At 41.1% G+C, this 72,089-nt stretch overlaps 1 protein-coding gene across 1 annotated transcript; it reads right to left on the bottom strand.

Moving 5' to 3' along the window:
* Nucleotides 1–20,795: 20,795 nt before the first annotated feature.
* IGSF1 (immunoglobulin superfamily member 1) lies at nt 20,796–49,445 on the bottom strand. Its single transcript, XM_032619834.1, has 22 exons — nt 49,417–49,445; nt 40,224–40,251; nt 36,047–36,108; nt 33,568–33,686; nt 33,405–33,431; nt 32,706–32,990; nt 32,064–32,351; nt 29,874–30,158; nt 29,340–29,633; nt 28,597–28,875; nt 28,140–28,260; nt 26,176–26,246; nt 26,047–26,079; nt 25,375–25,665; nt 24,836–25,114; nt 23,936–24,223; nt 22,968–23,255; nt 22,489–22,776; nt 22,004–22,291; nt 21,606–21,884; nt 21,087–21,210; nt 20,796–20,931 (listed from the first exon to the last, which is right to left on the bottom strand). Exons 4-22 carry the CDS (start codon nt 33,635–33,637, stop codon nt 20,796–20,798), a joined length of 4,014 nt encoding a protein of 1,337 aa, XP_032475725.1. The 5' UTR covers nt 33,638–33,686; nt 36,047–36,108; nt 40,224–40,251; nt 49,417–49,445.
* Between the last annotated feature and the right edge of the window lie 22,644 nt (nt 49,446–72,089).

The following is a 72,089-nucleotide window of genomic DNA, read 5'->3' on the forward strand; positions in this document are numbered from 1 at the left end:
TATAGTCAAATTGTGTGCGCAAGACCTATATGTGTTTAAGGCATGTCAATTCTCTACTTGCTGGATATGTTCATGCACATATCTATTGTATCAAACTCATTAATTGTGTTCTCCAAATTCTCATTTTTATTCATGTTTCCACTTGATTTGTTGCTGTGTTTCTGAGAGAGAGGTATGTAGAAGTTTCCCATTAATTTTGTAGATTGCCAATTTCTTCTTGTTTTCCTATCCATATTTATTTCATTTGTTTCACAGTTATGTTTTTGTGAATAAACTAAAAATTAGTATATCCTCCTGACGGATTATACCAATATGAAACATTCCTCTTGTTCTTTTTAATTTTTTGTCTATGTTTTAGTTTGCTTGATATTACTATTGTTACACCTACTTTATTTTTGTTAGCATTTTCTGCATGTGTGTCAATTTAGTTTCAAGTCTCATGTGTCATTTTATTTAAACTGTATCTCTTTTTAACAGGTTATGGTTAGATTTTATTTATTTGTCCAGCCTGAGATTATCTGTCTTTCAATGAGAAGATTTAACTCATTCAGATTTAATGTGATTATTGATATCTGAGATTGTCTTTTCCATCTTGTTTTACCTTTTCTAATTAGAATAATTTCTTGTCTTTTCTTTTCCAGCAGCTTATTGGAAATAGCATTCTATTCTATTCTGTGGGGTTTTTTTTGTTGTTGTTCTCTAGTAGTTTTTGGGAAGTTTTATATTTTATTTCATATTCTAGTTGTTACCCTTAATTTCTTTAAAAATATTTAAGCATTTATTTTCCTTACATTTCTAGAATTTATAATTATGTACTTATCCTGAAAAAGACAACCATAGCAATGATTTACCTTCCTTTTCTCTTTTCTCCTAAATCCCATATTTGTCTATGTAGAGAACATCTGGGATTTCGTTCCATATTGTTAATATTTTTTTCAATCAATAATTATTTAGGTTTTATTATAATTTTTACTGGCTTCTTTTATCACCATTGTTTCTTTTACTGCACATCATCCCCTTGGGTTCATGTTTCATTTTGCTAGAGTACATTCTCCAATAATTCATTCAAAGGTAAACTGCAGTTAGTAAAATATCTGAGTCTGTGCATACTCAGTGAAAAATACCTTCATTTTGCACAGCCCCCAACTCTCCAACATAAATGTTGTTTTTTCTGAGTATAATATCTTTACTTATAAATTATTTTTTTTACTTCTAAATTATTTTTATCATCAGTTTGAAGCTAATCCATTACTATTTTCTAACATTGAGTATTGCTGATGAGCAATCTCATGCTAGCTTGATTCTCATTCCTGTGCAGGTGGCCTATTTATTGCTTTGGAGACTTTCACAGATTTTGTTTTCTTTGTCCTTGGAGTTCTGAAATTTCACCATGATGTGTCTTAGGTATGGATACTTGTTTTTTGCCACTTTTTATGTAGTGTTTATTTAGATTTACCACCATATTCACAGCTTTCTTTGTCCTTAATTCCTTCTTACATCTATATCTTTAGCTAGAATCATTTTCCTTTCTTTCATTTATTCTTCAGTACTTTCCATTCATACTTTAATGCAGTTTTTTTAGTGGAATTTTTTCATTTTTGGTTTATCCAAAAAGTTTTTACATTTAAAAAAATAAATCTGCTATGAACATTTGTGTACAAATCTTTTAGTGGACATACGTTTTCATTTCTTTTAGGTAGATTCTTAGGAGAAGGATTGCTGGGTTGTGTGATAAACACATTTGAATTTTTAAGAAACTGCCACACTTTTCCAAAGTGGCTGTACCATTTTACATTTCCACCAGTTTTGTATGAGCCTTATTAAGCTAGCTTTCCCAGCGATTGGTGTGTGCTATTTATTTGAAGATTTTTGTCTTTCTTCAACTCTGAGAAATTTTATACTGTTATTGCTTGCTAGATCATTTTTTTCTTCAATTTTCTTTGTTATTCTTTAACTCCTATTTACTCTTTTTCTTTTTTTTGAGGGGGGGCATTAGTCCTGATTCTTGAGTTTGGCGACTCTGTTTTGGGGTGCCTCTTTCCCCGAAATGTTTGTGGATATTTGCTTCGTGCTCACCTTGGGTTTTGAGAAACCCTGTTTGCCTCTAGATGACGTTTCCTTTTCTCACAGCCTGCACACTTGTCAAGAGATTGAGAAGGGACAGGGCATACTGCTGAAAGGAATGTGTAAGTCATTCACCTTTGGGGCATGGAGGCCTCCTGTTTCTCCTGGGTTTCTCCAACCACTTGGGTCCCAGCCTTGCTTCTCCAGCCCAAGCATCCATAATAATTGTTCTAGCCTGGGACAAACACCTACTCTACCCACTACCTGACACAATTGGGCAGAGGAGAATTAAGGAATCAAACCACTAAGCTGCTCAAAATGGGATATTATAACAAATAATGGTTTTCCCATGGCTTCCATATACTACCTGTGTCTCTTACCTCTGGGCTTGGAGATCATCTAAAGTGATACCCACCTTATTCAGCCACCCTCTATTACATATATTTTAGGCAATATGTATCTCCATTAATCTTATTCTCTCTGCCTTAAGCCTAAGAAAAATTCCTCAAATTTTCTTATGCAAATTATACTTCTTATTTTAAATTTCTGTTGTAGAGATATTAATTTCAAATATATATTTCCTACTACTTATGGGGATTTGGAGAGAAAACCAGACATGTGAGCCCAGTCCTTCTTTAGTCAATTTCTACAGGAATAGGCTAGCTACAGGCATACTTTCCTTTCTCCCAACTATAATCCCACCTCCAATACAGAAACAACTTTCTAAGAAGTGCCTCATGCAAATTTTTAAACTGTGAGCAAAGTTGAAAAATCCGTAAGATGATGGTTTGTGAGGGATGTTCTGGGCCCAAGGGGAGTGATTCTAATAGACTACAAAATATGACCTACAATCACTTTTAAAATTTGCTGAATCTAGATACAGTGCAGAATGTACCAAATTCTTAGATACTTTGCAGGCTGATTGTCGTCATAGAACATTGATTTAAGGGGCCTGTATTTAGAGCTTCTATTTAAAAAGAATAAAGTAAAACGTTGTTCTAAAATTCAAACTTGTAGACATCCAAGTCTTAAAAATTCTGCTCTTTACACAGATCAGAGATTTTCAATTCAAGATCAGATATGAATCCGATGTGGTAAGTGTGTTAGGGCAAGAGCTTTTAATGGAGTCACATCATATTGGAAATGGTATTTGGTCAGACAGTTTGATGGAGGTGGGGAAAATGTGTTTTGCAGTGTCAGAGTGGCTTCATTAAAGACAAAAGGAGAAGTGATTTGCAGCTGAAAATTTCAGATTCACTACAAAATAGACATATACGCTTGATGGGTTCTCATCTAATAAAACTGAGAGTGGGTGCTTGGTTTCCTAAAGGCAAAACAACTTAATAAAATTAATCTGTAATGCTCCAAATGCTTAGGTACTGCAAGGCTTCAATGATGCATTTTTCATTAAGTGACTGGGGTAAATATAATTGTCTATGCTAGAAAGTCTGAGTTCTTATTCTAATTTATTTAAATTAGAATAAAAGAACTTATTTAATGACTCATCACTGTTGAGGAGATGGAAGAGGGGGCATCATTTTGTTGTGGTTCCCATGACTGGGTGAAGACAGGTGGTTTGAGTTACATTTGAGCTTGAGATAACAGGACTCTTCCAGGACTCATTTATTCTTCCCAGATACCTTAGCCCCAATTTTAAGGGCTAGGCAACCCCCCAACTCCATCCATCCAAGTTTTCCAATGTATGTAGAACTCTACTTTTGTGTAAGGGCCAGACTGAGCCAGGAAAAATGGAGCTAGTCTAGAGCCTGGCCTTTGTATTGCTGTCATGGTGTGCAGAGTAATCCTAGCAACAGAAAGAACAGACCAGGTGCAGGACCAGCCTAGCTAGTCCAGTGTTACGTGTGTGTGTGGGTGGGTGGGGGTTAAGGAGCAAGCACCTTGGGTTGGGTTGGGTTGATGTGCAGAGGACCCAGGGACAGAGGCTTCTTTTCCTGAAATCTATGCCTCATCTGCCTGTCCCTTATACCGGAGATTCCAATGTTAGTCATTCAGTCTTTATAAGAAGTCTCCTTTTAACCTGCAAATACTTCTGAGAGGTATAAATTATTCATATCTCACCAGTCCTCTCAAACTCTGGAATCGGACAGACCCATATCCAAATTGCACTTGTCTTAGATATAGTCTTAACTTATCTTAGTCTTAGTTTTCACATCTGTCAAATGGGGATGATAATCTCTACCTCAAAGGTTAATATATTAAATGAGAAAAGCAAATGTGGAAGTACCTAGGAAAATGCCTGACATGCAAGAGATGTCCTCATTTCATTCATATCAGTCAGCTTATGAGGGAGGTGCCAGGACAGAATGTCCTCAAAGTATCTAAATGAGTGGGGCTCATCCAGGGAAAGCAAGATACAGAAAGGCCAACACAGACTCAGAATTATGTCCAGAGAAGGGATTTATGGACCTGGGGCCTGGAGATAACAAGCAGCAGCAGCAGCAGCAGCATCTCCATTATTGTGATTATTACTTTTTAATATCTATGTGCATATGTTTATTTTACAGGATATTTTAAATTATTTATGTTTTTCTCCATAAATGATATTTAAATTCAATTTAATTACTGGAGTATTCTGGTTAATCACTGTGAATATTACCTAATATTATTTCTTCTTATTATTATTATACTCCAGGGTTAATAAATTACTTGAAAGTTCCAGAGCACTCAGTCCTGGGACTAGATTTCAGGTGAATTTGGGGAAAACTGAGGATTCTTTCTGGTGTTATCCTACTTCTTATTTTAGAGTCATTTTAGGTCTGGTGGTACTCTCACCCCAAAGGTCCAGTGCCCTGTTTGCCTTTTTATTCTTTGCTCTTTCATATACTGTTTCAGAGTTTCTTGTAAGGATGACTCCAACACTAATTCATGCTAAGATATGAATGGGTATTAACTCAAATGCTGCACCTTCCATTGAATTTACACTTTTAATAAGGGCTTAATTTCAGAGTTGATTAGTTATTTCATTCCCTTCAGACTCCACGGGTGGATTAGCTATAAACAAGTAGCCCATATACAGACATTTATGGTCAATTTTTCATACAAACTAGGAAATGAAAAACAGCTTGTGATGGAAGAAGCTTAGACCAACGTGACCTAGGCTTGTGAGGAATGACCTGGGCCCAAAAAGAGAGATTCTAATAAATCAGGAATATGACTTTCTTAACCTCCATTGCTCATTGACGTCAACCCCAATAGCACAGGCCTGGGTGCTGAGCGGGCTTGCAAGTCACACCAATTTAAGATCCTTAAAGTTTGGGTTACTTTTCAGCCAGGTAAAATGGGGAAGAGGGAGTTTGACAATATGTATTTTAAAACCCCAAATTAGAAGAATAAAAAGGTTCACCTTGACCTTTTATTTTTGCCATTTCCTTCCCTGTAGTATTTTTAATCAGGTTGTTGCTAAGTTTGGGGTCAACAGAGGATGAGAAGGCACTTTGGGTACCAGAATCAATTATTACAGTCTTTAAAAGAAATTATAATATCCATATGCTCTTTCAAGATAAAATTCTCAAAAACACCCCAAAGAAATTAGCCCTTAAGTGACTGATGTAATCTTCTCTAATCTAAATAGTCCCTTACAAATATGTCCAAAGAGTCTAGAGAGTTTAGATTGCTGAGGTTCAGGTGAGTGGGATGATGCATTTTGTGGTTAAGCAGCTTGGTACATTAAAGTGCCATTGTTAGAACATAAGTTTTAACTGCTCTCCTCCATGCAACCCTCTTGCACCCCCATCCCTCGGTGATCTCTGTCTTGCTCTCTGTTGGCCTTTACTTCTTCTTTTTTTAAAACATCTTTATTGGAGTATAATTGCTTTACACTGGTGTGTTAGTTTCTGCTTTATAACAAAGTGAATCAGCTATATGTATACATATATCCCATATCTCTTCCCTCTTGCATCTCCCTCCCACCCTCCCTATCCCACCCCCCTAGGTGGTCACAAAGCACCGAGCTGATCTCCCTGTGCCGTGTGGCTGCTTCCCACTAGCTGTCTATTTTACGTTTGGTAGTGTATATATGTCCATGCCACTCTCTCACTTTGTCCCAGCTTACCCCTCCCCCTACCTGTGTCCTCAAGTCCATTCTCTAGTAGGTCTGTGTCTTTATTCCTGTCCTGCCCCTATGTTCTTCATGACCCTTTTTTTTTTTTAGATTCCATATATATGTGTTAGCATACGGTATTTGTTTTTCTCTTTCTAACTTACTTTACTCTGTATGACAGACTCTAGGTCCATCCACCTCACTACAAATAACTCAATTTCATTTCTTTTTATGGCTGAGTAATATTCCATTGTATATGTGTGCCATGTCTTCTTTATCCATTCATCTGTCAATGGACATTTAGGTTGCTTCCATGTCCTGGCTATTGTAAATAGAGCTGCAATGAACATTTTGGTACATGACTCTTTTTCAATTATGGTTTTCTCAGGGTATATGCCCGGTAGTGGGATTGCTGGGTCGTATGGTAGTTCTAGTTTTAGTTTTTTATTTATTTATTTATTTATTTATTTATGGCTGTGTTGGGTCTTCGTTTCTGTGCGAGGGTGTTCTCTAGTTGCGGCGAGCGGGGGCCACTCTTCATCGCGGTGCGCGGGCCTCTCACTATCTCGGCCTCTCTTGTTGCGGAGCATAGGCTCCAGACGCGCAGGCTCAGTAGTTGGGGGTCATGGGCCCAGTTGCTCCGCGGCATGTGGGATCTTCCCAGGTCAGGACTCGAACCCGTGTCCCCTGCATTTGCAGGCAGATTCTCAACCACTGCGCCACCAGGGAAGCCCTAGTTTTAGTTTTTTAAAGAAGCTCCATACTGTTCTCCATAGTGGCTGTATCAATTTACATTCCCACCAACAGTGCAAGAGGGTTTCCTTTTCTCCACACCCTCCCCAGCATTTATTGTTTGTAGATTTTTTTTTTTTGCGGTACGCGGGCCTCTCACTGTTGTGGCCTCTCCCGTTGCGGAGCACAGGCTCCAGACGCGCAGGCTCAGCAGTCATGGCTCACGGGCCCAGCCGCTCCGCGGCATGTGGGATCCTCCTGGACGGGGGCACGAACCCGTGTCCCCTGCATCGGCAGGCGGACCCTCAACCACTGCGCCACCAGGGAAGCCCGTTTGTAGATTTTTTGATGACGGTGATGGCCTTTACTTCTTTCTGGACTTCCTCTCTAAACTTTCCATAGACTTTTTTTTTTTTGCATTGAATCAGGCAAGAAAAAAATCACACTGTGTTGTGAATGAATAAAGAAACACAGCTCAACAAGATATTTGCTGTAATAAAAGACATAAAGTCCTAAAGATAAAATTTCAAGCACTAGTAATTAGGGAGTAAGGGGCTTCTTGGACAGATGGAGCTTTATTATGTTTCCTTTTACTATGCGTCTGCAATATTTAATTAGGCTCTAGTCACGTCTACCTGGCCTTTTTAATCATCTAGCTTGGATAAGAGGTTATAGGTACCAGACTGTAGCTGATGAGAAGAGGCTCCCACTGGGTTCGAGGTAGCAAAATGTGGCACATATAGGCTACTAATTGTCTTCAAGCAGGCTTTGTTCACCAACACAGGAAATTGAAATAGTATCCAGTATTCATTCCACGTGTATTCAGCAAATGCTATCATGTGCCAGGCACAGTGTTAGATGTTGGATTACAACAATTAATAAGGTAGAGTTCTTTTCTTGGAAGAGCTCAGATTCTAGTGGGAGAGGCAAGTAAGCATTAACAAATACATAGTGTTTGGGCAACTGGCTAGCCATTTGAATAAAATATCTGGATCCCTACCTGACCCCTTACACCAAAATAAATTCCAGATTGCTCAACAAGTTAAATATTTAAAAAAGGAAAAACCATAAGGTACTAGACAAAAACATGGGTGATTGTTTTTATAATCTAGCGATGAAGGAGACCTTTCTAACTAAGCATGCTACAAAAGCCAGATGCTATTAAGGAAAAGATTGACACATTTAACTTCGTAATATCATTTTTATGGCAATAAATAAGCAAGCCAAAAGGCAAATGACCAACAAAGAAAAATATGTTACACATATAACAGAGGATTTTAAAAATCCTTCTTAAAATAAAAAAAAATTTAAAAAATATATATGAAAAGCTTTTACATTGCACAAAGGGCAAAGATCTCACAGAAAAAATGGATAAAAATTTTTAACAGAAAAATAAATATAAATATTCAATGAATATAAAAATTCTACTCAAACCTGCTGATGCTTATTTAAAGACAAATCAAAACAATGAGATATAATTTCCCTACCACACTTAAAACATGATAAAGTTTTATAAAACCTAATGTTTTTGAGAATGTAGGGATTCATAAACTCTCATTCACAATCAGTTGGACTATAACTTATGGGTACACTTTTGGAGGGCAATTTGGTGTATTTATCAAAATTGTAAAAGGCCATATTCTTTAACCCAGTAATTCTACCTGTAAGAATTTATCCTCAAGGTATATGAATATAAACATGCAAATATACATTTGTAAGAAGATGTTCATTGGAGCATTGTTTCTTTTAGCAAACCAAACCATTGTGTAAAGCAAGGGCAACAAATGGAAATGACAACAGAAAAAAGAGATAGTGTCTTCAATAGGTAAAGATATCATGATATATCCATCCTTTGAATATTATATAACAGATTAGAATAAATATATAATCTGATATGGGAAGCTCTCTATGATATATAGAGTGAGAAAAGCCAGGAAGAGAACGGTATGATCCAGTCTGTGTGAAAACAAAGCATATACAGATATTCTTATATATGCAGCAAATATTTTTTGAAAAATACATAAGAAACTGTTAACAGAGATTCCCTCTGGAGTTTAAGACTGTGGTGGGAAGGATATGAAAATATTCTACTTTTTATTTTATAATCTTCTGTACTGTTCATGTATTTTAACCGTGTGCATTTATTACTACTATTATTCTTATTAGATAAATACTATTTTATATGTAACTGAAATACAATAATACACGCCAACAATAATTATAACATATATACTATACGTATAATTATAAAGATAGGTGAAAAGCCAGATAAAATCGCAAGCTGCTCTAATAGCACAAGCACTGGTGACCTAAGCCAGATCATAGAGCTGTGTGCATAGCGGTGGTGGTGGGTGAGTGGAGGATGAGGGTTACTGGGGGGAGGTGGCATCCGTACTGAATTTTGATTGACAATGAAGAATTAGGTGAAAGAGAGAGAGTAGGGGTTATTTTAGGTAGATGGAACGTTAACATATCAGGAGTTGTTGGTTCAGGCTGGAGTGTGGTGGGAAGTGTTAGGATGGAGAGTGCCAGCAGTTGAAGCTGGAGATGGAGTTTGAGACTAGATATTATGAAGGACTTTGCCTATCAAGCTAACTACATTACTAAAGTCTCAGAGACTAGTTTTCATGGAAATGATGAACGAAAAGGTTCACACTGTGGTGTAAATGAATCAAAACAGGTATTTGCATTTTAATAAGGGACAGAATGTTCCAAAGGTCTAATTTCAAGCATTAGCAATTAGGGAGGAGGAATCTCCCTCATGTCCCTCAATTCACACAATTATGAGAAGATGACACACCTGGTTATCTGGGTATCAGATTGTTCTACTCAGTGAGGAGTCGGCCACCCTACTGGAGGTGGGGGAAGATTCTGCTTTTCAGAAGCCCCCTTGTCTCTGGGACTGGTAAAAAGAGGTTAGGGGAGAGAGGGTGGCTTCCATGGTAACGAGTCAGTTGTATTAAGAACCCTGCAGACATTTGTTGCTGAGAGGAAGTGGAAAGGAAACAGGTGTCCTAAACAGCTAGGTCAGCTGGTTTCCCTCTGTTGACACTACGTGGCACAGGGGAAAGTGCATAGGTTTTGGAGTCAGACAGACCAAGATTTTCATACCGGCTTTGCCACTTGCTAGCCCTGTGACTGTGGGCAAGTTACTTAACCTTTCTGAGGTGCAAGTCCCATGAAGTATTGTGTAAAATAATACATACAAAGCACTGAGCACTGATGTGTAGGGAGTAATTGATAATTGTTAAGCTTTTATAGTAATGATTATTCTCTCTTCTTCATGAGCCCACCAAGGATTACCATGATCTTTGTCATATTAAGTATAATTATCATGATCAGTTCTTACCCATGAATCTTCCCGGCAGCTTTGTCTTGTTCTCCCAAAAGTCCACCAAATATTACTATTATTGTTGTTTTTGCTATTATCATTCCTTCTTCCCTATGAACTTACCATGGGCTATTATTCTTCCTGCTGTCATTATTATTATGGCTGTCATAATGTTGTTATGTTATGGTTATTGTTATTTGCTCTTCTCCGTGAGTCTTCCCAGGATTACACTCCTTACCCTGTCTCCAGCTCACGACTTTTCCAGGCCCCACCACTGGAGGGAGCAGCAGAGCTGACACACTGACTCCTTGCGCTCCTTTCCAGAGCTACCTAGCCTGCTTTTAGCAGGTGTAGAGGAGGGGCTGAGAAGGCAGAAGTGAAAGCATTTTCTCTGTCTCCCACCCTGCCCCTCCCTCCCTGCTTGCCAGCATCTCAGGGTCTCCTACAGTTTTATTCTGTATCCTCTGCCCCTTTCCTCCTTGATGGAGTGATTGAAATAAGTAAGCTCTACCGGTGGGTGGAAATAAGTCAGCTTGTTTTCCCAGAAAGCAAAAGAGGACCTAGGAGTAAAGAGAAGGTGAAAGAACTCCTCAGATGTAGATGGAGTCTATCGGCACAGCCCCAGAAATTCACAGATCCAGGAGGTATGAGCACAGGCTAATGAGAGCAACTTCTTTTTACTGAGCTCTTCTTACACTGTGACAAACACATTACACCTTTACTACGCTCATATGAATTGGGTACTCTTATTATTCTCCTCCTGCTGATGAGGGAACTGAGGCCAGGAGAAATTAAGGGACTTAAGGTCACAGAGCTAGTAAGGGACATCACTGGCATGTCATCCCAGGCTCGTCTGACTCCTGGGCCAGGCCTTCATCTCTACCCTAGACTGCAGTTTAAAGAAAAAGAAAAAGCAAACAAACAAACTTGAAGTTGAGCAAACCTGGGGCAGAGGCAGCTCAGGGTTATTTCTATTCGTATTTCAGTGATTGCCTCAGGTTGTGATTTTTATAATTTTCTCTTGTATTTTCCTTTTAAATGGTTGTGACTTTGTAGCCTTCATCTTTTGTTTGCAATTGGTATCTTTCAAACCTTACTAATTGTTTTCTCTATAGTTTCCAAGAGAAAAGTCCGTAGGAAAAAAATAATTAAAGCTACTATTTATTGACCATTTACCTACTGCATGCTAGGCACTTGACATACATCATAACTAATCGTCATAACCACCCTCAGAATTGGGTACTATTATTATTCACTTCCATTTGACATAAGGAGAGACTGAGGCTCATAGAGCTTTAGTGGGTGTGCAAGGGCATGCATCTGTTAAGTGGTGAAATGGGGGATTCAAACCCTGGGCTCACTCACTCCAAAGCTCGTGTTCTTCTGTACACCATAAAATGAACTGTGTGTGTTCCATGCCACCTCAGAAGGGTTTGTGGCTTGCTTTCGGCCAGACGAGGAGAAATAAAAGTACCGTTGTGTGTTAACCTTGGGAGGAAGATTGGGGGCAGTCTAAGAGCAAGCACAGAATAATGCCTAGGGCCCATGGAAGAAAGAAGGTGAGTGGCCAGCTGTCGGCAGACTAAGTATCCCAAGGAGTTTATATTAACAAATTCCTCAGCCTGGAGTTGTCTTCTTCCAAAGGGTGACCCTTGACCCACGGATACCACACTGAACAGCATCTGGAACCATGATGTGCTACAAGGAAGGATTTTTTTCTCTTTTAGCCTACCAGGCTGATAGAAGGTTTAGAATGAAACGTTGGAAGAAGTGTGCGAGGTTTGAGGGTAATGAGGAGTAGGGACGAGTTCAATTCTGAAGGAAGGGAAAGTAAATGAAGTCTCTTCTCTGTCTTTTGGAGGTTCTTCAGGAGGACATGAGTCACTGGAAAATCATCTGACAGGGCCCTTGCTAAAAAGCACTCAGGAATCACAAATTTTCCCTACCGGGTCTCCCTTTTTAAGATTCTCTAATGTATGCCTAGTGGGTAAAAAGAAGGGATTTGCTAAATATTGACTCTTCTCATGTTGTAAAATGGTCAGTAGTGTAATAATGGTGATCATATTAGCAAACCTCAAAGTGGCCTTTTTCTACGTTGTCCCAAAGGATTGTCAGGTCTGGCGTCAGCAGGAATTGTTGCCGAGGGAAGATTCTTGCCTAGAACTTTTTCGAGACCTGCCACCATCCAGTCTGCTCTTTGTTCCCCTTTGAGCCTGGCCTCATTTTGCTGTTCTCCCTCTGGTATGCCCCTAGCTGGAGTGCCAGCTAAGCCGTTGCCCTTCACACACCCCACCGCAGACCGATATGCCTTCTCCCTTTACTTGGCTGCCAGGGAGAGGATTTATATCAGGATTGCACAACTAAGAAATGCCCAGCGATGTAAAATTCCAATGCTTGCTCTCTGCTATGTTTTTGTTCTTTCATACTGTTGATCCTTAACCTTTGTTGGAGAATCTTCATGGAAGAGTTTACCTTTGAAGGATTTGTCTTTGAGTCTTATGTTGAATATTCTGTGTGTCAAATTCTTTTAGTTGCTTGGGCTAGCCCGCCTCCACTGTCATTGACCCACCATCAATAAAGACAGGGTTTGCTTAAGAATAAGGCATATTCTGTTTTATGTGTGCACTCACTCTGATCAAAAGAGAGATGTTTACTATAACTGGAGTTCTCTATGGAGGTCCGGGCCAAACCACAACCTGGCTCTTTCTGTAGTACTTTCTAAATTGCTGTACAAGTGGTAGTATTGTATAAAATAACCCACTGGGGGGGGAAGTGAGTTTTTATTGCTACAAAACTATTTCTAACCTAACTTTCCTCCCACACATGCCACCCTTCTGGCCCCTCAATTATGGTAGTAGGCGGCAGTACGAAAGCAAAAGTAACCCTAAAATCACCCCCATTGAAATATAGTCTCTTAAGGCTTACAACACTTCCAATACACTTGGTTAACAATATTTACTTAAAAAATGTTTTTATGCATGGGCCTATAATAGGCAGATGGGAACCTACACTGCAACAGTTGCATGAGTCAGGGGATACAGTCTGAGTCCTCCTGAAAACTATTAGCCAAAAGATTAAAGATAATTAGTTTTAGAAGAAGGTTCTCAACCTTGGCTGTGCACTGGAATAACCCCTGAGGAGTTTTAGGAACACCCATTCCTGGGTCCCAACCCCAGAGGTTTTGATTTGTTTAGTGTGGAGAGCAGTCTGATGATAGGGATTAAAAAAAAAATTCTCTTCAGATGATTCTAGTGTGTAGCCAAGATCTAGAATGATTATTCTAGATCCTTGCTATACAAAGTATAGTCTGTGTACGCACAGCATGGACCTGGAGTTTGCCCCAGATCTACTGAGTCAGAATCTGCATTTTAACAGGATCTGTTGGTAATTCATATGCACGTTAAAGTTTGAGAAGCACTACTCCAGAAGGAGTGTGAGCTCTTGTAAAGCATCGCCTGGAAGGAACACTTTTGCATCATCACCCAATCTGTCCATTGGCATTATGGGTTTTCTAAAATATGGCATATAAACCCTATAACCTCAACTGCAGGTGATGTGTCTACAACAGTCTAATAAAGATGAATTCTCCCACTTCAGAAAAAAATGAGGAAAAGTGTAGACAGTTTTGGATCTAGCATCGTTTCTTCCTGGTGTGTCTTATAAACTTGGATACCTTTGCTGGTAGTCTTCCAAGACTTGTGGGTAAGGAGTGAGATGCCAAAAAACTAAATAAAACAATGATATTTTTTCCCCACAAAGCAAGGAGATACTACACATGCTAGCCTGGTGAGTTTGACCTCGATCCCCCGCAAGCTTCTAGAATGGATTATTAAGAAGATGATTTCTGAGCTCTTGGAAAGGGACTCACTAATCACTAGGAATGAGCATGGGTTCATTAAGAGCAAGGCATGCCAGACTAAACTCACTTCCTTTTGGATGGGCTTACAAGAGGAGGCTGCAAAAATCATTTACCTGGGTTTCGGCAAGGATCTTGACAAACCCTTCTGTGATGTACTTTCAGGCAGGATGAAGAAACGGGGTAAGCTGATAGTATGGATGGTTTAATGCTTAACTTGTTAAATGACCACATACAAAATGTATACATTTAATCAATTATTGTAAACCCAGGAAGACAAGTGCTTTCCAACACTTGGATAAAGGTGAGACATTGACTAAATTTGGGATTAAGGTGACGCTTGTAAGGATATCTGTGTACATTTTACAACGGAAAATAAAAATCCTCCTTGTTGTCACCATCAAGCCTTATACTGACACAATACTTCTCTATATTATAGAGCACTTTCAAGTATATTATTTCATTTGATCCTCAGCACAAACCTGCAAAATTAGAATAGTGATTATCTCCATTTTACAGATATGAAAACTGAGGTTGAACGATTCAGTAATTTTCCAAGGGGACAAATAGTTGTGAAGCTGAACATAAGAAATAAACTCTTACTGTAATGTAGTTGTGACAAATATGAAGCTGTATATTTCAACTCTAAAATTAAATACATAAATTCGGAGTGAAGGCAAGGCTTAGAAGTACTTCTATAAAAGGGATAGGGGTTTCTGTTAGCTTAAACTTACTATAAGCCCATAGTGTTTTGTGATTGCTAAATATGCTATTGAGATCTGAAGGGTATATTAATGGAAATATGCAGTCCACCACATTGGAAGTGCTAGTTTCTTTCTATCTAAGGTTGGCCAGAGCATTTTTCTGTATTTGAAGAAAATGGGGATGTTTCACTTGTAAAAGCAAAGACTTAAGGAAGGATTTTACATTACACGTTTTCTGTGGGTCAATGTGTATGAAAATTGGAAGAAGGCAGTCCTCAGAAAATTAAAAAAAAATTTCCTCAGCATTACAGCTACCTGATAATTGAAGGGACAGCCATTCGTTATAGGTGCTAAGTCTCCTCTGGGCCCCCAAACCCCCTGTACCCCTCCTCTAGAAGGGTTCAAGTAGAGGTTTGGTCAACCTCTTGTTGGGTGTGTTGTAGAAAGTGTGTGCATTGTGTCATTTTGAATGGCCCCTCAAATCCTATGATTTTGAAGTCTAGGATTCATTCTTTCACTGTGTCCAGATGTATATGATCAAGTCCAACTTTGGAGCATCAATTGATGAATTCGCAAAATTGACTGCTGGGGTTAAGATGGAACAACTGCTTGAGTCATGATCCTGCAAAATAAGGGAGCTTTGGCTAGTTTTGAAGTTTCTTATGATGTGCCACCCTTTATGGGATTTGTCTCAAGTTCAAAATTAATTCTAGCCCCTGTACATTCTGCCAGCCTATGATGTCATATAGGTCATCCTTGGGTCTTTAGCATGTGGTACCAAAGATGGCCTTCTGAAATAAGAAGGGACTTCCTCACAAAAGTCATCCTTTATAGGTTAAGAGCTCAGGTGAATGGCTGGAATTTCTCTGCACATCCTTACCACACCCAGTTTAAAACATGACTCTAACCAGGATCCTGTAGAGTTAATTTAACATATGATGGTCTGGCCTAGGGCCTATTCTTGGGGATGGGGAGTGGTCTGAGGGAACATCTTTCTTCTCCAGGCCTCTTTTGACGTGTCACCACCAACCATGTGGTTTCCTTTTCAGGTATTTCCCCAACATGGTGACCATTTCATCACATTGCCTGCCTCCTTAGGGAGGGAAGTTGAAAATGTTGGTCTATAGCAGAACAGAGTAGCATGGAGCTCTGGGAGCGAAGGGGAGAGATCAAGACTAAATCTGGGGACCTGAACAAGTCTTCATTCTTAATAAGCCTAGAGTCCAGATTCCATTGGTAAGGAAAGGAAATGGAAAAGAAGGGGGAAGCTGAAGTAGATTTCAACAGGAGGGCCACAGGTTTAACACTGGGCAGTGGACAGCGAGTTAGTCCTAGGCACCTCCTTCCCTTGAGAGTGCAAGGTCAGGATCTCAGAATAGCCTGAGACAGCATAGCTTAGTGGTTATAAACACAAACTCTGGAGCCAGACTGCCTGGGTCCAAATCCTGTCTCTGACACTTGCTGGCTGTGTCACCTAGGCAATTTGCTTAATTTCTGTGGCTCTTTTTCTTTCTTTGTAAGAAATGTGAATAATGATAGTACCTACCTCATATATGTACTGAAAAGATTAAGATGCTTAATAAATGTAAAGCTTTTTAACACAGCCTAACAAATACTAAGTGAATACGAGTGTCTGTTCAACAAAAAAGAAAAAAGTAGGGTGCGAAGGTAGACAATTTAGTAAATATTTATTTTATACCTACTATGTTCCAGATACTGTGCTAACCGAAGTTTAGTATGGGGAAATCTGGCTTTGGAGTCAGGCAAAATTGGATTCTAGTTACAGCTCTGACCTTGGCTATGAGCTGGATGGCCTTGGGCGTGTTCCCTAACTTCTCTGAGCCTCTGTTTCCTCATGTGTAAAGTGAGGATGATAATAGCACGGGGCCATACAGGATTGTTGTTAGGAGTAAATGAGTTAGTACCTATATGTGTGGTATATATGAGTGGGCTCACTAAGTGGTAATACATGACTTCTGTAAGCTGGGGCTTATATGATGAAACCTAATGGGGATACATGTAAAATCTTAAATCTGAGTTTAAAACTCAATTGCAAAATAACACATCACTTGTATAAGTGAAGGAAAAGAAAGGATTGAACTGGCAAGATCTTGTGTGAGAAAGAGCTGTGGGTTTTGGTTGACCACAGTTTCCTATGAGCCAACAGTGTGATCTCGCTGCCCAAGGACTAATGTAATTTTAGATGGCATTAAAAGAAATGGTGAGTTGAAATCCCAGAAAATGATCATTTCACTGTCCTCTGTACCCTGTGCTGGTCAGATCACTTTAGACATGTAGGACTTCATTTTGCTTACATTTCCGGATGGACAATGACAGACTCACTGACAAACTGCCCAGAAGTGGTGACCTGGATTGGGAGGCAACGGAAAACCCTTTCTTGAGGATGAGATTAAAATAACCCAGGGAAGGAAGCACTAAGGCAATATTTGAAACAGTTTTTTCTTCTAATGAGAATGTTTATACAACACACCCCACATGCAATCTGTCAGCAAATCCTGTTGGCTCTTTCCTCAGATTATATCAATAATCCAACCATTTCTCATCACCTGTCTGCTACTGTGCTGACCTAACCTGCCATCTCTTGCCTCATTATTGTAGTAGCCTCCTTGTAGATATCTCTGTCTCCACCCTGGCCCCTCAGCCGATTCTCTACACAGAAGACAGGATGGTTCTATTTAAATGTTAAGTCTAATCATGTCACTCCAGTGGCTTCCTAGTTCATTCAGGGTGTAAGTCAAAGTCCTTACAAAGATCTGCAAAGGTCTTGCTTGCCCTGGCTCCCATTACTTCTTTGACCTTGTCTCCTACTTTCCCCCTTGCTTACACTGCTCCAGCCACTGTAGTCTAGTCACAGTTTCTCGAACCAGCCAGGCATTCTCTTGTCTCAGGGCTCTTGTACTCCCTGTTCCCTCTGACCAGAACCCACTTTGCCTAGATAACTGCATGGCTTACTCCTTCATATCCTTTAATCACAAGTCAAATGTTACATTCTCAGTGAGGTATTCTTAGTCACCCTTTTTAAATTGCAACAATCTCCCCACAAAACACACACTTCTGTATCTCCTTTCGCTGCTTTATTTTTCATCAAATCTTTCTTCATTGTTTAATATTCTATATAATTAACGGGTATATAAACTATATAAAAAAGCTGTTCTGGTTGAATCTGGCAGGAGTCGGGTAGGCATGAACTCTTCCCTCTCCAAAACCTGGATAATTGAGAGTTAACTACGTAGAGATACATTTGCAAACGAGTGTTGGCCAAACCCTGGAAGCAACACTGAGTGAGATATTCTGGACTCAAGGAAGACAGCTCATGTCTTCCAAATGTTGTAAGACTATTATGTGTGAGAAGTAGATTTCATCTAGGTTGCAACTTGGGTCAGAACTAGAGCCAGTGAGTATGAAGGGAATATACACAGGCAGATATGAGATCAGTCAAGCAATCTGAAATTCTCAGGTTGTGTCATGGAGTGGTGAGCTCCCCATCGCTGGAGGTGTACAGAAAGAGGCTGTGTACTACCTGTCAGCTTTGCTATAAAGGAGATTCTCTACTGGGTTGGGGACTGGATCACACCACCTTGACAATCTTTGTAGCTCTAAGATGCTGAGGACAAAGATGTGACCCATGGATAGAGGGTAATTTACATTTGTTTTTTAGAACTGAGGAGAGGATTTTTGGCCTTTGTTTCTGGAGTCCCAGAGACAAATTCTCCTCTCAAAGGTCCATTCCACCCTAATTGAGATTCCATTTCCCAGAAATTACTTGATGCTGAGCTGATTAGAGGCCAGCCAGGGGTAAAGGGACTGATTCCCATGGCAACCAGGTTAAAAAAAAACATACCATGTGGAGCATTGTCAGCAACAAGCTACGTTTGCATTATAAATAGATATTTAATTCATTGAAATAGCTCTGACAGTGAGTAGGAAAGTTAAATCCCAAAGCCACTCTTTAAGTATTTCACAGTTAATTGACAACTATTTTTTTTCTTTTCTAAATCACGTAGAACTTGGTTCTCTAAGTGTAAGAATAGTATATGTGAATGCTTTTAGAAAACCAACTAACAGTCCAGTGTCACAATATTTCTCACTACTTGTTTCTCATTTAAAGATTTATCAGAATTTTCTCTTATTGCACGGGTATCTCTGTTTGACTCTTTGATACTGGAGATCCCAGGTTCAATGTCTGGATTTCACAAGTCTTTTTCTGTCATTTTTGCTTCATCTTCATCCTGCTTTTCTAACGCAGAGGTTTCTGTAAATTTCAGTCCTTGGCCCTCTGCTCTTTTCTTCCCATCTCTCTTTCCCTGAATAGCTAAAGCAATCAAGTGATCACTTGCTAACTTGTACAGCCCTACCACTAGGCTTGACAGTACACGCTGGAATATCCAATGATTGGAAAACAAAATCAGACCTGATCAAAGGACTTCTATCCTAAAACCAACGACCAAAAACAGGCCTCCCTCCAGTGTTCAAAATGTACAGCTTGATTGAGGGTTAGGGATGGAGAGTTTGAAGGCAGCTAGTGGTGTTTGGCAGAAAGCAACAATTAGGTTTTCCTAAATTCAAATGTAAAAGCATTTTTGAAATGAATTTTTAGAAACACTGTAAGAAATTAGTATATGCGACTAATAGAATCTCATCAAATGGAAATCAGAGTGAGACTTTGTACTTGTACATTCCAAAGAGCTTAATACAAATTAGTCTATAGTACTCAAGAGTGTTTCATTCTGTAAGGATTAAGGGAAATGTGATGCATTTTTTTTTCATTAAGTTGCTGGGTAAATAAGCTTCCTGATATAAGAATATGGGAGTTGTTTTCTAAATTTTATCATAACCAAGGATAAATAACTCACTGTGTGCAGCACCCTTGTACATTGCTCTATTGAACAGTGATGGCTTAGAATTAAACAGTGTTGGGCGGTAAGGAACTTTAGGGTCAGATGTGAAGGGGTTGTGACCTCCTCTAGGACCCATAGGTCAGTTCTTCTGAGGTCTTGAACAGGTTTAAGGAATTAGGTAAGCCCCCTTCCCCAATACAACCCTCCTAATGTGTACTGGATTCTCACCCATGCGGCAAGTTGCAGGCTGATCCAAGGAAAGAGATCAGGGGCTCGGAATGCGAGCCAGCCTCCGTTTGGAATACTGGGAAAGAACACTGGGACAGGACACTGGGAGGTCCCCTGCTCTAAACCAATCACCTCACTTGCTTACTCACTCTTTGAGATCCCACCACCAGAGAAAACAGGACTTTCTTTAGGGAGGGGCAAAATATTCAGCTTTTATCAACCTTTCACACTTACGAGTGAATTAATGTACACCTGTGGTTGTTAGGTAAGGGCCACAAAGCACACTTTGCCAATTTCAAAGTTCTGTAGTGGACTAATCCTAACATTGGAAAGCAGGTGTACTACAGACCTAGAAGTAACACAGTACAAAGTATGTAACCTCAGTGTTTGCCCTCCTCAGGCTCAACTTGGAGAGAATATTGCCATTCATTCATTCTTCCATTCATTCAAAAATGAAATGGAAGGATGATGGGACATTCTGTTCAGTTACCATGTCCCAAACCAAAATGGACATTTTGGAGCCTTCCTTCCTCCCCGACCCCATCCTTGAGCTCCTTTCTCTGTACTAGCAGCGCTGTGCTCTCTTATTCTGCCATGGAGATCAGCTCCAATACACCATTTTTGCTAAGTGTTAAGTGGACAACAAACCAATGGAAAACCACTGCCATAGTTTTTGCAGTTAAATAGTGAATACTCTCTTTATTCAGAAGAATACATTTTTAATAGAATTTCATGCACCAGTAAATCAGTACAGTGAGGAGTTACGAGGGCAGGGACTCTCTCTTCAGGAAACATCTCACCCTGGTAGGGCTCTCAACTCCTAAAATCCCCTTGACCTATCTCAGGTGATTAGTGGCCAAGGAACAGTAGATGGGGTGGACTCCCAGGGAAACCAGCCAGATTTGCAGGTCTCTGAGGATAAAAAAAGAGGAGAGGAAAGCTCTTGCCAAGGAGGTGATTATTATATTGGGACTGGCAGTTCCACTGAGGTTCCCTGAGAGATCGATGAGGGAGAGTTGGTATTGGTGCCCAGGTCTCCTTCTTGGTTACACTCTTCCAAGGCTATGGTCTGGTCTCTTCCATCTGTCTCTGAGCCTCTGTGTAGAGAAAAAGACATGACTAAGGGAGGATCCAGAGCCATCAACCTGAAAACAGGTTGCATTGTGGGACTCAGATTCTAGAGGAGCATATGTACCATTGTTTTAACAGAAGCCCCTGGGTTCACAGAAGGAGGCTGACATAAGGCAATTACCTGGTTCGGAGTCGAGGCCACTTCTTCCACTCTATGGCTAGCACCACCCCTAAAGCTACAACCACCACCACGATCAGGGTACTTCGGACAATGTTCCCCACAGTGCACTCCTGAGCAGCAGGCCCTGTGGTGATAAAAGAGCAGAAACCAAGGCCATAGATATCAGTGCATGTATGCTCCCCTGGATCTCTTGTTGCCCCCTCATCTGGCCTCCTCCGGGGTTCACTCAGGAACCATGTGTTGAGACTGCAGATGGGGTGGTCAGAGGCAGTGCTTATGCTGAGGCAGAAGCAGCCCTCCTTTTGGGGGGTGGAAGAGGCCTTGAAAGTATCCTTCTCACTATCTTTGAGTGAATCTGAGGTTCCACCTCCTTACCATCCCTAGGAGAAAGAAAAATGACCACACTTGAGGTCTCTGACTCCAAACCCCTCCCCCTCCATGTTTGGCCTGTCTCCATGGAGACTATCTCTGGGATCCCACGTATGTCATGCCAGAACCATGGAGGGATTATCATCTCACCTGCTGCCCCCACCAGCTCCAGGGAATCACTAGGCTCTGACCAGATATCAGGGTAGGCCTGCAGACGGTAGCTGCAGCTATAGTTTCCAATGCCCTTTCCTTCTACGTTGTTGATGACAAAGTCTCCATCCTCTGAAAACTGCTGAGGTGCTTCTTCTCCATCATGTTCCAGGACAAACTCCACACCTGGCAGGGGTCCTCTGCACTGAAGGGTGATATCCTTTCCTAGCTTGAACACAGTGCTGGGCCAGGCTGACAGGGAGGGTTTAGGGGGCTTGTCTGCAACCAACCAGGACACAGAGTTAGAAATGGCCTTGAACCCAGCCCTTTACCCCCTTAGGGCTAACTACTAAGAAACTACAAAATCTAGACTCTTACTGAAATCTCCAAGACCTTACCAGTCACCCAGATCTCCAGGGAGTCACTGAGATTAGAAGCTGCAAAGGGAGCAGAATCCAAATAATAAACACAGCTATACATCCCAGAATCTTCACTGCTCACTGCTGGCATCCGGAAGTCAGCCCTGTACCCTCTTGGCCTCTGTTGCCTTAAGGGCTCTTGAGTACCCTTCTTCAACAGGACAAATGTTGAGTCTGGCAGTTCCCCTTGACATTGAAGAGTCATGTTTTCTCCAGGGGCCACCATGGGACCAGGCTGGGCTAATAGGCTGGGTTTGGGGAGCAAACCTAGAAGAAATTGACTCTTGGTCATAGAGAGGTGGCCACTTTCCAGGGCATCACTGGAGTCTCAATAAAGAGGAGAGACTACTGCTTGCCTCTCCTTGAGCTCTTGGAAAACCGTTTACCGTTTCCCATGAAGCATCTGACAGCTTACTCACTCTTTTCTATACTCCCCTGCTCACTCCAGAGCATCTTCCCCTTACCTGTGACTATGAGTTCCAGGGTGTTGCTAGGCTGTATCTTGATAGGGCTGGTCCAGTCAGGATGGTAGCAGCAGCTGTAACGACCTATGTTAGCACCAGATATATTGGTGATGGGGAATGCCCCATCATTACTGATGGATCCCCAGAGCTGCACTGAAGTGGCTTCTGTTTCTTTGTGCAGAATGTACCCTACTCCGTGGACTGGCCCTTGGCACCAGAGAGTAACATTCTGCCCCATGGGAACCACAGAACTGGGCTCAGCAAACAACCATGGCTTGGGGAATGTGTCTAGGAAGAGACCAAAGATGGAAAGTGGTTAGTATGCAAACTTATCACTCGCTGAATTAATCCTTTATTTTTCTCCTTCCAGACACAACCGTTCCCCTCCATGGCCTAGCCTACCCTTCCAAGAGGGGTCACCCTCTCTAACCCTTATTCCAGTTGTCTCTGTCCCAGTCCCATGTCTTGTCTGTCCTTACCAGTCACCCAGATCATAAGAGGCTTGCTGAGATATGATCCCCTGTTTGACATAGTGGTCTCATAGTAGACACAGCTATAGTTCCCAGAGTCGTCTGCTCCAACAGTGTGGAGGGGAAAGTCAGCCACATTCCCTGAGGCACTCTGAAACTGTAAGGGAACCTGGGTTCCCTCCTGCAAGAGGGCGAACCTCATGCCCTGGAAAGTCCCTTGGCAGCGCAGGGTCACATTCTTCCCAGGAAGCACCACAGGACCTGGCTGTGCCAGGAGAGTGGGTTTGGGGTAGAATTCTGAAATTAAAGAGATCACAACATGAGAGAATCCTGCCCCTGACATTCTGAACGTTGTATTTTTTAGTGTTATTAGAAGAAACAATATATGCTTATTGTAGAAAATACAGAAAAAAACCTATGAAGAAAATACAATTCTACCGCTCAAAGATAACCATTCTTGCTACATTTTTATGTATTTATTTCCCATTTATTTTTTTGTACATGGCCATGTCATTGTAGCTCTAACTATTTGCATAGTTGGGCCTACTGTATGCACAATTGTGTAGTTTAATATTTTTCACTTTATATTGTAAATATTTTCCTATGACGTTAAACAGCCTTTGAAAACTATCATTTGTAATGGCTGCATAATATGCAGTAGACATTTCAAGGTCTTCGCCTAAAGCTCAAGGCCAAGCCACAAAAAGATTTCAGAAATAGGGCAACATGTGAAACACCCCCATCTGCCTCCCCAGACGTGAATTATTTTCCTCCCTCTTCTCCTCTTTCTCACCTTCCTGTATTAGTGATCATATAAGCAGCTGCCTTACATGGACTGTTTACCATGTGCTAGGCACGGTCCTAAGCACATTCTTGCTGACTTTTAGAAGGAGCACTTCCTCCTCTCCCACTGACAGCCCTCCCGCCCACCGTCCCAGAGTCAGTACCACCTCCACCTGCATTTCCCCACTCCTGACCTGTCACCACGAGCTCCACAGGGTCACTGGGCTCAGACCAGATAGCAAAGTCATAATAGCGGCAGCTGTAATTCCCTCCATCACCAATGCCCACCGAAATGATCAGAAAGTGGGCTGCACTGGCTCCCGGACTCGCCCAAGACCTGTCACTGGATGCTATTTCACTTCCATCTTTGTAAAGAATAAAGCTCATTTGCTGGTGGGGGGTGGAGCAATTGAAAGTCACTCGGGCACCAGGAGTGACCACAGGACTGGCCCATGTCTTGAATAAGGGCTTGGGGTACATTTCTAGAAGGCAAAAAACCAAACACAATACAAAACCAAATTAAGAGAAAAGAAAGATTGCTAATATAGCAAATATTGGTTCCAGAAAGCTGCTTTGTTTCCTATAGTATTTCATCCAGAAGAAGGTGCATTTAAAAGTCAAGGCAAAACCACTTTGCAGATGAACTTTTCACAGGGACCCCTCACCCCACCCCTCACCTCCTCCAGCCGAATCCTCCCTGTCAGCAGAACAAGCAATGGAAGCTAGCTAAAAGGGTGAATTGTCACTGGGGCTCTGCTGACTCCCTGAGCCTCAGTTTGCCCATTTGGACAAGAAGGGGAAATGGTACCTGATCCACCTCCTTTGAATATTTGCTCTATAGCTAACTGAGATAATTGATATGAAAATAATTAGAAAAATTAAATCACCCTCTACAAACCCCAGCTATTAATAACGATTATGGCTATTAATATCGTGCAGCCAGAGGCCCTGGCACTCCCAGCGCCACGCCTGCCTGGCTCTAAGATTGGACACAGGCTCCTAGGACCAGCAGCAAAGTTTGCTGTGAGGAGAGGAGTGTCTGACCCAGAGCTTTGCTTCCCCACTCCTCTCTCACACACCCCTTTCTGCTCTACCTTTTATGACAAGCTCCAGGGGCTCACTGGGCTCAGACCACTTGAAGGGGCGCTTTTCAGTGTGAGTGCGGCAGCTATAATTGCCTTCATCTTTATCCTCCATTCTTTGGATTGTAAAGAAGGTTTCTCTCCCAAGGGCACCAAGTTGCTGGACAGGTTCCTGCACTCCCTCCTTATACAGAGCAAACCCCATGCCTGCCAGCCATCCTTTGCACCGGATTTGCAGTTCCTGGCCCCGAACTGGGGGGGAAGCAGAAATGACAGGTTTGGGGAGGATGTCTGGAAAACAAAACAGGGACACTCGGAGTCACTTTGTCAGCAAAATAGAAATCCATCCTGGACTGGCCTTTGCCTCTTCCTGTCAGTCTTCTTATAACTCTGTTCCCCACCCCTCCCCCCATTTCAGTGCCCCTCCTCTCCTACAGGCAGCAGAAGCCCCTTGGGCTCTGGGTCTCTGAGCATTCCCCATCCCTAGGAACAGTGCTGGAGTCCCAGGGGCACTGGGGATCACTCCATGAGGACCCTCTGCCTTTTCTTACCTGTCCCCACCAGCTCAAGTGCCTCACTGGGCTCTGACACAGCCATCTCCTCCCACGAATGGCAGTGGTAACTCCCGGTGTGGCTCTGGGTCAGGGCTCCAAGGGGGAAGGCAGCCCGGACCTGCTCTGAGGCCGGGCGAGTTGCAATCCACCCGGTCCCGTCCTTCAGCAATACAAATTCCTTAGTTGAGCCAGAAGGGCTTCTGCACCAGAGGGTTAAGTTCTTCCACGGGGCCAGAGGGAAGTTGGTCTCTGCCCACAGCTCAGGCTTTGGGGTTGGCATGATTATTTCTAGAAACAGCAGAGTTAGTGAAGCCATCCTCCCTCACCCTCACCCTCCCCTTTTCCTTGCCCTTGAACACCCTCCCCAGATCACATTGCCCACCTCCCCTTTCAACCTCAATCCAAACTCTTTCCTTCTCTCCGCAGGTGCTGGGGAAAGGGGAAGCTGATGTCTCAGCTGAGGTTCAGAAAAATGCAGAAGCTTGGGGGAAATTTTGCAGGCAGAAAAGCAGAGTTGGAGGCTGAGTTTTGCCAGCAGCTTTAGCAAGTGCCCCTTCCTGGCTGTCCTTCCCTCCCAACCAGTCACTCCCTGGCCACTGACACTGACACTCTGTAGTTATTTCGGATCTCCAGGGAGGAATGTCCCAGTCTGGAGCAGGAAAAACTCACCAGTCTCTTCTGTCAATACCCCATTGCACAGTCCTGCAAAAGAAATTGCTGCCAGGGCTTTGTCCCCTCCCCCACGGGACTTCACCCCAGCCTTCTGCCCAGGCCCCTTCCCCACCCCCTTCTACTCACCACAGCAGAGAAGAGCTGTGAGTATGAAGAGCATGGTGACCCCTTGAGCTGTTCCCAGCAACCAGGCTTCTCTAGCAAGACCAGAAAAGAGATGAGAGGAGTTGCTGGGATTAAGGGGAGGGCGGAGAGAAGGGGGCGGCAATTTATGTCATTGGCTTACTCACCACCCAATAGGGATTGGATATGGCCAGGATAATGGGATATAATCTTTTCTGACATGGATGACTTTTCTTTTTGAGGGCCTCACCACCTACAAACCTCTTGCTCTTTCATGACCCACGTGCCCCCCGCCCCCTCCCCCATCCCCAGACAATATCAAATGTCAGGTCCCCAAGGCCCCTGATTAGGCTGTTGCTGGAATTGAGATGTCAGATGTGAAAATGCCTTTGTAACTCCAGCTCTCAGAACCCCTGGAGCTCAGTGTAATCGGCAGCTCTGGGTGGTGGGTGTGGGGGTGGAGGGAGAAATCTTGGGGGTTTCTCAGTCATCAAGTTTAAGTTTGGAAGCAGTTTTTATTATGGCAGTATTGGTCCTCCGACCGACCTGCCTCACCTGCCTTTGTTATGGAAGGGTTGCCTAGGCAGCAACAGTGAATTACCAGAGGGTTGTCAGTGCTGAGCTAAGCTTGTCAGAGAGTGGGATCTCTCTACCCCCACCCAGATTATGACTAGAAATGTGCAGCATTTTTAGGTTATGGGTCCTGTAGAATTAGATTATACTAAGCCAAAATTCATTTGACAATTTTTACTTAGAAAACACTGACCCTCCTTCCTGGTCAGGAAAACATGCTTTTCAAGCTGGATTCTCTGAAGTCTGGTTTCTGAATTCATTCTTTGATGCAGTGGACCTGGGCTGGGGTGGGGCACTTGAAGCTACATTTTTTCTAACCCCTGGCTTGAAGGTTACCCCAGTGTATGTGGAACTCAGGATAGGTTCTGTGGAGAAGTAGGACTTGACCCCCCATTGAAACTTTTTGAAAGCTCGAAGGGTAGTGGTTTTGCAGAAAGTTTAGGTGGCTCCCTTCTCATTACCCAAGCACTCTGTCCCTCAGATCCCAGTGGGACACACAGGCACACACAGTCATAGTCATCATCCATTGTATATTGAATACTCCCAGGCACACAAAGTCCTGTGATCATGGTGGGGGAGGGGTACAGCCAGGATCACAAGGTGGGGGAAAGTAAGCAAGGCATTTGGGAACAGAGGCCCCACCAAGCTAGGAGCTGTCATTTCTCTTCTCATTTTCAGGCAGAATAGCCAGAGCACAAGGCCATAAGGATCAGGGAGAGAAGGAGATGACCCAGGGGACACAAAAGGATAAAAGTAAATGGCAGGAGAACCTGTTTGGCTTGACATTTTATGGGTCAGAGGAAGCAGTCTGATTCCCTGGCCCAATCCATTCCCTTATCAGATGCCCACCCAGGCTAAGGCTATATTCTCAGAACGCTCTGCACAGTGGTTGGGGGCCAGAGTGGCAGAGAGACTGGCTTCCATAGCAGCTAGGATGGACTACAAGTCTTGCTAGCCCTTGAGAGCTAGGGGTAAGGGTGAAAGTTGGGATGGGAGTTAGATAACATCCTGGGAGACAGGACAGCATGGCTTCTTACAAAAAAAGTTCAGTTGAAGTTAATGTGTAAGACATCAATCATCTCTGAGAGGCAGGGTGGCTTGGGAGGGAGATTTGGGCACCCTCCTGGGGGAATCAGTGAACAAGGTTCTGATTACTTCTCCAGGTTCTGAGAAATATGCATTTCTCCACCCTATGGCTTGGGTGCTGACCCCTCTGTGAGGTGAAAGGGAAACTGCTGGAATGAGAAAGTCTTATATTTTAAGCCCAGAAGGTAGAGGATACAAAGGGTCCCCCCCTGTGGCTTGTCTCAACTGGAGTATGACCCATTCCTGAGTCTCTGGGGAGCCTGAACTCAGCTAGATTGAGGAACAGGGGGTTGGGACAAGACAGTTACCTGATTCTGAGTCTCCGACACTTCCACCTTATCCACAGCTCTACCAACAGCAAGGCAAAAAGCTGCACGATTAGGGACAACCTGATAGCCTCATTCAGAACGTAATTCCAGGTGAGAAAGCCTGTGGCCAGAGAAGACCAAAAGCAGGGACCTTGATGGGGACAGGGACTGTTGAATACATTCATGGGGGGAGGGGGATCTGGTTACTGCAGGTGAAGGGAAGTTGAGACAAAAGTGGCCTTATTTTCATGAAGAATAGGACCCTTGAAAGTATCCTGCTCACTGCCCTTGAGTGACTGTGAGACCACTCCAGAGGAAAGATGCCCAAACCCAAGGGCCCTGACTTACAAGCCCCCAACTACCCTTTCCACATCCTTCTGGGCGTTGTTCTGGGATCCCAGGGGTATGATGGCCAAAGCTGCGGAGGGGGCATCCCTGTGAAGAGTGTTCCTCTCACCTGCTGGGCCCATCAGTTTCAGAGGCTCACTGCGATATGACCAGATGTTAGGATGTGCCTCTATGCGATAGCTGCAACTGTAGGTCCCCGTGCCTTTCCCTTCAACGTTACTGATGATGAAGTCTCCATCCACTGAGAATTTTGGGGATGTTGCTCTTTCTTCCCATTCCAGACAAAATTCAAGTACTGGTTGAGGTACTCGGCACTGAAGGATGATGGCCTTTCCTAGCTTGAACACGGTGCTGGGCCAGGCTGACAGGGAGGGTTTGGGGGGCTTATCTGCAACCAATCCAGAGACCAGAGTTAGAACAAATGACTTTGAACTCAGTGCCTCCTCCCTCAACAAATGTTTCTCAGGTCCTTATTTGGTCTTCTCTTTTTTTCACTTCCACTAGATCACTGGCTTCAAAATTTGATTGTGCATCAGAACTCCTTGGCCCATTCCTTGATTCTCTAGACTCCTAAGTTGCTAGCTTCAGTCAGAAAGACCCATACCTGTAAGTTTCCCCTGGTCTTAAGGAAAATAACTTTTCTAGGGGCTCACAATGGAGCTTGTCCATGCTGAGAGACAGGGCTTGAGTATCAACCCTGGGAGAGAAGGTACCTAAAGTTTTTGGAGAAAATTCTACACCACCCTCCTAGTGTGTTTTTCTTCGGCCCATAAATCCAAGAGGGTACAGGGCCACCAGCTCCTTCTTATAACACTGTAATGATTAAAACAAACAATAGTTGTTAGCACTTGCCTACAACCACAAGCTCCACGGTGTTGTGTGATGACATCCTGATGGAGGTCTTCCAGGAGAGGAGATAGTGGCAGCTATAGATGCCAGCATCACTATAGGTCACATTGTTGAGGAGGAATGACTCATCATCACTGATGCTGGTGGTATCCAAGAGCTGAAGTGTTTTGTCTTCTCCTTTCTTATAGAGTGTAAGTTCCACCCCGTCCACTGGCCCTCGACACCACAGGCTCACATTCTGACCCATTTGGACCACAGGACTGGGCTGAGCAAGTAGACAGGTCTTGGGGAAAGTGTCTAGGACAAGACCCAAAATATAAAAGGCTAACTGTCTGACTTACCCCTCCCACTACTTAGGGTTCTTTTTCTCTTCCTCCAGTCCACCCTTGGCAAATCCCATCCTAAGTCCACTTATACAAATTCTGCTCCTTCCCCCACCGTTATCCCTGGCTGCATGATTAGGTTCTCCAGCAGGCCCTGAGCAAGTTGTACACCCTTAGCCCCTACGATAGGTCCCATTGCATCCCCTTCTCTTACCGGTTACCCAGATTTTCAGGATATCACTAAGGAGTGAACCCCTGTATGACCCATCATAGTAAAAACAGAGGTAATGTCCAGCATTGTGGATTTTCAAAGCCCCGAAGAAGAAATATGCCTCATTCTTTAATGGTCTCTTGTGGTAAAAGGACTTCTCCAAGTCTTCAAGCCTTATTAAAGCAAAGGTCATTCCATAGATTGGCCCTTGGCACCTGAGATTCAGGCTTTCTCCCGGTGCCATGATGGGCCCAGGATAGGCTGTCAGAGTTGGTTTGGGATAGAGTCCTAGAAAGGGAAGAGACCCTGAGTTAGATGTAGGATGATTCTTCCTTATTATATGCTGGCTTAATTTTCCTAGTTTCCTTAGATAGAAAGTGATAGCTGAAGTTTACCCTCTGCTCCCTCTTCCTTCCTTGAATCTCTGCCTCTTCTAGGAGGCAATCAAGGGTAAGTTCACTTATGCCCCTTCCCTCTCACCAGACTCTATCAGCTCCACTGAGCTCTAACTATGTGTAGGGTGTGTCTCAGTGGAATATCTACATTTGTAATTCCCTGTATCTTTAGGTCCCTGAAATGCCAAATGTAGTTCTTCAAACCACCCAAGAAACCAAACTTCTGAAAATGACTTTTATTCCATCTTCATAAAGCATGAATGCTACTGCAGTATTAAGGATGGCTTTTGAACTCATTAAGTTCACAGAGGACACTTCCCACAGGGGATTGAAAGAGGCCAATAAGGAGGGATTGGCCAGTAAGTCTGCAACCCAAAGAAACCTCTGTTAATGGGGTCACACCCTCATTTCCATGTATTGTTCCTCCAAAGAGATTAAACTACAAAATAGAGGGCAAACCTCACTCCCAAACCACTCCTTCTTACCCATCCCAATCCCAGGTAGGCCCACCCACCCATTCTTGGAAGGATCAGCTCTATCATGTGCTCATTAAGCATTTAGGGTGTGTCAGGCATCGTGTAGGTCTAGGAATATACAAGTAAAGAAGATAGACACAGTCCCTGTTAGCCAAAAGCTCATGGCCTAGCGGGGGACACCAGCAAACAGGTAACTGCAGAAGTGTGTGTTAGTGGCATCTACACTGGAAAGGCATTCGTACAACAAACATCCATAACACGCAGTTCAAACAGACAGGCTTTTGTTCTTTGATCCTCAATAAAAAGCTATACTAATAAAATTAATATCTACCATTTATTGAGAACTTATATGCCAGGCACTGTACATATATTATAGTTAGGCAAATCCTCACAACAACCCTGTGAGGTAGGCATTATTATTATACCAATTTTGCAAATGAGAAAACTGAGTCACAGAGAGGCATCACACAGTAGATTGGATAGATACTGTTATTCCATTTTAGAGTGGGGGAAACCGAAGCACAGAGGTGAAGTAACTTGCTCAGTATCACACAGGGAGGCAGTGTCAGAGGTGGAACTAGAAAGTAGGATTACTGCTTCTAAGTCCAGGTACTTTCTGTGGCACCACAGCTTTCCCCAAGCCTATTTAACTTGATGAGGGAACTAAAGCAAGTGTGGCAAATTCTGTCTAGAAGCATCCGGGCCATGGGGTGGGGGAGTTGGGGGTGGGGTGTGTGTCTAGTGTTTGGGCATTGTGGGGAGGCTTCTACTGTGTTTAAAGCTTGGTACTGCCTTACTGGATCTGTATATACAAGACTAAATTAATTTATAAAGTCATTTCTAAAATATGAACTATCACTTTCTTTGTCATTTTTTTGTTTATTTTTATCACCAGCACTAGCAACTCATTCTATTTTCCACACTTAAAAATAAAAATCAGAAATAGAATAAAAATAAATTAAAAAAATCAGTTTACAAGACTGCAGTGGCAGTGCCTGGCACATATTAAGTGCTCAATAAATATTAGCCTAATGAATGAATGAATGCATGATTTTCGACAAATAGAGAACAACAAAGCTGTGATGAGCTGAAGCTGTTGGACATTTGGCTGGACTCACTCACTAGCCAAGTGATTGGCTCCCAAACATTTGCCTCATAGCGTGTGTGATTCTAATTTGCATCTCAGTAAAATGTCAAATGACTTTAGCTCATGGGCCTTGCAGAGAACTGGGCAAGGAAAGTAATGTCAGAAACGCTGGCTCATCCAACCATGATCCCGGGGACAACGATCATCAGACCCCAGCAGCCATAGCCACACCCACCTGCCACAATCAGCTTCAGGGGGTTGCTGGGCTCTGACCACAGGGTAGGGAGCATCTGGATATGAGTGCGGCAGATGTAAACCCCTTCACTCTCAGGTGTCATGTTGGCAATGGAGAATATGGCCACCGTCCCCGTTGGGACTTGGTAATCCACGGGTTCTGCATATCCCTCTTTGAACAGCATGAATACCAAATCCTGCAGCCAGCCATGGCAGAGTATGTTAACATTACATCCAGGAAGAGGGGAGGTCTCAGCCTGGATCCAGAAGGTGGGCTTGGGCAGCTGGCCTGGAAGGAGAGAATGAACTGGTATTCAGGTAGAGCAAGGGGAGTGCTGCTCAGGGAGCGGCAGAGCGCTCTACTTAAATGAGTCTTCCCTGTATGACCCTTATTTGTCACCCCTTGTTTCCCCATCTAGGGTATCACCCCTATGTTGAGAGCTTGCCCTCTAGATCTGTTCCAGAGTCTGTGTCCTCACTCTGCATCTATAGAGACTAGGCATTTATTTACTAACTGTGGAATGCATGCATTATACATGCATGCATTTGAGGCAAACGAATGAATTAAACCCTGCTCTGGAAAGGCAAGGTTGAGTCCCAGGAGCTGGAGTTTATTCTTGATTTTCTATCTCTGTCTTCTTACCTGGTGCCTCCAACTCTAAAACTTTACTGGGCTCTGACCAGCCCGTCTCCTTCCAGTAGCAGCACCTGTAAAGACCTGCATTGGACTGAGTAAGGGCACCAATGGGGAATGAAACTTGGAAGGTCTTGTGGGAAGGGCGGATCCAGGTCATCTGTGTCTTATCTTTCAGCAACAGGAACTTGCTTGAAATCCGAGAGGGGCTTTTGCACCAAAGTGTGATGTTCTCCCAAGGGGCCTGGGGGTAGTTGGTCTCTATCCACAGCTCTGGTTGAGATTGCATCATTGCTGTCATTCCCAAAGATAACAAAGACGTCAGCAGTCCAACCCTCTCCCTCCCATAACATGCCCCTCCAATGTCCCTTAAAATTAGCCCCAACCCAGATTCCTCCTTTTGTCTTCCCTTGGGGACAGGATGCATACGTTTATGGGGGGTTGGATAGGGACCCCAAGGTATTTGTTTAAGGAATTCAAGTGAGTTGGGGAATGAAGTGCAAGTCTTGCTTCCTTTCCATCTGAGACAAAGTTCTTTACTGTTTTGTGGGAAACCAAGTCATGAAGTAAGAGGTCCTGATTCCCAGCCAGCTCAATCTGGAAATTGCCTTTGGGATCTCAAGGCAGTTATGTCCAGGGCCATGGAAGCAGGTCAATGTCTTGTGGCCTTCAGGAAGGAAGGTACTTGAGGTAGCAGGACTCACTTACCTATTGGTGTCATACCTAGACTCAACCCTGAAAAGAGAGATTATGGTAAAGGAGAGCCCCTCATTGTTCCCAACCACCCTCAAACCTCAATATTCTCCATTCCCTCCCCATAGGGGTAACTATAACAGGTTCACTTGCCCTGCCACCACTTCCTTGTACTCACGAATGCAAAAGAGTAAGAGAGTGAATGTCCGCAGCATGGTGGCCCCTTCCCCTGGCCTGTCCAGGGTCATGGAGCCTCTGGAGTCTTGAAGGGCTGTGCCCCTCACCAGGTGGTGAGATCTAAAAGCAGAAGTGTTTTTACTCAGGGGACTGATCCTGCTTCGGAAAGTTTAGTTTGGATCAGTAAGTTGCACCTGACATCCCTCCCTTCCTTCCACTCCCTCACTGGCAGGCAGGGTTACTGGCTACTTCTTCTCTTTGTCCCTTTTCCTCACTTCCCCCTTCTCCCACCCAAGGTCTTTGCTGGTATCTACCGTGTCAGATTTATTGAAATGTCTGTTTTTCCATGGGATCTCAGAGGCCCAGAGGCCTAATCCAGGCCAGCAGAAGCCACATGGTATGAGGGAGATGGGAGGTGTAGAGAGCCACCTTTTCAGATCCTTTACTCATACATATATATTTTTGTCAGAGTACTTCAACAACCTAGCAAAGGAAGCGTTTCTACCATCACCATTTTGCTGGCTAGGAAACTGAAGCTTAGACAGGATATAATTTGCCCAAAGTCAAAAGATATTAAATATCAGAGCCAAAATGCAAATCCATGTTTAACTCTAATGCTTATGCTCTAAAACCAGTATTTAAACTTTCAGAGGCAGCCCTTGACCCCTTTCTCACCCTACCTCACCTGTACCATCTCGTCCCATCTAGGCCTGCCCTTATGCAGAATGTCAGAATGCTTCAAATCTAATATTACTTTTATTTCTTACCCCCCAAAATCTCAAAGCCTCCATCTTGAGTAGGTGTTGGGGAATCAAGTTACTTGAGCTAATTGACATAAGATGCAAATGATTTATTGGCTGCCCATAATTTATAAGCATTCTTGTTCATTGCCCCTAAGGAAAAAAAAAAAGAATTGCTTGAATTTCAGGGAATATGGCAAAGATATGTGAGTTCAGCGAGGCCTTCTCATTTTCTTGAAAATCACTATTGACCACAGGCCCTACACGTCCATAAGTAGACCCCTTACACTCTTCTGCCTCTCCTACCCCACCCCCTGGACCCAGAGTATCCTTTTGCCAAGGAAAGGCATATGCCCATCACACAAACTCAGGCTAACTCCCTTCTACCAACTCTCTACTCAGAGCCTGAGGTTCTGGCCTACCCCAGCTGTTTAATTCTATTTCAACACAGTGGGATAAAGGCAGCTCTCAGAACAGAAAGCGGTGATTTTGCTTCCCCAAACTGATCCTGATCTTGAAGTCCCTAATTTTCTCCAGTGATAACACTAGGAGGGATGAAGGAGCAGGAAAAAAGAGGAAGATTCAAACACCTGGGATGTAGGAAGCAGGTGGACCATCAGAGATCCAGGGAAGCACAGTTTCCCTTTGCATTTCTTACTTTGCCTTGAAGGATGCTCAAATTACCCTCTCTGAACTTTTCTTATCTATAAAGTTGGGGAGTAATATATACCTAGCCTTGTTGTTGTGTTGAATCTGAGACAATACATGTACAGTGCCAGGCACATAGTGAACATTTCATTAAAACTTGGCTATTTTTCTTCCCAAAGGGGGTATTAATCTGGTATAGCACCCTAAAGATGCTCTTTCCATCTCACCTCCTACAGACTCTTGCCCCCACTCCTCTTAGGGTCAGGCCCAGGCCCAGGCTTGGGTGCCACCCTGTTGCTTTGTTCCCCTGAGGCTTTAGGCCAGAATTTATTGGAGGAACTCAGGTTTTACTGCCAAGGGAAAGGTTCAACCTGGGATTCTGCCAGGGAATGCCATCTGAGATTCTAGCCTTGCCACTTGGACCCCTAAACCAGGGTTTCGCTTCCTGGGGGCTTGAGGGGAATAAGGGAAGCTGGATTTCTCAGCATGGCTGACCCCTCCGCAACCTACTAAGGAAACTCTACCATTTATATCCAGCCAAAATGATGAATCTTCTGTCCAGGGAACATTGGAAGGAGCTGCAGGCTTCAGGTTAATTGGCCACGCCCACTTTTGGCCTTTCACACTCCCCCCCCACACCGTCAACTTCGGCAGTCTAGCCTTTTCACCCTTCCCTTCTACTCCACCCCAAGCACTTTACACACCCTTAGGCAGCGCCGCAGTGCTTTTGAGGGTGACAAACCTGAAATGTCTAATGGCTCGCCCCCTGCATAGCTTTGAGGGTTCCAGGAATCAAAGGGGTTGGGCTCAGCGGGGTGCTGGGTACATGCTCCGCTAAAGGTTTGGAGGGAAGACTGAGAAGGAAAAGGAAAGATATCTACAGCGCCCAGAGATTCTCAGCGAGGCACGGCTGGGATCGCGGAGGGAAGGAAAAAGGGAGGGATGAAGGGGGTGGGGGGGAAAGACTTGGGAGCATTTAGATTTACGGCAATTAATTACATCAGGGAGATTATTTCGGGGTTTTCTTTAGGATCTGATGGGCAGTATTTAATCTTCAGCCCCTGGACTATGCGCTCATTTGCAGGTACTTACGGTAGTTGAAGGCCCACTCCGCTGTTGGAGATTCTCCAGTGAGCTCCTCCAGATGCAGCAAACTGCCCGGCAAGAGAAGAGCAGTCTAAGGACAGCCTCCCAGGCTCAGGGCCACGCCTCCCTCTCTCCCCCGCCGACTCTGCCGCTCCAGCCTCCCCTCCTCCCCTCTGCCAGGCTCTGGGAGCCCACCTACACTAACTCCCTGACACCTGCAGTCCTCTGACAACCGGGATTTCCACGCCCCTCCCAGCTCCCGCCCCTCTCACGATTCCCTGCAGAGGTTGCTGGAGCCAAATTCAGGCCCCTGCCCCCTAGCCTGTCGCTCAGAGTTTCATTGGGTCATTGTATTCTAGAGGGGAGAGGGCCAGCTCTCAAGCCTGCCAAAGCTGTAGATCCCTCCTCTTCAGCTCCCCAATGCCTTTAAAGGGATCTCAGATCTTCCTCTGCCCATTTAATACCCCACGTAAGCATAAACACCACCCCACCAGGGCTTATATGCCTACTATGTGCCTCTGAGCCCTGGGCATCTATTATTTCAAATCTTCATAGCAACACTGCAAGGTGTGTTACTTCCCTCAATTTTACAGATGAGGAAACTGAAGCTCACAGAGGGTTAAGTAACTTGGACAGCCTTCAAAGTCCAGCTTGGACTAAAAGCCCAGGCTTTAGAGACACACAATTTGGATTTCAGTCTGGTTCCACTATTCAGTAGCTGAGTGACCTCAAGAAAGTGAGTTAAACTCTCTGAGTCTCAGTTTCCCCATCTGTAAAATAAAACAACAGAAGCTATTGCACAGGCCTTCGATGGGATACTGTAAGTAAAACTTACAGCATAGTAGGCCTGGTACATGGTAGGTGCTCAGTAAATGGTAGCTGCTGCTGTTGCTACCACTACCACCACTACTACTATCGTTAATCTGTACAGCTTTCCACAAATGCCCTAGAGAAACATGATTTCAATGATGTAGATAACCTTTCATAAATTTAGTTAACCATGAATGACTGTTTCAAATGATTATGTATGGATAAGATACTAACCAAAGCTCCTGACATATACTATACGATGGGATTAAAGTATAGCATCCAGTGGATCCCCAGATCAATTGATTGTTGTAAGAAATAGCCACATTTTTCTTTATGTACAATTTTTACATTCATAGAAGATTAAAAATTATCTAAAGAAAAAATACTGTGATTTGAGAACAAGCTACATAAAAATAAAGTAACTGTGCTTTTAATAGGAAAATTGAATATCATATCTTCATGCATCAGGGATATCAGCTGTGGCTTCCTGGCATCCTCTGTTCCTACACACCATTATAAAGTACAGATTATCACATAAGAATAGAATAACCATATGAATATAAATAGGTATTCTAGGGGCAAGTTATTTAACCTCTCCAGGCCTTAGTTTTCCTATTTGTAAACTGGGGATAATAATTGTACTTAATATCACACAGAGTTTTAGGTAGGATTGAATGAAAATCCCCCTGTAAACTACTACATAGTGCCTGGGACACAGCAACCAACCATTCACTAATTCAATACACGTTTGTTGAGTATTTTCTTTGTGCCAGACATTGTTATAGATGCTGACAATCCAGGGAGAATGGCAGTTTCTGCTCTTAAGGAGTTTGTAGTCTGAGGATAAACAGTGATAGAGAACAAGTAGGAGAAAGCCAAAGAAGGGGGTGCCATGGGAATCAGAGAATTGCAATAGGAAAGACCAGCAAGTAAGGCGTGGAGAACTGTAAGCAGTTTACTGTTACTGTGTGCCGAAACCAGGGCAGTGGAAGTAAAGAAGGAGGAGAGAGCAAGGGTTCCCAAAATATTTAAGAGGTAAAATTGGCCAAACACAAATGGTTGTTTGGAACACTAAAGTGAAAATTATTATATGTCAGGGTGGAAATATCCATGCCTATTTTCAAAACATTTGTATAGAAATCACTATGATGGTATCAGGCACTAAGTGCTTTATAAATATTAACTCATTTTATCCCAATCACAACACTCGGGGATAGTATCAGTCCCATTTTACAGATGAAGAAGCTGAAACTCAGAGCCATTAAAAAATTGCCTAAGGCCAACACAGCCAGCAAGTGGAAGAGCTAGGATTCACATCCAGGCAATCTGTATATACAGTTCCACGGTCCCATGTTTTTTTTTAATTACTTAAACCACTTTATTGATTATAATATACCTATAAAAAAGGGTCTTATTTAGAAAATAATTCAAAAATTTTTTATGCAAAGTAACTGAAAACTTCTCAGTTCCTTCCTTCTTTTTTTTTTTATTGAGGTATAATTGATCCACATTAGTTTCAGGTATACAACATAATGATTCAATGCTTGTATATATTGCAAAGTGAAGTCCCATGTTCTTAACCACTACAATGCTCCCTCTGCATTGGAAGTTTGTAATGATAAAAGTAAAAAAACCTTTTAATTTAAAATAAAGTTACCATATGATCCTCCAATCCCATTCCTGGGCATATATCCGGAGAAAACTATAATTCGAAAAGATGCGTGCACCCCAGTATTCATTGCAGCACTATTTACAATAACCAAGACATGGAAGCAGCCTAAACATCTACCGACAGATGAATGGATAAATGAGATATGGTATATATAGACAATGGAACATTACTCAGCCATAAAAAATAAGAAATTATGCCATTTGCAGCAACACGGATAGACCTAGAGATTATCATACTAAGTGAAATAAGTCAGACAGAGAAAGAGAAATATCATGTGATATCACTTACATATGGAATCGAAAAAAAAGATACCAATGTACTTATTTGCAAAACAGAAATAGACCCACAGTGGTAGAAAACAAACTTATGGTTACCAAAGGGGAAAGGGGTGGGGCAAGGGTAAATTAGGAGGTTGGGATTGCCATCACACACTAGTGTATATAAAGTAGATAACCAACAAGGACCTACTGTATAGCACAGGGAACTCTACTCAATATTTTGTAATAACCTATAAGGGAAAAGAATCTGATACATATATATGAATATTTTATATATATATATATTTACATAAAACACTGAATCATTCTGCTGTACACCTGAAACTAACACAACATTGTAAATCAAGTATACTTCAATAAAAAAATTTTTAATTTAAAAAACAGATGTGAATGTACTTAGTAAAACAGAGAATCACCTATCAAATGCATTGTTAATAATGTAGAAAAGAAGGCAATGATAGCATCCTCCTACTCTCTGAAGTCCTTAGGCCGAAGCTTGTGCTCTTACCAGCAGCCAGAATCTAGAGCCCAGATTTCCCATTAATGCCATGGAAGCCTGAAAAAGGTCCTGGGACTGTGTGGGTGAGAATACCACTCACTCTTTTTTTTTGCTCTGGGTCACTGTAGAATCTTGAAAGGACTTATTATTCAGACTTCATAGAAGCCCCTCATTCAAACTATGGCTGGCAATTGAGATATTAGAAGCTCCATCTCTAGGCTACCTCTGTGGGTCTTGGACCTTGTAGCCTGCCTGCAGAAGGAGAAATATTCTCTGGCCAAGCTCCCTAGAGGAAATTTTGCAGCCCAATATTTATAAAGCTGGTGATACAGGCCAAGAGAGACTGGGGCTATGACTTAGCTGAGGTGGAGTTCTTGACATTGGCTCTGCTGGCCTTCCCCCTACCACATACACACACTTCAAGACAAAGGTTGGCAGCGGAAGCAGGGCAAGCCTTTCTCCTCTCCATAACCTCATTTTGGAGTACCTCTTCATGGTGAGGTCTCCAGACGCTGCAATTGTTGCAAAGTACTGGGTGATCCTTTTGGTGTTCACAGTCTTTCCTGCCCTGGATTCTCAGCTATTTGGAGCAATCGAAACAGAGAGACAAAGAGAAACAAGCCCCGTGAGTGTAAACGGGCCCCCTAAGATGTCACCTGAGCCATGGCAGACACACACCTCCCAACAAATGTGAGACCACTTGGAGAGGCAGGGGCCCCGGGGGAGACTGGCACCACTGAGCAGGCTGGATGGGGAGCTCCAGCTTCCTTAGGCCTCACAGGTCTTCCTGCCCATCTCTCCTCAGCCCACCCACCCCCACATCTTTGCATCACATTAATAAAACAGAGCAAGTGGCATCTTCCTCTTCTGCATTGGGGACAAAGGGCCACAGATATGAAAACACACTCCACCTTGGATACTTACATGATCAGAATAGACTGGTTTTCATGATCTGCCAAAGGGAAAAATAAAATAGAGATGATGGCAATACAAAAAGAGCTTCCTCAACCTAAATGTCCATCGAAAGAGGAATAAAGAAGGTGTGTATGTGTGTATTTATATAAATACACACACACAATGGAATACTACTCAGCCATAAAAAAGAATGAAATAGTGTCATTTGCAGCAATATGGATAGACCTAGAGATTATCATACTAAGTGAAGTAAGTCAGAAAGACAAATGCCATATGATATCACTTATGTGTGGTTATGTGATACAAATGAACTTATTTACAAAATAGAAACAGATTCACATAGGTAGAAAACAAACCTATGATTACAAAAGGGGAAAAGGGGGGGATGGGGGAGGGGTAAATCAGGAGTTTGGGATTAGCAGATACAAACTACTGTTTATAAAATAAATAACAAGGCCCTAGTGTATAGCACGGGGAACTATATTCAGTATCCTATAATAAACCATAGTGGAAAAGAATCTGAAAAAGAATATATATATATATATATATATATATATATATATATATATATATATAACTGAATCACTTCGCTGTACACCAGAAACTAACACAACATTGTAAATCAACTATACTGCAATAAAAATATTTTTTAATAAAAATTAAGAAAAAAAGAAGTCTGGGTTTCTCTCCTGGTTTATTACTCTAGAGCTGGCTGATATTAAACAACTCCTCTTTCAGGAATGCTTTGAGAATGATCAGTCTTATTCTTAATGGCTGGCCCTCCTCTGATTCTCCATCCCCTTAAACTGGTGAGATGTACAGGAGGTGGGGTGGTATGGGAGCTCTCACTGTTACTGTCCTGGGAGGTGGTGATACCAGAAATATTCCTGAGCCATACCCCCTTTGCACTTTGACACCTTGAGCCCTGGGGACTGGAAAAGGGATCCTCCTGCAAAAGCTTCAAAATCACCTGTTACAAATTATGAGACAACTGCTAAACACAAGGTTTTATTGAGTACATACTATGCACATTGAAGTAGGGAGTGTGGTTGAGTGTAGAGGCAGGATTAATGTGATTTGTAAGGTCTAAAGACTCTCAGCCTAGACAGAAGAAAAGAGCAACTGTCTTACAAAAGCTGTATTTGGGACCAGAGCAGTGCTAGAAAAGCTTCGAGAAGGTGGAGCTTAAAGGAAGTGAGATACCAAGGACCATGTACATGCACAGGTTTGTCTGGGGAGCCTTTCTCTGTAATTAAGTCCAGTCTAGGATGATGAGATTTTTTAAAGCTAAATTTGTGTTATAGTAGTCCAACCAGGAGATGCACAGGGCAAAGGTGGTCTCCTCCCAGTGATGTGCTGGAGGCAGCTATGGCTGGCTCAGGAAAGCTGAATGTATGCATCTTGCCTTAACCCAGCGTTTAGTAACATCATGTTGGTAGCTAAAAATTGGCCACAGCCATAGAATTTACACCACTGAACAAGCAAATGCTACAAATCAGTTTTTTTCCCCTCAGAAAGCCATTAAACATTCACTAACAAACCACTTTCTTTCTTTTTTTTTAAAACATCTTTATTGGAGTATAATTGCTTTACAATGGTGTGTTAGTTTCTGCTTTATAACAAAGTGAATCAGCTATACATATACATATATCCCCATATCTCCTCCCTCTTGCGTCTCCCTCCCACCCTTTCCTATCCCACTGCCAACAAAGACACGAATGGATGCTCAACATCACTAATCATTAGAGAAATGCAAATCAAAACTACATTGAGGTATCACCTCACAACAGTCAGAATGGCCATCAAAAAATCTACAAACAATAAATGCTGGAGAGGGTGTGGAGAAAAGGGAACCCTCTTGCACTGTTGATGGGAATGTAAATTGATACAGCCACTACGGAGAACAGTATGGAGGTTCCTTAAAAAACTAAAAATGGAACTACCATACGACCCAGCAATCCCACTACTGGGCATATACCCTGAGAAAACCATAATTCAAAAAGAGTCATGTACCAAAATGTTCATTGCAGCCCTATTTACAATAGCCAGGACATGGAAGCAACCTAAGTGTCCATCGACAGACGAATGGATAAAGAAGATGTGGCACATATATACAATGGAATATTACTCAACCATGAAAAGAAATGAAATTGAGTTGTTTGTAGTGAGGTGGATGGACCTAGAGTCTGTCATACAGAGTGAAGTAAGTCAGAACAAGAATAATAAATACCGTATGCTAACACAAACCACTTTCTTCCAGTTTTATGCTTTAGGACAGTGATTCTCAGTGGTAAACAGGAACTACCAAGAATCCTGATAATTTTCATACAATCTCAAGAGAATGATGAGCATTATAGCGCATTCCTCCTCCCCCCACTTTACTACTGTTGTAAGCCACCTAAGGGCTGAGTTAGATCTCTAGAGTATTTGGTGCACAGGAGAGGTGCTAATATGTTTTAGCACTCCTCCCAACTCCCCATTAAGTCTCAGCCATGGAGTAGACAAGAAAGGAACTAAGGTCGCACTAGACAAGTAGTGCTCTGGGACAGTGAGGAGGCCCAACCAGACAGATTAGGTTCTAACAGTAAGGCCTGAGGTAGGGGTGTTGAGGTTTGGAGGTGGGAAGTACCTCCTTTTAGAGGTGGAAAGGGAAGCTGGGGCCCATCCACAGAGTTTGGGTTTCAACTTATCCAGTATTTCAATTATTAAAGGCACAGATTGGGGCATTAAGTCACTTCCAGAAGCTATAACTGAGGGTATTTTCAGGACTGTGAAGGAAGATTCCAAGAATAAATCAAATGCAAGTGATGAACCAGAACTGAAACTTATTTAATCAAAACATTCATTGTGAGCCATAAGCCATGGAGACCTGCATGATCAGGCTTCTGGATGCCTGTCATAAAGCAAACCAACAGTGTGATTGCCTAGGTGAATTTAACTTAAGGTTAACGGGTGGATAGAGAAAATGATGTTTTGTGGTGTTCCAATCTAGCAGGGCCACAAGGTTCTGTTTGGCCTACATACCATTTACCAGGAATGGAAAACTATTGCCCCACTGTCCCCAAATAATAATTCTCCTAGCATCATAAGATGCCTTTTATTTATATAAGAAACAACAAGAAGAAAAGATGTGTGTGCTTGTATGTTGTGTGCATCTGAGTACATAGGGGTAAGAGTTCAGGGATAGACTTATAAAATGAAGGAAGCCTCTGAGGGTGGGCTGCAAAGTGTTTCATTGTCCCCTTTTCCTATGTTGGATGAAGTTGATGGCCCCAGAAGGAAAGAGGTGGGCTCAGCCCCACTGCCTTTGGTGGGCAGGCAGAGTGGCTTTGACGAGCAGTTTAGGTCTGACACAGGCAGGATGCTTTAGAGTGCCAGTGCCAGGAAAGCTTTTTTTTTCTGCTTCAGAGTCTGACTTGCCTCCAGTGTGTCTAAACTGTAGAAATTTTCGGGGGGCTGGGATATGAGGAAGAGAAGGGAGGTAATGTCATTCGGGAGCTTTTAATCAGTTGTCCAAAGGAAAGTAAAGAAGTCAACAATTGGGTTCTTTAAGCTCCATTTATTGTATGATTAACAAATTATATAATTAAAGTTAAATGGAGACATCTAAACTGCAGGAGCAATACAAATTAGCAATTTAAAAACACATCACTGCAACATCACCCACTGTTTACAATCTGTTTCTAAAAATATCAGTTTATAGGCAATCATTTCAATGTACATGCATCTCTTCCAGTTCTGCTTGTTTTGTGCTCTAAGATATGGTCAAATTTTCTAAAAGATCCAAGTACCCTTGACAGAGGGTGGGGGAAAACTTTCTTTCTCTGAACAAGTCTGTTAATTTCCTATAGTTTATTGCTTTCACATTCACAATAAAATTATTTTTTATTATTTTATCTATCATATTCCAATGTCTCCCTATCCCACCCACTACTAAGTATTATCTTGCTGTATTCATATCCTCTTTTCCATTTATCCCTCCCTCATCCCTTCCCATTTTTAAAAACTTTTTCTTCTCCCCTTCTCATGTAGAATAGGTAGATGATAGATAGGTATAGATATGGATATAGATGTAGATATACACACACTTAAGGGCAAATTGGTCAACATTACATTTGTACTTAATTTTCACTAATTACCCTGGTAAAAATGAAATTAATCATAAAACTAAGATCTACATTCTATTAAGAAACAGTTTTGTAAATCAATTTAGTCACTTATCTCAAGGAGCACACTCTCCCTGGGCTGCAGCTGTTTGCAGAAAAGCCAGTAGTTTTGGAGTTTTGCTGACAAATCCCTTGAAGTCATCTTGATTGTCAAACATTCTTCTCTCATCTTCAAATAGGCAAGATAGCTTGGCAGGATGGTTCACTTGAGGCTTCAGACCCAGGAACTTCAGGTGGCAGTAGATCTTGCTCCAACTTTGTCTCTCTTGCACTGTAAGTAAGGCATAGTCAGGGGTCAGCCCTATCTTTACTTTGTTGAAAATCAGTCCTCCTTTTTTTTCTGAGCAGCTTGCAAGATTATTTCTTTTTCTTTCAAATTCAGGAACTGTACACTTATGTGCCTTGGACTTTTACTTTAAGAGGTATATTTAAGTGGGGACCTGTAAATTCTCTCTGTAAGTTGAGATCTTTGTTTAGCTCTGGAAAATGTTTTTCAATAATTTCCTTAATAATAGTTTCAAGGTTACTCTCATTTTCTATACCTTCAGGGATGCCAGATACACAAATATTATACCTCCTTGATGTGTTTTCAAGATCCATCACCTCTTCTTGTACTGTGAAGAACTGTTTGCTTAAAATTTTTATCTTTTGAGACTGAAGCTCAATTTGGTCCTCATTTGTACTGTTCTCTCTTCCATGATATTTATTCGATAATTTTCCTTTCTTAGGGTTTCTTTCAGTCCTGTGACCTCATTCATCAGTGTCCCGTAGTCTTTGATGAGCTTTTCCTGTGTGCTCTTTAAAACGTCCACATGGTCCTGTATCACCTTCAGGGTGGGAAACATCAGCTCCCTCATGTTGGCCCTTTCTCTGGGTTCTGCCTGCTGCTTCTCCAGGCCAGCTATACCTCTTGAACTCTCTGAGGTCCCTGGTTCCTCTGTAGCATCACAGTACTTCTTGCTTGCTCCTGAGCTTCTCTTCATCATTTTCCTCATTCTCTTTTAAGCTTGGGTAGCTTTTGGTCTCTTTTTTTCCTGCTCTTGTAGCTGAAGTTTCCGTTGGCTTCGAGGTGTTTCCAAAGCTCAGCAATTTGGTTCTGCACAAAGCTGCTCTCTCTGTCCTCTCCCCCAGGAGCTCAAAAGCTGGGGTCTTTTAATTGAAATTCAACACCTATTTTAAGCTGAAATCCTCAGAAACACTATAGGAAATTACGGTACAATTAACCGATGTGCTCTCCTCTAATAGCATTGGGAGTAAGAGCTTCCTAGCCCTACAGGTAAGATAAAGAAATACATAAAAGCATACATAAAAAATAAGCACACACATATAAATACATAAGTACACTAAATACCTGGATACATAAACATACAAACACAAAAAATATAAATAAAGGCACAAATACATAAACATAGAAATAAGTATGTCATTAAAATGAGCTTCATGTGTTCAGAATATTTAGCTTCTTCCTGGCTGAGGGTACACAAAATATGTTTCTGATTAAACAACTAGGTGCATTAGAATTATAAACTAGAGAGTGAGAGAAGTTCATCTAAACGTTTCAGCGTTTGTGGAAAGAGATTTTGACTTTGTGTCAGGGGGCTTGAATTTCAGTCCTGGCAGAGCCACTTATTAGCTGTGTAATTGTGTGACATTTGGCAAAGCTACTGAAAGTTATTTGGGTCTCCATCTCCTCATCAGTCAAATGAGTATTCAATAACTGTGAGTTAAATCTGTTATCCTCAGCCTAATCATGTTTTTAAAAAATATCTCTTTACAGTGGTATCTGGGATTTAGCTTGGTGATGATGGTTGGGGTAGAGACAGGACAGTGATGGGGAAGGGGAAACTTGAATAGGACTCAACTGGATACCCTCTCAGGTCCCATAGCATCATCTTTATTTTTGAACAATTAAAAATAAGTATTCAGCTTGATTATACCCAAAGTATTGTAGAAAGTGATGAGAGACATGAGAAAATAGATAAACTCTGCCTTCAAGATTATGATCTAATGGGAGATATATCCACATTCACAGCTAAGAATAATATAACACAAAGCATGGTAAGTTTTGAAAGACAGAACATCAAACAAAACATTATGGGTGTGTAGAGGAGAAAACAGTTAATTCTGATTGGCAGCACTTAGGAAGTTCTCAATCCAAGTTCTCCAGACTGAAATATCCCCATAATTAGGTATGGTGAGAGCACTTATGAGGCTTCCTACTCTAAAACATCTGCCTCACACACCTGATGTGTCCCTCACATTCCACCATATGATTTACTTTTTTGGGAATGCAGGGCAAAGAAGTGCAAAATATGGCAGCACGAGGTGTGTCTGGAAGTGAGGTTAGGGACATGGACAGGAGCCAGATCATTAAGGGCCATGTGTGTCTCATATCACTTTTTAGTAAAATTTCTTCCTTGTGCCAAACTGAAAGGCTAGGTCATGATCTAGGTCCAAGGGGAGAGCTTCTAACCAAGTAGAAAATGACCTTCTCTACTCCTAATGCTCCCTGATGTTAGTTATCCTATCCTGGGCACAGATCCTCAGGGATAAGGCTCAGAGGACACTTTTTGAGATGACAGTCCACCTGTCCCTCTAATTCAGGCTCCTAGTAGTTCAGGTTTCTGTTTCAAAAGAAAACAAAAACTAGAGACAGGATAGTTTACAATTAGAGTTATGCATATTAAATACCCATATATGAAAATGTCGGCATTTTTCAGAGGTCTGGTGATTTAAAAATCAGTGTCTATCTCAGACTCCAATGTGTACAACTAGATAACTTTGAATGGGTTTGGAGGAGGACAGTTTAGAGGGAGATATCTTGTGTAGGAGAAAAAAAAATCAAAATTAAGTGCAGTAAGTTCAAATGAAAAGGTGATTTCATCTGACTTTCGTCTCCATTCTCAGAAATAATGAAAATTGCTATAGGAAATTAGTAAAGCACTTGATGGGATTCGCCTAATAAAAATCAGAACAGCTGTTTGGTAATTCTACATTCAAAACAACTTAAAAAATAGTCTTTAGAGCTCACAGTGTTTAGGTACTGTGAGATCTATTCCTTTGTGCATTTAATCAAAAATATTTATTGCACATCTACTTTGCTTTCTAGTTCTGAGAATACATGAGTGAACAAAACAGAAAAAGCTCCACATATTAATCAATGACTATATTTTACTAAGTATCTGGGTAAATACACTTTCTAAGGCTTTAATATAACAGCTATTTTCATAACTTTACAGTTACTAAAGACACAGAACTGACTTTTGCTACAAACTATGGCAACTGAATTTTGGATGGCAGTAGTGTCTAGGATTGCTTGGTGTTTGGATAACTCCGAAGAGATTTTTGTATGGCCCTATCTAATCTCCTTTTCCTGTACCCCTTTATTCAGAGTCAAGTGAACAAAAGGAAGAGGAAGGGTAGGAATGTAGGAGAAAGATTATGGAAAGTCTTCTACATGTTTAAAAAGGAGTAGAGGAAAAGGTTTGACCAGTTGGCATTAAAAATATTTTTGATTAACTATGTGACCTTTACCTACAGAAGACATTTTCTTAGTATTTTTAACAAGATCTCCAGAAACATAGGATGGCATAATCCATTGGGGAAATTGCAGTGCCAGGGAAATCTACAATACAATTGTTGTAGGGCACTATGATGTTAAAAATATGTATTAACTAATGGAAATAGTGCTGGACACTAATTAAAGTATCCAAATGACTTGTCATTATTAATAACTCTGTACTTCAACAAGGAGCACTTGCTGTGGAAGTTCTGTGACTATCCTGGGCACAGCATGACAATATTTTAAAAATATGTACACCATGAAAGAATCCCACTTGAAATAGCTGTAAGATGGAGCCAAAAAGTTACCAAGTGGAACTTAGCACAAACTCAAAATGAAGTGGAAATCTGTTCTTATGGCCTCAAGTAGTTTAAATTTTATACTTTTTGAAAATATATGAGATAGACCTAATAACATGCACCTTCTTGAATTTCAAATGGTTAACCCCATTGCTTATTTATTTAACCAGCCTTTTTCAAATACCCACTATAAACAAGGAACACTCAAATATTTGGTGGAATAAGATGAGTGAAGATGGAAGGAAGGACAAAAGAATGCAAAACCCTTTGCATATACTCTGGCAGCTAAAAGATTAATAAAACACATTCACTGCCCTTCTAGTAACTAAAAGTCTAGAAATAGAGAAAAATGTGTAAACAAATAAAAGTATAATGTGCTAAAATTTGATAAGAGAAGTGCAGGAAAAAAAATCAATCATGGAAATTTTAGTAAAAGGCAATATTTTTAATATTCTTCCCAGCTGAGGGGATCAGTGAAAGCCTTGTGGATAAGGTCACATTTGAACTGAACTCTAAAGTACGGTTGGATTAATCTGGTAGCTGTAAATACTGGGCGGTTAGTTCTCCAAGAGTAGAGAGGATGACTTATTCATCTGTGTACCTCTTGTGCCTAACACAGAAATAATGCTAATAATAGCTATTGTTTATCATGTGCTACTATAGTGGGGCACCATGTTAAGCATTTTCTATACATTGTCACATTTACCTTGACAACACTCCTGTAGTAGCAATAGGGACAGTAGCAGCAATAACAGCAGCATTTGTTTAATGCTGACTGTGAGCCAGGTACTGTTTTAAAAGCAGTACAGTAGTCCCCTTTTATCCATGGGGAATACCTTCCAAGATCCCCAGTGATGCCTAAAACCATGGAGAGTACCAAATCCTATATATATACAATACTGTGTTTTTTCCTATAATACATACCTACGATAAAATTTAATTTATAAATTAGATATAGTAAGAAATTAATGATAACTAATAATAAAGTAGAATAATTATAACAGTATATTGTAATAAAACGTGTGAATGTGCTCTTTCTCTCTCTCAAAAATATCTTATTGTACTTTAGTCGCCCTTCTTCTTGTGATAATGTGAGATGATAAAATGCCTATGTGATGAGATGGAGTGAGGTGATTGATGGAGGCATTATGTTGTAGCCTTAGGCTACTACTGACCTTCTGACGGTATCTCAGAAGGAGGATCATCTGCTTCGGGAGATCATGGATCGTCTAGCCATGGCAATGTCAATGATTGGCTGTCAGGAGAAGATGATGGTTGGTGATCCCAGGCGAGATGGGGCTGGACAGCATGAGATTCATCACACTACTTCAGAATGGCATGTAATTTAAACCTTAAGAATTGTTTATTTCTGGAGTTATCCATTTAATATTTTCGGACCACAGTTGACGTTGGGTAACTGAAACCAGGGAAAGCAAAACTGTGGACAAGAGGGGCTATCGTATACCACTATTAGTATCCCTTTGTAACACATGAGAAAACTGTTGTGCAGAGAGGTTAAGCAATTTGCCTAAGATCACAGAAGTTAGTCAGAGGGAGTGTTACAATTTGAAACTAGTTCATCTGATTCTAAAGCCCATGTTATCATAGTTCAGCACCTGTTACCTAGAAAGCAGTTAGAAATTTTGAATAAATAAGTGAATGAAAACTGAAAGAGAAAGAAGAGAGATATTGTCAAGATAAGAACCAATGGGAGGACCTTCAAGATGGCAGAGGAGTAAGACGTGGAGATCACCTTCCTCCCCACAAATACATCAAAAATACATCTACATGTGGAACAACTCCTACAGAACACCTACTGAACGCTGGTAGAAGACCTCAAACTTCCCAAAAGGCAAGAAAATCCCCACTTACTTAGGTAGGGCAAAAGAAAAAACAAACACAAAAGAATAGGGACAGGACCTGCACTTCTGGGAGGGAGCTGTGAAGGAGGAAAAGCTCCCCCAAACTAGGAAGCCCCTTTACTGGTGGAGACAGAGGGTGGGCGGGGGGGAAGCTTTGGAGCCACAGAGGAGAGCACAGCAACAGGGGTGCAGAGGGCAAAGCAGGGAGATTCCCACTCAGAGGATCAGTGCCGACCAGCACTCACCAGCCTGAGATGCTTCTCTGCTCACCTGCAGGGGCGGGTGGGGGCTGGGAGCTGAGGCTCAGGCTTCAGAGGTCAGATCCCAGGGAGAGGACTGTGGTTGGCTGCGTGAACACAGCCTGAAAGGGGCTAGTGCACCACAGCTAGCTGGGAGGGAGTCCGGGAAAAAGTCTGGACCTGCCTAAGAGGCAAGAGACCATTGTTTTGCGGTGCGTGAAGAGAGGGGATTCCTTCCCCGTGTGCCCACAGAAGGCAGAGCACTGCCTAAGCAAGCTCCACAGATGGGCACGAGCCACTGCTATCAGCTCAGACTCAGAGATGGGCATGAAACGCTAATGCTGCTGCTGCTGCCACCAAGAATCCTGTGTGCAAGCACAGGTAACTATCCACACACACACACACCCGGGAGCCTGTGCAGCCTGCCACTGCCAGGGTCCCATGATCCATGGACAACTTCCCCGGGAGAACACACACCACAACTCAGGCTGTTGTAACATCATGCCAGCCTCTGCCACTGCAGGCTCGACTTGCATTCCAATTATGACTACCCCCCCTCCCCCAAGCCTAAGTGAGCAAGAGCACCCTAATCAGCCAATGCTTTAACCCCGTCCTGTCTGGGTGGGTGACAGATGCCTGAGGGTGACCTACATGCAGAGGTGGGGCCAAAACCAAAGCTGAACCCCAGGAGGTGTGCGAACAAAGAAGAGAAAGGGAAATTTCTCTGTGCAGCCTCAGGAGGAGAGGATTAAATCCCCATAATCAACTTGATGTACCCTGCATCTGTGGAATAAATGAACAGAAAATGAATTGTCCCAAAATTGAGGTGGTGGACTTTGGGAGCAACTGCAGACTTGGGGTTTGCTGTCTATGACTGATTTGTTTCGGACTTTTATGTTTATCTTAGTTTAGTTTTTAACGCTTGTTATCACTGGTGGATTTGTTTATTAGTTTGGTTGCTATCTTCTTTTTAAATTTTATTTTATTATTTTTATTTTCTTATTTTAATAATTTTTTTTAAATTTACGTTATTTTAAAATTTTTAATTAAAATTTTTTCTTTATTTTTTTTCTCCCTTTTATTCTGAACCATGTGGCTGACAGTGTCTTGGTGCTCTGACCTTGTGTCACACCTGAGCCTCTGAGGTGGGAAGGCAGAGTTCAGGACATTGGACCACCAGAGACCTCCCAGCCCTATGTAATATCAATCGGCAAAAGCTCTCCAGAGATCTCTGTCTCAACGCTAAGGCCCAGCCCCACCCAATGGCCAGCAAGCTCGAGTACTGGAAGCCCCATGCTAAACAACTAGGAAGACAGGAACACGACCCCACCCATTAGCAGAGAGGCTGCCTAAAATCATACTAAGTTCACAGACACACAAAAACACACCACTGGGGGCTTCCCTGGTGGCGCATTGGTTGGGAGTCCACCTGCCGATGCAGGGGACACGGGTTTGTGCCCCGGTCTGGGAAGATCCCACATGCCACAGAGTGGCTGGGCCCGTGAGCCATGGCCGCTGAGCCTGCGCATCCGGAGCCTGTGCTCCGCAACGGGAGAGACAACAACAGTGAGAGGCCCGTGTACAGCAAAAGAAAAACAAAACAAAACAAAACACACCACTGGCCACGGCCCTGGCCACAAGAAAGGCAAGTTCCATTCCCGACCATGAAAATAGACACCAGTCCTCTCCAACAGGAAGCCTGCACAACCCACTGAACCAACCTCACCCACTGGGGGCAGGCACCAAATACAATGGGAACTACGAACCTGCATCCTGCAGAAAGGACACCACAAACACAGTAAATTAAACAAAAGGAGAAGACAGAGAAATATGCAGCAGATGAAGGAGCAAGGTAAAAACCCACCAGACCAAACAAATGAAGAGGAATAGGGCAGTCTCCCTGAAAAAGAATTCAGAGCAATGATAGTAAAGATGATCCAAAATCTTGGAAATAGAATGGAGAAAATAAAATAAATATTAACAAGGACCAAAAGAACTAAAGAGTAAACAAACAATGATGAACAACACAATAAATGAAATTAAAAATTCTGTAGAAGGAAACAATAACAGAATAACTGAGGCAGAAAAACAGATAAGTGACTTGGAAGATAATATAGTGGAAATAACTATCACAGAGCAGAATAAAGAAATAAAATGAAAAGAATTGAGGACAGCCTCAGAGACCTCTGGGACAACATTAAAAGCACCAACATTTGACTTATAGGGTTCCCAGAAGAAGAAGAGAAAAAGCAAGGGACTGAGAAAATATTTGAAGAGACTATAGTTGAAAATTTCCCTAATATGGGAAAGGAAATACTAAATCAAGTACAGGAAGTGCAGAGAGTCCCATACAGGATAAATCTAAGGAGAAACATCCCAAGACACATATTAATCACACTATCAAAAATTAAATACAAAGAAAAAATATTAAAAGCAGCAAGGGAAAAGCAACAAATAACATACAAGGGAATCCCTATAAGGATAACAGATACTCTTGCACCTGAAACTCTGCAAGCCAGAAGGGAGTGGCAGGACATATTTAAAGTGACGAAAGGGAAAAACCTACAACCAAGATTACTCTACCCAGCAAGGATCTCATTCAGATTCAATGGAGAAATTAAAACCTTTACAGAGAAGCAAAAGCTAAGAGAATTCAGCACCACCAAACCAGCTTTACAGCAAATGCTAAAGGAACTTCTCTAGGCAAGAAACACAACAGAAGGAAAAGACTTACAATAACAAACCCAAAACGATTAAGAAAATGGTAATAGGAAAATACATATAGATAATTACCTTAAATGTAAATGGACTAAATGCTCCAACCAGAAGACATAGATTGGCTGAATGGATACAAAAACAAGATCTGTATATATGCTGTCTACAAGAGACCCACTTCACACTGAGGGACACATACAGACTGAAAGTGAGGGGATGGAAAAAGATATTCCATGCAAGTGGAAATCAAAAGAAAGCTGGAGTAGCAATTCTCATATCAGACAAAATAGACTTTAAAATAAAGACTATTACAAGAGACAAAGAAGGACACTACATAATAATCAAGGGATGAATCCAAGAAGAAGATATAACAGTTGTAAATATTTATGCACCCAACATAGGAGAACCTCAATACATAAGGCAAATGCTAACAGCCATAAAAGGGGAAATCGACAGGAACACAATCATAGTAGGAGATTTTAACACCCCACTTTCACCAATGGACAGGTCATCCAAAATGAAAATAAATAAGGAAACACAAGCTTTAAAGGACACATCAGACAAGATAGACTTAATTGATATTTTTAGGACTTTCCACCCAAAAACAACAGAATTCACTACTTTCTCAAGGGCTCATGGAACATTCTCCAGGATAGATCATATCTTGGGTCACAAATCAAGTCTTGATAAAATTAAGAAAATTGAAATCATATCAAGTGTCTTTTCTGACGACTATGCTATGAGAGTAGATATCAATTACAGGGAACAAAACTGTAGAAAATACAAACACATGGAAGCTAAACAATACACTACAAAATAACCAAGAGGTCACTGGTGAAATCAAATAGGAAATCAAAAAATACCTACAAACAACTGAAAATGAAAACGCAGAAACTAACACACCAATGCAAAGCAATTATACTCCAATAAAGATGTCAAAAACACGATCACCCAAAACTTATGGGATGCTGCAAAAGCAGTCCTAAGATGGAAGTTTAGAGCAATACAATCTTACCTCAAGAAACAAGAAAAATCTCAAATAAACAACCTAAACTTACACCTAAAGCAATTAGAGAAAATAGAAAAAAAACCCCAAAGTTGGCAGAAAGAAAGAAACCATAAAAATCAGATCAGAAATAAATGAAAAAGAAATGAAGGAAACAATAGCAAAGATCAATAAAAATAAAGCTGGTTCTTTGAGAAGATAAACAAAATTGATAAACCATTAGCTAGACTCAGCAACAAAAAAGGGAGAAGACTCAAGTGAACAGAATTAGAAATGAAAAAGAAGTAACAACTGACATTGCAGAAATACAAAGGATCGTAAAAGATTACTACAAGCAACTCTATGCCAATAAAATGGAAAACCTGGAAGAAATGGACAACTTCTTAGAAAAGCACAACCTTATGAGACTGACCCAGGAAGAAATAGAAAATATAAACAGACCAAACACAAACACTGAAATTGAAACTGTGATTAAAAATGTTTCAACCAACAAAAGCCCAGGAGCAGATGGATTCACAGGTGAATTCTACCAAACATTTAGAGAAGAGCTAACATCTATCCTTCTGAAACTCTTCCAAAATATAGCAGAGAGAGGAACACTCCCAACCTCATTCTACAAGACCACCACCACCCTGATACCAAAACCAGTCAAAGATGTCACAAAGAAAGAAAACTACAGGCCAATATCACTGATGAACATAGATGCAAAAATCTTCAACAGCATACTAGGAAACAGAATCCAACAGCACATTAAAAGGATCATACACCATGATCAAGTGGGGTTTATCCCAGGAATGCAAGGATTCTTCAATATATGCAAATCAATCAATGTGATACACCATATTAACAAATTGAAGGAGAAAAACTATACGATCATCTCAATAGATGGAGAAAAATCTTTCGACAAAATTAAATACCGATTTAGGATAAAAAACCCTCCAGAAAATAGACATAGGGGGAGCTACCTCTACATAATAAAGGCCATATATGACAAACCCAGAGCCAACATCGTTCTCAATGGTGAAAAACTGAAACCATTTCCACTAAGATCAGGAACAAGACAAGGTTGCCCACTCTCACCACTCTTATTCAACATAGTTTTGGAAGTTTTAGCCAGAGCAATCAAGAAGAAAAAGAAATAAAAGGAATCCAAATCAGAAAAGAAGAAGTAACACTGTCACTGTTTGCAGATGACATGATACTATACATAGAGAATCTTAAAAATGCTACCAGAAAACTACTAGAGGTAATCAATGAAGTTAGTAAAGCAGCAGGATATAAAAGTAATGCACAGAAATCTCTTGCATTCCTATACACTAATGATGAAATATCTGAAAGAGAAATTATGGAAACTTTCCCATTTATCATTGCAACAAACAGAATAAAATACCTAGTAATAAACCTACCAAAGGAGACAAAATACCTGTATGCAGAAAACTATAAGACACTGATGGAAGAAATTAAAGATGATACAAAGAGATGGAGCGACATACCATGTTCTTTGATTGCAGGAATCAACAATGTGGAAATGACTATACTACCCAAAGCACTTTACAGATTCAATGCAATCCCTATCAAACTACCAATAGCATTTTTCACAGAACTAGAACAAAAAATTTCACAAATTGTATGGAAACACAAAAGATCCCGAATAGCCAAAGCAATCTTGAGAAAGAAAAATGGAGCTAGAGGAATCAGGCTCCTGACTTCAGACTATACTACAAAGCTACAGTAATCAAGGCAGTATGGTACTGGCACAGAAACAGAAACATGTATCAGTGGAACAGGATAGAAAACCCAGAGATAAACCAAGCACATATGGTCACCTTATCTTTGATAAAAGAGGCAAGAGTATACAATGGAGAAAAGACAGTGTCTTCAATAAGTGGTGCTAGGAAAACTGTCCAGCTACATATAAAAGAATGAAATTAGAACCCTCCCTAACACCATACACAAAAATAAACTCAAAATGGAGTAGAGAACTAAATGTAAGACCGGACACTATAAAACTCTTAGAGGAAAACATAGGCAGAACACTCTGTGACATAAATTACAGCAAGATCCTTTTTTACCCACCTCCTAGAGAAATGGAAAGAAAAACAAAAATAACAAATGGGACCTAATGAAACTTCAAAGCTTTTGCACAGCAAAGGAAACCATAAGCAAAGCAAAAATATAACCCTCAGAATGGGAGAAAATATTTGCAAATGAAGCAACTGACAAAGGATTAATCTCCAAAACTTACAAGCAGCTCCTGCAGCTCAATATCAAAAAAACGAACAACCCAATCCAAAAATGGGCAGAAGACCTAAAAAGACATTTCTCCAAAGAAGATATGCACATTGCCAACAAACACATGACAGGATGCTCAACATCACTAATCATTAGAGAAATGCAAATCAAAACTACAATGAGGTATCACCTCACAGCGGTTGGAATGGCCATCATCAAAAAATCTACAACCAATAAATGCTGGAGAGTGTGTGGAGAAAAGGAAACCCGATTGCACTGTTGGTGGGAATGTCAATTGGCACAGCTATTATGGACAACAGTATGGAGGTTCCTTAAAAAACTACAAATAGAACTACCATATGAACCAGCAATCTCAGTACTGGGCATATACCCTGAGAAAATCATAAATCAAAAAGAGCTATGTACCAAAATGTTCATTGCAGCACTATTTACAATAGCCAGGACATGGAAGCAACCTAAGTGTCCATTGACAGAGGAATGGATAAAGAAGTTGTGGCACATATATAGAATGGAGTATTACTCAGCCATAAAAAGAAATGAAATTGAGTTATTTGTAGGGAGGTCGATGGACCTAGTGTCTGTCATACAGAGTAAAGTATGTCAGAAAGAGAAAAACAAATACTGTATGCTATCACATATATATGGAATCTAAAAAAAAAAAGAAAAAATGTTTCTGAAGAACCTAGCGGCAGGACAGGAATAAAGACGCAGACATGGATAATGGACTTGAGGACATGGGGAGATGAAGGGTGTGCTGGGATGAAGTGTAAGAGTGGCATTGATATATATACACTACCAAATATAAAATGGATGGCTAGTGGGAAGCTGCTGCATAGCACAGGGAGATCAGTTCAGTGCTTTGTGACCACCCAGAAGGGTGGGATAGGGATGGTGGAAGGGAGACGCAAGAGGGAGGGGATATGGAGATATAGGTATACATATAGCTGATTCACTTTGTTATATAGTGTAAACTAACACAACATTGTAAAGCAATTATACTCCAATAAAGATGTTAAAAAAAAGAAAAAGAACCAATGAATCTGCAAACTGGGAGAGAAAGTATGAGAGACATAAAATTGCCTTGGAATTTTCGGCTTAAGCTAAGAAATATCAATATTTTTTCCCTGCAAAAGATGAGCTATTGTGTGTTGGATTTGAAAAAATTATTTTTATAAAGCATTTGAGAAATGTTATGTTTTATTACATATAGTACGAGTGATAGCCCATAAAAGTTCCATAGACTACACTTCAAAGAATAGACAAAATATTCATGTTGGTCATTTCTTTATGTGGTGGAGAATTATTGGTGATGTTCTTTTTCCTTCATCCCTGTATTTTCTGCTGTGACAGCAAATAATTTGTGATTACAACAGGAACTTTTAAAAAGTTGAGTAACATTTTAGGGTAGATTTAAAAAATAATCAGAATTCCCTGTTGTTAAGAAACACACACATACATATATGAGTGATGTGGATATTATATTTTCAAACTACTCTTAAATTGTTCAGGAAAAATTGGAGGGAAGGAGGGAGGAGGCCAGAGAGAGAGAGAGGAAACAAATATACCAAAATGCCAAAATTTAGAGAATCTGAGAAAACTTCGGAATTGGAATTTTTTATACTAATCTTGCAACATTTCTCTAAATCTAAATTTATGTTAAAATTAGGAAAAAAAACACTAGTTCAAATAGGTAAAGCAAAAAAGCCAGAGGAAATATATATTTATATATGTATATATACATGTATATATGAACTATAAACAATGCACATCTACTATATATTAGATGTATATAGTGTGCATCATTTATAGTTCATATAGTTTACAATTCATAAATATGCAATATTACAATTTTAAATATGATAAAGAAAAATAATCATCAGAAGCATCAAATTTCCACTTTTCCTACAACACTTATTTCTGTCAATTTTCCTTGTTTTGGCACTGCCAAACTATTCTTCCAAAAGTTGCCAACTGTACCAGAAGAAACCCATTCGTAGTTTGCACAATTGGCCATGTTACCTACAGTATCACTTCAAGGGCTATCTTCTGCTCAACTTCTTCAAAATCATCTTGAGATAGTCAAGTCTTAACGCTTATTTTGACCACTTTTCTGAACGAATTAGCTGTTTAGTTGCATTTATTTGGATATTTGGTTAAATGGAAAATTGGTAGGGAGCTTTTGGATAGTGAGGTGGAGTGAAATGTTGGACTAATGGGGGCAGTTAATCCAAATGGTGAGCCTTTTTTGCAAATACAGTTCACCATGGAAACCAAAGAAAACAACAAAAACAAAAAGAAGAAGATAGTTATATAAGGTTTGTGAAATTGCTTTTACTTCTGCTCTCCAATTTCCCTTAGGCCAGATCTGATGACTGTTATTATTTTTATTATAATTCTTTATCTATGTATTGCACTATTGTTCCTTTCCTCCAAAGTGCTCATAGATCCATTTTGTTCATTTACCTTCACGACAGTGCTGCTAAATAGAGCCTTGCTATATGGCGTCAAGTCTTATTTTCTTAGCTAGCTTAGTATACAGCACCTAATTGCAGAAAAAACAATCTGTTCAGAGGCAATGGTGTCTTTGGACTGAATGTTGATATGCCATATATAATATAGGTATTATAACTGATAATGGACATAACTTATGATACTTTTGAAAGATGTTCTTGAATAGTATTGTTAGCAGATATACAGGACTAGACATAAACTGAGCAGAACTGGAAATGTACAAATTAGGCATCCCAGATTGAGAACGTTTTCTCTGAATTTGTGTTCCCTCAGAGTTTAGGGAGAAAAATAAAAGGTAACAACAACCTGAATTTCATTTAAAGTGAGAATACCGTTCTGTGATTTTATAAATACATCACCTTATAACTTAATGTCATCTGCTGAAAATCATTCAAATGGAAAACATCAACAGAGAGGCTTTTCTAAGGCTCATGTTTATCACAAGGTAATAAGGTTAGATTGAGTTCTTTTAATGTAATTTTAATTTTGGCTCTAAATAATGTGTATCTCTTCCAAGGTTAAAAACACAGAAAGTACACATAAACACGAAGTAAGATCTAAAAATTTCCTGAAATACATTAACAATCTCATTTATATAACAAGTACCTTGTTTGTGACCATCTCAACATTAAGCTAGATAAGTAGATGCAAAAATGAAGGGAGTTTGATTTGTGACGCTGTCCATTGCCCAGCAATGAGGGACTGTGGTTATTTTTGCAGTATTGCACCATTTTAGGAGGCTGGGAACAGACTAGGCATATGCCACTTTTTTCCCACTTTAAGCTGAAACAGACAGCAAAATGAAGAATTTAAATCTGTTATTTGTCAACAGGTTAAATTTGAGAACACTTACATTTTAAAGATGAATTTTGAAAAACTCAATGCCCTTGAATGCTTAATTATCTGTGCCTTCATTCTGAAAATTAATTTCCAGAATGAAAACAAAACAAGACATTTACTTGACTGCAGAATTGATGATAGTTATTTTCAAAATAACTCTGAAATAAGCTTAATAATACATGTGTCAAAAATAATTTTTAAATGTTCACAAACATGAATGTGAAATCCTGCATTTGGGTCCGAAAACAATGAGATGTACAAGCAAAGGATGAGATGTGGCTAAGTAGCAACACAAATGAAAAAGACTTAGGGGTTTTCAGGGACTGTAAGCTCAATATTATTCTGTTGTGTGTTGTGGCTGCACCGAAAACTAAATCCATCTTCATCTGCATTAATAGAAAGATAGAGTCAGAAACAAGGGAGTGATAGCATAGCCCAGCTCTGTGCTTGGCAGACCTGTACTTGAAATGTTCAATGAAAGTAGCAGGATGGGGGGCAACATTTGGGTAGCAGCCACAGACTAAAATGCATCTAAAAGGGAGAGAGGAAGATGCTGAAGAGTCTGGAAACCATGCAGGAAAAGGACTGCTGAGAGGCCTGGGCTACCTTAGCCTAGAAATGAGAATTCTTGAGGAGGAACAGAAGGTAGAAGCTGCTTTTGAATCTTCCTTCTACATTGTGTCCTCCTCCCACTCCTTTCCCCTCTCTTTTGTCCCTTCTCTGTTCCTCCCAATTTATTTCACCTATCCTTCCTCCCTAAAGCTATTTCCCAAGGTGGTGATGTTCTGATTTGGTTCAATGACACGTGTATTATTTACCTGCATACCCTAGAGACCACACTTCCCTGCAGCCCCTTTTCACTTCCCCCTTACTCTCGTGCTTCCCCACTCATAGCTAACAGGACTGGACCACAGTAAACCCCCACTCCACATTTCATTTTTAGAAAGGGCTTCATGACCCTGGGAAAGGAAAGAGAATATGAGTTAACTAGCACAGACTCTTAAGCCAAAGTCTTGTGAAAAAAGGCCTAGGTACAAAAGGAGCAATTCTAATAAAACTATAAAATGAACTTCTTTATTCTCCCTAATGCTCATTGGAATTAGACATGAGAATCTGAGCACAGATCCTCATGGGTGGGCTGAAAATGCACCTGTAACACTAATCTAGGATGCTTAAATATCAGGTTCTTATTTAACAAGAAGAAGAAAGGGGGAGTTTGTTAATACAAAAGTTTGAACATAGAACATCACTGCCTAAATGATTAAACCTATTTCAGAGGGATGAAATACTAATGACTCCAATTTGTCAAAACATAGGAGTTTTAATGGGGGCCAGGAAGGGTTGGCGTTGGTACGCGGCATAGGAATCAACACTTGCGTACTTTAAAGCAAAACATAAAAGCTCTATCCAGCTGAAATTCTCAGAATCACTACAGGAAATTAGGTGTAATTGACTGAAGTGATCTCATGTAATAGGAATTGGACTGAGTGCTTAGTATCCTCACAGCTAAAACAAGTAAATAAAATGAGTTGGCAGTGCACAAAATGCTTATGGTATGTAACAGCTCATGTAAATTGGCTACATCCTTGATTTAAACATTTTGTAAATATAAATTACTATGCTAGAATATGACAGGGAAGGAAAGAGGAAATGGAAGGGAAACAAAAAGAAGATAATAAGGAAAGGGAACGATAGATGGAAAAGATAAGGAGAGGAGGAAAAGGAGAAAACAGGAAGGAGAGAAGAGGTAGAGAAATAGAGGGAAAATAAATTTAAATAGGAAAATGCAGAAAACAGAAGGGAGAGAGAGAAGATGCAAATATTTGAGTGGCTACAATATATCTGTATGCACAAAAATCTTCAGAAGAGAAGTGATAAATCACTGCTTTTTTTCAACTTGTAGTCACCAATAACAATATCCTTATAATAGTACTGATGAATTAGACCGGGTGGAGGGGGAGAGAAGTATAAGCCCTGATGGGTTCTTGGTCCAACAGTTTCTTCCAGGACCCATTCATCTCTTGCCAGGAACCTTTGGTCTGAGTTGAGGGGCTCAGCAAGCATATCACCGCTGCTAGTTGAATGTTCACAGCAACTTTATTCATAGTAGTGCCAAACTATAAACATTCCAAATGCACATCAACTGGTGAATGGATAAATAAATTGTGCTACACCTGAACTACAGAATACTACTCAGCAAGAAAGGGGAACAGACTACTGATAGATGTAACAAACATAGATGAATCTTAAAGATATTATGCTAAGTGAAAGAAGCCAGACCTAAAAGCCTGTATATTTTATGACTTCATTTATATGGCATTCTAGAAAAGGCAAACTACAGTAATGGAGAACAAATCAGTGGTTACCAGGACCATGGTTGGAAGTATAGGATGTCTTCAAAGGCGACTGAGGGAACTTTTGGGGGTGAAAGAAATGTTATTTATCTTGACTGTAGTGGTGGTTACATGTCTATGTGCATTTGTCACAACTCATAGAACTGTATGCTTACAATTGGTGAATTCTAAATTGTACCTCAGAAATGGCTGATAAAAACAAACAATTCATCTAAGATTAACTTACTACTAAATGGTGTTGCTCTTGCTTTTCCCCCCTAATCTTCATGAGGAGTAGTATGTAGAAAGCAGATATTTGGGGGCCTAAAGCAGAGATTTAAAGGTGTTTGTTCACAGAATTTCTTAGTGCCTTGTTCATTAAGTTGAAATTCTTCACTCTGGCATTCAAGGTCTTTCATAATCTGCTCCTACTCTGCTTCTCCAACTTTGATTACACACACACACACATACTCTTTTTTTTAATCTCTGTCATTTTATTTTATTTTATTCTATTTTATTAACATTTTTATTGGAGTATAATCGCTTTACAATGGTGTGTTAGTTTCTGCTTTATAATAAAGTGAATCAGTTATACATATACATATATCCCCATATCTCTTCCCTCTTGCGTCTGCCTCCCTCCCACCCTCCCTATCCCACCCTTCTAACTCGGTGCTTTGTCACACACATACCTCTTGACTGCTATCAGGCAGTTCTTCTCACTTCATGCAACATGCCCTCCCTGCTTACTCTCCTAGCACACATGTACCATGCTTATTTCAATCTATTTGCCTTTGCTATTGCATGTTCTCCCTCTATACCTGGTATGCCTTACCCTCATTTGTTCAACTGTTTATTGATTGCCTACTATGTGTCAATTAGATACACATTAATAAGACTGCTAAAGTCTCTGTCTTCACAGAGCTGGCCGTTACACTGCAGTATGGAAAGGGTCATATGGTAGTGGAAAATACAGGGTATTGGTACAACAGAGGAAAGGAAAAAACCCAGATTTAGGAAGGGAGTGGTCAGGAATAGTTTCTCAAAAGAAATAACATCTAAGAGGAGACATGAAAAATACTTTGGTGTTCTCCAGGCACAAGGGAAAGAGTGCTCCATGTGGAAAGAGCTAGAATGCTAAAAGGCCTGAAGGCAAGCAAGAACATGGGAAGGAAGCTGAAGATTTTAAATGATTTAAGTACGGCAAGAACATAGAGGATAAAAGAGGCAAGATATGATGCTAGAGAAAGAGACTGGGTTCAGATTGTGAAGGGCTTTTAGCACCATATCAAGGAGTATGAAATCCTTTAGAGACAAAGGTACCAATGAAACTGTTTGAGTAGAAGAGTAACATCCTCATGCTGGAGTTGAGAAAGGTCATGAAATGAGAATGAATAGGATAAGGAGAGACAGGGAGATCACTTAGAAGAAGTTGCAGCTTTCCAAGCAGACTTGACTATGGTGGTGGCAGATATAACAGAGAAAAAATGTTTAAGAGATAAGGGTAAAATTGGTATTATCTACCAATAGATTTGATGATTTGGATAGAGGGATAGGGTGGCATCAAAGATGACTATCAAATCTCTGCTTGGAAAACTTGATGCAAAGTGATTCAATTCACTGAGATAGGGACATAAGAAAGGTATTCAAGGGGTGATAGATACAAGTTCAGTCTAGGACATGTTAGCTTATGTTTTGTACCCTTGACCACTCTCACCTATATCAACCTCCCCTCTGAGAAATCCTAGAGCCTGGTTCATTTACCTGGGCTTTTGTGCCCTACAGACTTCCTAAAGACAATGGAAATCCTTAGGAGCAGGGGCTCTGTCTGAAACTTCTGTTACTTCACAGACCCTATCTAGTGCTAAGCATAGAATTAATTCTCAAAAATACTTGTTAATCAACTGAGTACTCTCATGGGGCAATAAAATGTGATATATAAGTGGACTTGCATCACATCCACTAGTGAAGATGGTTAGTGATAAAGAATAGCTCCAGTACAAATAACAAATATAGCAGGAAAGGACTGCGTTCATGGTTTAATTTTGTCTCAGTGTACCCAATGAGTAAATACAGTTTCATGTGAAATCCATCAAAATTGCTTAATACTTAAATGAGAGCTCTTTATTATTTTATAGAGAAGAAAATTTTGGGGGGCTCTTAAGAATCACACTCCTGGAGAAGCGGAGAATGGAGGAGGGCTGGCTGCACCTCAAAGAAATCTATGGTCAACGTTTGTGTACATCTTTATGAAGATGCCCTTGCGGCACCTGTGAACATTTAGCAGGCACTATCATGAGTGTTTAAAACACTGTTGAAAATAGCAGTATTTGAAGAAACCGGATGTCACTTAAGATATGATCTGTGGATAAACATCACATGCTGCTGGCCTTCTTACAAAATGAATGGCAGCCGTTCTCCAGACCCGGTGCCAAGAAGCATGAGAGGAGCTGCAATCTACCTTCCACAGTAAGGCTGGCTGCAGATGCACAGTACAGCTGTGGGTGAGCAGGCTGCTGCCATAGGTGAAAGCACAGTTGATTTCCTCCCAATTTGGATGCAGCAGGATTTTCGGGGATAGCTTCAAGATGGTGGAGGAATAAGACATGGAGATTACCTTCCTCCCCACAAATACATCAAAAATACATCTACATGTGGGACAGCTCTTACAGAACACCTACTGAATGCGGGCAACCACCTCAGACTTCCCAAAAGGCAAGAAACTCCCCACGTACCTGGGTACGGCAAAAGAAAAAAGGAAAAACAGAGACAAAATAATAGGTAAAATAGATGGCTAGTGGGAAGCAGCTGCATAGCACAGGGAGATCAGCTCGGTGCTTTGTGACCACCTACAGGGGTGGGATAGGGAGGGTGGGAGGGAGACTCAAGAGGGAGGAGATATGGAGATATAAGTATATGTATACCTGATTCACTTTGTTATAAAGCAGAAATTAACACACCATTGTAAAGCAATTATACTCCAATAAAGAGGTTAAAAAAAAAATAGGTACAGGCCCTGCACCTCTGGGAGGGAGCTGTGAAGGAGGAAAAGCTTCCACACACTAGGAAGCCCCTTCACTGGTGGTGATACAGGGTGGGCAGGGGGGAAGATTCGGAGCCACGGAAAAGAATGCAGCAACAGGGGTGCAGAGGGCAAAGCGGAGAGATTTCTGCACAGAGGATCGGTGCCAACCAGCTCTCACCAGCCTGAGAGTCTTGTTTGCTCACCCGCCAGGCAGGACGGGTGGGGCTGGGAGCTGAGGATTCGGCTTCGGTTGGATCCCAGGGAGAGGACTGGAGTTGGCTGCGTGAACACAGCCTGAAGGGGACGAATGCGCCACAGCTATCTGGAAGGTAGTCCGGGAAAAAGTTTGGACCTGCCTAAGAGGCAAGAGACCATTGTTTTGGGGTGCGTGAGGAGAGGGGATACAGAGCACCACCTAAATAAGCTCCAGAGACAGGCGCAAGCTGCAGCTAACAGCGCAGACATCAGAGACGGGCATTAGACGCTAAGGCTGCTGCTGCCGCTACCAAGAAGCCTGTGTGCAAGCACAGGTCACTATCCACACCTCCCCTCCCGGGAGCCTGTGCAGCCCGCCACTGCCACGGTCCCATGATCCAGGGACAACATCCCCAGGAGAACACACATCATGCCCCAGGCTGTTGCAACATCACGCCAGCCTCTGCCACCGCGGACTCGCCCCGCATTCTGTATCCCTCCCTCCCCCTGGCCGGAGTGAGCCAGAACCCCATAATCAGCTGCTACTTTAACCCCGTCCTGTCTAGGTGGGGAACATATGCCCTCAGGCGACCTACACGCAGAGGCGGGGCCAAATCAAAGCTGAACCCCAGAAGCTGTGCGAACAAAGAAGAGAAAGTGAAATCTCTCCATGCAACCTCAGGAGCAGCAGATTAAATCTCCACAATCAACTTGATGTACGCTGTGTCTGTGGAATACCTGAATAGACAATGAATCATCCCAAAATTGAGGCGGTGGATTTTGGGATCAACTGTAGACTTCGGGTTTGCTTTCTGCATCTACCTTGTTTCTGATTTTATGTTTATCATGGTTTAGTATTTACAGCTTATTATCATTGGTAGATTTGTTTATTGATTTGGTTGCACTCCTACTTTTTAAAATATATATATTTTTCCTTTTTCTCCTTTTGTGAGTATGTATGTGTATCCTTCTTTGTGTGATTCTGTCTGTTTGGTTTGCTTTTAATATTTGTCCTAGGGTTCTGTCTGTCCTTTTTTTTTTTTAATAGTTTTTAGTGCTGTTTTCATTGGTGGATTTGTTTTTGGTTTGGCTGCTCTCTCTTTCTTTCTATTTTTTATTACTTTTTAATATTTTATAATATATTTTTTATTTTAATACTTTATTTTTCTTTCTTTCTTTCTTCCTTTCTTCCTTCCTTCCTCCCTCTCTTTCTTCCTTCCTTCCTTTCTTTCTTTCTTTCTTTCTTTCTTTCTTTCTTTCTTTCTTTCTTTCTTTCCTTCTTTCTTTCTTTCTTTCCTCTTCTTCTGAGCCAGGTGGCTGACAGAGTCTTGGTGCTGCAGCGGGGTGTCAGGCCTGAGCCTCTAAGGTGGGAGAGCTGAGTTCACAACAATGGTCCACCAGTGACCTCCTGGCCCCACGTAATATAAAATGGAAAAAGCTCTCCCAGATATCTCCATCTCAATGTTAACACCGAGCTCCACTAAACGACCAGCTAGCTACAGTGCTGGACACTCCATGCCAAACAGCTAGCAAGACAAGAACATAATTCCACCCATTAGCAGAGAGGCTGCTTAAAATTATAATCAGTTCACAGACACCCCAAAACACACCACCAGATGTGCTCCTGCCCACCAGAAAGACAAGATACAGCCTCATCCACGAGAGCACAGGCAACTAGGCCCCTCCACCAGAAAGCCTACACAACCAACAGAACCAAACTTATCCACTGAGGGCAGACACAAAAAACAATGGTAACTACGAACCTGCAGCTTGCAGAAAGGAGACCCCAAACACAGTAAGTTAAGCAAAATGAGAAGAAAGAGAAATACACGGTAGATGAAGGAGCAAGGTAAAAACCCACCAGACCAAACAAATGAACAGGAAGTAGGCAGTCTACCCGAAAAAGAATTCAGAGTAATGATAGTAAAGATGATCCAAAATCTTGGAAATAGAATGGAGAAAATACAAGGAACGTTTAACAAGGACTTGGAGGAACTAAGTATTTACAAATATTTTGTATTTACAAAAATAATTTACAATTATTTTGAATATATAAATATTCAAATTCTCTAGAAGAAATCAATAGCAGAATAACTGAGGAAGAAGAACGTATAGGTGACCTGGAAGATAAAAAAGTGGAAATAACTACTGCAAAGCAGAATAAAGAAAAAGAATGAAAAGAATTGAGGAGAGACTCAGAGACTTCTGGGACAACATTAAACTCACAGACATTCAAAATATACGGGTCCCAGAAGAAGAAGAGTAAAAGAAAGGGGCTGAGAAAATATTTGAAGAGATTAGAGTTGAAAACTTCCCTAATATGGGAAAGGAAATAGTCAATCAAGTACAGGAAGCAAAGAGCACCCCACCCAGAATAAATCCAAGGAGAAACATGCCAAGACACATATTAATCAAACTGTCAACAATTAAATACAAAGAAAAAATATTAAAAGCAGCAAGGGAAAAGCAACAAATAACATACAAGGGAATCCCCATAAGGTTAACAGCTGATCTTTCAGCAGAAACTCTGCAAGCCAAAAGGGAGTGGCAGAACATATTTAAAGTGATGAAAAGGAAAAAGCTACAATCAAGACTACTCTACACAGCAAGGATCTCATTCAGATTCGACTGAGACATTTAAAAATTTACAGACAAGCAAAAGCTAAGAGAATTCAAACCACCAAACCAGCTTTACAACAAATCCTAAAGGAACTTCTCTAGGCAGGAAACATAAGAGAAGGAAAAGACCTACGAAAACAAACAAAAAACAATTAAGAAAATGGTAATAGGAACACATTATTGATAACTACCTTAAATGTAAATGAATTAAATGCTCCAACCAAAAAACAAAGACTGACTGAATGGATACAAAAACAAGACCCATATATGTGCTGTCTACAAGAGACCCACTTCAGACCTAGGGTCACATACAGACTGAAACTGAAGGAATGGAAAAAGATATGCCATGCAAGTGGAAATCAAAAGAAAGCTGGAGTAGCAATTCTCATATCAGAAAAAAATAGACTTTAAAATAAAGACTATTACAAGAGACAAAGAAGGCCACTACATAATGATCAAGGGATCAATCCAAGAAGAAGATATAACAATTGTAAATATTTATGCACCCAACATAGGAGCACCTCAATACATAAGGCAAATGCTAACAGCCATAAAAGGGGAAATCAATAGTGACACAAGCATAGTAGGGGACTTTAAAACGCCATTTTCACCAATGGACAGATCATCCAAAATGAAAATAAATAAGGAAAAACAAGCTTTAAAAGATACATTAAACAAGATGGACTTAATTGATATTTATAGGACATTCCATCCAAAAACAACAGAATACACTTTCTTCTCAAGTACTTGTGTCAAAAAGCAAGGCTTGGTACATTTAAGAAACTTGAAATTGTATCAAGTATCTTTTCTGACCACATGCTATGAGACTAGATATCAATTACAGAAAAAATCTGTAAAAAATACAAACACATGGAGGCTAAACAATACACTACTTAATAACCAAGAGATCACTGAAGAAATCAAAGAGGAAATAAAAAAATACCTTGAAACAAATGACAATTAAAAACGATGACCCAAAACCTATGGGATGCAGCAAAACCAGTTCTAAGAGGGAAGTTTATACAAATAAAATCCTACCTCAAGAAACAAGAAACATCTCAAATAAACAACCTAACCTTACACCTAAGCCAATTTGAGAAAGAAGAACAAGAACCCCAAAGTTGGCAGAAAGAAAGAAATAATAAAGATACATCAGAAATGAATAAAAAAGAAATGAAGGGGCTTCCCTGGTGGCGCAGTGGTTGAGAGTCTGCCTGCCGATGCAGGGGACATGGGTTCATGCCCCAGTCCGGGAAGATCCTACATGCCGCAGAGTGGCTAGGCCTGTGAGCCATGGCTGCTGAGCCTGCGCATCCAGAGCCTGTGCTCCGCAACAGGAGAGGCCACAAAAGTGAGAGGCCCGTGTACCACAAAAAAAAAAAAAAAAGAAATGAAGTAAACAATAGCTAAGATCAATAAAACCAAAAGCTGGTTCTCTGAGATGATAAACAAAATTGATAAACCACTAGCCAGACTCATCAGGAAAAAAAGGGAAAGACTCAAATGAACAGAATTAGAAATGAAAAAGGAAAAGTACCAACAGACACTACAGAAATACCAAGGATCATGAGAGATTACTACAAGCAACTATATGCCAATAAAACAGACAACCTGGAAGAAATGGACAAATTCTTAGCAAAGCACAGCCTCCCGAGACTGACCCAGGAAGAAGTAGAAAATATAAACAGACCAATCACAAGCACTGAAATTGAAACTGAGATTAAAACTCTTCCAACAAACAAAAGCCCAGGAGCAGATGGGTTCACAGGCGAAATCTACCAAACATTTAGAGAGGAGTTAACACCTATCCTTCTCAAACTCTTCCAAAATATAGCAGAGGGAGGAACACTTCCAAACTCATTCTATGAGGCCAGCATCACCTTAACACCCAAACCAGACAAGGATGTCACAAAAAAAAAGCAAACTACAGGCAATATCACTGACGAACATAGATGCAAATATCCTCAACAAAATACTAGAAAACAGAATCTAGCAGCACATTAAAAGGATCATACACCATGATCAAGTGGGGTTTATCCCAGGAATGCAAGGATTCTTCAATATATGCAAATCAATCAATGTGATACACCATATTAACAAATTGAAGGAGAAAAACTATATGATCATCTCCATAGATGCAGAAAAAGCTTTTGACAAAATTCAACAGCCACTTATGTTAAAAACCCTGCAGAATGTAGGCATAGAGGGAACTTACCTCAACATAATGCAGGCCATATATGACAAACCCACAGCCAACATTGTTCACAAAGGTGAAAAACTGAAACCATTTCCACTAAGATCAGGAACAAGACGAGATTGCCCACACTCACCACTATTATTCAACATAGTTTTGGAAGTTTTAGCCACAGCAATCAGAGAAGAAAAAGAAATAAAATGAATACAAACTGGAAAAGAAGAAGTAAAACTGTCACTGTTTGCAGATGACATGACACTATATGTAGAGAATCCCAAAGATGCTACCAGAAAACTACTAGAGCTAATAAATGAATTTGGTAAAGTAGCAGGATATAAAATTAACGCACAGAAATCTCTTGCATTCCTATACACTAATGATGAAGATTCTGAAAGAGAAATTAAGGAAACACTCCCATTTACCATTGCAACAAAAAGAATAAAATACCTAGTAATAAACCTACCAAAGGAGACAAAATACCTGTATGCAGAAAACTATAAGACACTGATGAAAGAAATTAAAGATGATAGAAACAGATGGAAAGATATACCATGTTCTTGGAATGGAAGAATCAACATTGTGAAAATGACTATACTACCCAAAGCAATCTACAAATTCAATGCAATCCCTATCAAAATACCAACAGCATTTTTCACAGAACTAGAACAATAAATTTCAAAATTTGTATGGAAACACAAAAGACCCCGAATAGCCAAAGCAATTTTGAGAAAGAAAAATGGAGGGATCAGGCTCCCTTATTTCATACTATAGTACAAAGCTACAGTAATCAAGACAGTATGATACTGGCACAGAAACAGAAATACAGGTCAATGGAACAAGATAGAAAGCCCAGAGATAAACCCACACACATATGGTCACCTTATCTTTGGTAAAGGAGACAAGAATATACAATGAAGAATAGAGAGCCCCTTCAATAAGTGGTTCTGGGAAAACTGGACAGCTACATGTAAAAGAATGAATTGATAACACTCCCTAACACCACACACAAAAATAAACTCAAAATTGATTAAAGACCTAAGTGTAAGGCCAGACACTATAAAACTCTTAGAGGAAAACATAGGAAGAACACTCTATGACATAAATCACAGCAAGATCCTTTTTTACCCACCTCCTAGAGAAATGGAAAGAAAAACAAAAATAAACAAATGGGACCTAATGAAACTTAAAAGCTTTTGTACAGCAAAGGAAACCATAAACAAGACGAAAAGACAACCCTCAGAATGGGAGAAAATATTTGCAGATGAAACAACTGACAAAGGATTAATCTCCAAAATTTACAAGCAGCACCTGAAGCTCAATACCAAAATAAGAAACAGCTCAATCCAAAAATGGGCAGAAGATCTAAATAGATATTTCTCCAAAGAAGACATATAGATTGCCAACAAACACATGAAAGTATGCTCCATATCACTAATTATTAGAGATATTCAAATCAAAACTACAATGAGGTATCACCTCACAGCAGTCAAAATGGCCATCATCAAAAAATCTACAAACAATAAAGTCTGGAGAGGTTGTGGAGAAAAGGGACCCCTCTTGCACTGTTGGTGGGAATGTGAATTGACACAGCCACTATGGAAACAGTATGGAGGTTCCTTAAAAAACTAAAAATAGCATTACCATATCACCCCACAATCCCAGAACTCACATGTACCCTGAGAAAACCATAATTCAAAATGACACATGCAACTCAATGTTCATTGAAGCACTATTTACAATAGCCAGGTTATGGAAGCAACCTAATTGTCCATCAACAGACGAATGGATAAAGAAGATGTGGTACATATATACAATGGAATATTACTCAGCCATAAAAGGGAATGGAATTGGGTCATTTGTAGAGACGTGGATGGATCTAGAGACTGTCATACAGAGTGAAGTAAGTCAGAAAGAAAAGTAAATATCATATGTTAACGCATATAGGTGGAATCTAGAAAAATGGTACAGGTGAACCGGTTTGCAAGGCAGAAATAGAGACACAGATGTAGAAGACAAACATATGGACACGAAGGGGGGAAAGTGGGTGTGGCAGGGC

Source organism: Phocoena sinus, chromosome X, assembly GCF_008692025.1.
Source record: "Phocoena sinus isolate mPhoSin1 chromosome X, mPhoSin1.pri, whole genome shotgun sequence".
Taxonomy (NCBI): domain Eukaryota; kingdom Metazoa; phylum Chordata; class Mammalia; order Artiodactyla; family Phocoenidae; genus Phocoena; species Phocoena sinus.

What these genes read in the sequence shown, in the direction of transcription:
- IGSF1 (XM_032619834.1), bottom strand. Translation starts at nt 33,637, where the DNA reads ATGACCCTGGACAGGCCAGGGGAAGGGGCCACCATGCTGCGGACATTC. An exon ending in TGTCGGAGACTCAGAATCAG is followed by an intron (nt 26,247 to 28,139) that starts GTAACTGTCTTG and finishes TGGTCTTGCTAG; the next exon opens with AGAAGCCTGGTTGCTGGGAA. An exon ending in CCTGGAACTCATAGTCACAG is followed by an intron (nt 22,292 to 22,488) that starts GTAAGGGGAAGA and finishes AATTTCTTCTAG; the next exon opens with GTTTGCTCCCCAAACCCAGC.